Source organism: Salmo salar, chromosome 03, assembly GCF_965601325.2.
Source record: "Salmo salar chromosome 03, fSalSal1, whole genome shotgun sequence".
Lineage (NCBI taxonomy): Eukaryota > Metazoa > Chordata > Actinopteri > Salmoniformes > Salmonidae > Salmo > Salmo salar.
In genome coordinates this window covers 71,417,838-71,489,926 of record NC_138293.1, presented here as the reverse complement: position 1 = coordinate 71,489,926, position 72,089 = coordinate 71,417,838, and the positions used below count along the sequence as shown (strand labels likewise).

Genomic DNA, 72,089 nt, shown 5'->3' with positions numbered 1-72,089 from the left:
AGACGAGGGCGGACACCCTCTCCCTTCCCGAGAGAGCTGGGTGAACGGTGGGCAGGTATAGGTCCAGCTGTAATAGGAACCCCTGGCACCGTGCTGCCGTCCCATCATACTCCCTGGGAAGGGAGAGACGCATCCCACTGGGACTGGATCCAGGAGGGACGGGTAGAGGTAACCCCGGTTGTGCTGGTCGAGGCGCTGGAGAGACTTCCTGTCTCTCCCAGCGGTCCATGGTCTGGACAACACGATCCATCGTGGCACCGAGATGTTGCAGCATTGTCGCGTCTTCCCGGATGCGCTCCTCGATTCCTCTGCCTGGGGTACCTGCTCCTGCTGACTCCATAGGTTTGTGTGGAATTCTGTCACGGTGAGCGCTACTGGTGGAGAAGTCAGGTGCAGGAGAGCAGAGAGATTGTGAACAGGCGCACACTTTATTTGGGTAGAGGCAACAAAACAGACGGACGCCACTGCGTCAAAACCTCCAGCCAGGAAAAGTGCAAGGCACCAACAGTCACAAAAAATGAGCAAATGTTACAATAAACAACCTTCGTGAAAATGCCACGGAAATAATGGGAAAAACTCAGTGTTTTTAGGGAATGAAAACCAGGTGTGCAGGGAACAAGACAAAACAAATGGAACAATGGAAAAATGGAGCGGCGATGGCTAGAAAGCCGGTGACGTCGACTGCCGAATGCCACCCGAACAAGGAGAGGAGCCGACTTTGGCGGAAGTCGTGACAATGCTTAGATAACCTAAGCAGAAAAAGAAACATATTTTTTTTTACATAGAATTGGGCATAATGATTATGGTTCTAGATTACAGGAAAAAGCTGTTACAGTTGTTTGAAAAATGGATCAGCCCCCCTGCGGACCACCCCCATCCATCCACACAGACTTTGTGTCCCCTCTAAAATAATGGGTGCATGATGCCCCTTGTTGTGGCCATAGACATATAATCCATAGAAGGGTTTCGGAACCTCTAACCCTGGCAATTTGACTGTTAAACTCATAGGTTCACTAGCAATGGCTGCCAGTCCTGACTTGAATGGGAACTGAAATCTTTGGATTATGTTTCTTTGGTTGGTTATGGCTGTCAGTTTGCCTTTCGCAAATTTCTAAATACAATCGTGAGAAAAACATACCATTTGGAAAGCCTACTGCTGAAAAGAGAAGACTAATCTGTCTGAAGAAGCTAACAAATGTATGCCCTCCACCCCATTATATAAACATTCTCCCCTCTCTATGTCTCCAATGTCTTTAGCACATTCTTATCACTCAGAGCCAGTCGTGTCTTTCATTGTGAGATGGAGGGCATTGTGAATGGCTCCTCAGGAACCTGGCTAGGTGCCCAACAATAAACGGCAACGAAGACCTTATTTAAATGAGCAGACAAACATCATTAGATTCCAAATAACAGCATGTTGATGTACACAACACTAGGCTTTCCAGACTGTGGGCGTGAGGGTTTTGAAGGATAAGAGTCCTGCATGGTTATGTGCACAATGTAAGCTTCAAATCTAAGGGCAGAAGTTAATAAAGAGAAAATCTTGCCTAGAACACTTAGCTGCAGCTTAACATCTCACATCAGAGGGCGACATCCTCTAGCTGCAAAACAGCCCTCACAATGCATGAAAGACTGTATTGCTCACAACAGCAGCACTAAATCTACCATACGTTTTTTTGTGATAATCATCAATCTCTCTTAGCTGTGCCCTGGCTACATTATGCATCATGAATGAACAGCATCCATCTCCCCTGTATTAAGCTCTTGGTTGAAATGAGTTTCATTGCCTAAAAGCAGGTCTTAAATACATACACCACACAGTGGATACTGATCCTTGAGGATACTGGATGTCAAAGACAGGAACATAAGGTGACGAATAAGAGCATATACCTGTTAAAGGCCCTGATTAAGCAACACACGTGCATCCTTCTTTTCCATAACAGAGCTGAATATGTAGGTCAGAGGCCCTGACCTCTGTCAACATACTGATCATCACAAAGCCTCATAACCCACACAGGTCATACAGCTAGGTCTATATTGCAGAGAGCTAAGGTCAAACCATGTGCTTTGTTCCTCAGTGTTGAAAGTCTTAAACACGTCGGTAATCCATGAGCTTCTACATCTACAGGTTAAACCACTTCAGATTCATGGACATCCTCCGCCCTCTCAATCACACACAACACAATATGTCTGGCCAATGTGCTTGTGGTGGGAAGCTTTTATGAGCATGTTACAGTATTAATGACCACGTTGAAATGACACAACATCTAATTCCCCTTGTGTTATGATGGTTAAGTGACACACGTGATGCTCTCATGTCCAAATCCAGCTCCTCTGCCCTAATTGGTTTTTTTTCTGACAGCGCCTAGCTGAGCCATCTGGCTGAGTGGCTGTGAAGAGCACAGCTGGGCCGCTATCAAACGGATGCAGTAAAATTATTTATATACTTGAGCTGTATAAGTGGGGGCAAGAGACATGATAGACAGAGCATTACAACTAATATTATGCCATTTAGCAGATGCTTTTATCCAAAGCCACTTACAGTCATGTGTATACATTTTACGTACAGCATGGGTGGCCCGGAATCGAACCCACGACTTGGCGTTGCCAGCACCATGCTCTACCGACTGACTTCATTAAATGAAAGTGACTTTAGAAACGTATGACACCTGAGGGGATAATCCCTAAAACTCTTGATTGAGTCGACCAAGGTTCTTCACAAAAGGATGACATTCCTGCAGTATGGCAAAGAAATAAATCACATTTCTTGTTATTCAATCTAAATCTGTAAACCGCATTCAGAGGATAAGTTCAAGTAACTACAGTACCTTCTCCACATGGAGGAAAGTCTTTTTTTCAGTTATCTGTCCCTACTTTAGAACCATGCAGAAAAAGGCTACATGAGTGTACAACAATAAATCTATAATCTTTGTGGTCATAATGTCCCAACCAAGCCAACGGGCTACTGCTGATAACACAGTGTGTGGCAACAGCAACCCATTGACACATGCAAGTGGCTGACATCACGACAACATGGTTCATTATTTCGCCACATTAGACAGTCAAACAGTATCAGGTAATGTGCCTCAGAACCCAAACAAAGATCAGTTCATTATGTGTGGACAATGCACTGGAACCTTAATGCACTTCAGTGTATTAGCAATTTAGATCAGTGCTTCCAGTCCAGACCTCCACCAGATCATGCTGACCGTGTGTGTGTGTGTGTGTGTGTGTGTGTGTGTGTGTGTGTGTGCGCGCACAGTAGGCAGCAGGCAGGCAGTCACACAAGGGGCTGCAGGTGAAAGCTCATTAAGTAAGGCTGAACTCATTGACTGCTGAACAGAGTCAGACATGAATCATCACAGATTCCCTATCACATGACCAGGGTCAACAAACACTAAGTGGGTCACTCTTAGGCCATGCTGTGACCCAGTGGAGATTGTAGAGTGCTGGCAAAATCAGTACCCTACAGCTAAATGACAGATCCTGGTGTCGTTTTTACTCTAGCCTGTACATTGCATTGTTACACAACTAAACCCTCAAGTGATTATTTGTTAAGCTTATCATTTATATAGGCCTAGATCAAAGTCTTTAAAGTATGAATACAATAACTTGGAAACACTGCCCTCAAACCCAATGGCGCAACACCAGAGGGAAAGAAAGTGACAAGAGTAGAAAGTAGTAGGACAGAACTAACCCTAGATTACAAAACACAGTTGTCCCATGTTTACAATTGATATTTTGCAAGAGCAAACAAAGGCAAGGAAGGTGGCAAAGAAAACCTCTTTATGTAGGAAAAAACCTTGAGAGGAAGCAGCCATTTGCAGGGGAATCTCGTCCCTCCTCTTCTAGTTGACCAGATAGAGCTTTAATTAGAATGTGTTTTTACAGTGAAACTATATTCCCTGCCAATTATTACATTTTATACAAGGCATGATATAACTATGAATAAAGACATAAATATTACCCTTACTAACAGATACATGGCCATGAGTGCTCATGTAGAATATAAAATATGATAACCATGTTTGTGTACTCAAGCCTAGTCCATCGATCTTGGTAGCCTCTAAAGCAGGACTATACACTGAGTGTACAAAATATTAAGAAACTGTGAAAAACACAGCAACGTTGCAGTTCTTGACACAAACCATGCCTGGAACCTACTACCATACCCCGTTCAAAGGCACTTCAATCTTTTGTCTTTCCCATTCACCATCTGAATGGCACACATACACAATCCATGTCTCAACTGTCTCAAAGCTTAAAAGTCCTTCTTTAACCTGTCTCCTCCCCTTTATCTACACTGATTGAAGTGACTTTAATCAGGGATCATAGCTTTCACCTGGATTCACCTGGTCAGTCTATGTCATGGAAAGAGAAGATGTTCTTAATGTTTTGTACACATATGTATTATTTTGATTCTCTGATGGTACTTTTTGGACCTTACTCCCTAAAGTTGTTTGGGTCAAGCTAGCATGCTGCTAATGATCTGACCTCCAATGGCTCTCCACATTAAAGGTGCCATAGCAGTTTGGCATATGCCTTCATATATCCTGCCAAGCTCTTTCCTTGAGGTTATATCTAGTAGGGAAGGAACATGGAGTAAGTCCACCGTGAACTGGTAGAACCAGGTATTTCATAACAGAGCATCAAGGGATATAGTGAGTGGATGTTATGTAGAAACAGGTCATGAGGCCTGGAGGAGAAAAACACTCTAATGCCCAGCTTTGCCTGCCCTGCTGTGATTGTTGGTCCCTGCAATCAACATTGTCCAATGTTTTCTAGTGTGGTTACAAAACATGATGTAGACTGAGCCTCTTCAGGGCTCTGGGGTGGATCATTAGCCCCACTTCAAACTGAAAGCCAGACGTAGGTAGGTGTTGTTTACTGTATCCCAGGGTCATCTCCATGTTTATTTGTTTTTCCAAGAAATACAAATCTAGGCCTATAGGGAAGCATCCATCTAGGGCTAGTCAGAGGGCCGTGTTATCTTTGTAAATACATTTGATCATAAATGTGCTGTCTAGGGTCTCCATGGTGACCAACAGCAGTTGTGAGGTAACCATGCTGTTATGAAAGACCCGGGGCCTACTGTTGAGCCTCATTCAAAATCAGGCTTCACCCAATCAAATCTTGTTCAGTCTCTAAGCCTCAACATTCAATTCCACATACATTACATCACCTTATAAGGTCTTGCGCCACTCAAAGCTTGTCGAATGGAACAAATCTTCTAGATCAACGTGAGCATTAGCGGCTTTGAAACCTAGGTCATTGAAACTTGATGAGAGATAAAAGGACTGTCTATAATCTTGTAACAGAAGCTCTTTAAAATATTAAATACACTTTTGTATACTTTTTAGCTAGCAGCTCTGAAAGTAGCGCTCACAAGCCAAAAGTGGTCCCCGAAAATTGCATACTACCTCACATATGTGCACCACGTCATCGCTCTCTCTATCTCTTGCTCTCTCTGCTGTGTCCACTGAGCCATTGGGCCACCCTGCAACTTCATTGGATAATGCTGGGCAGGCCTCTTGCTAGCTGTCACTCAAATGGCAAAGGGCTGAACCTCATTGACTGGAACTCAAATTGCTAAAGGGCTGGCACACGTGGTCCAAGCTCGCAGTACTCTAAATGGCAGGCACAGCTTCCAGAAAACAGTCACCTTCAAACTAGGGATTTCGTGGCTTATTGAGGTAAGACATGAATTCTGCTCATAGAATATGCATGTACGAATGTATGAACTACACATTGACACATCTAGCCCAAAACAGGAGGTTTAAAAATTACTTACTTAGTCGCCAAAGTACCAGTGCCTGTCTTTAATTTAATTAAAACAGCATACAAGCTGAACTATGTATGATATGAGGAAGTAATCTGATGGGACACAGACAGTCTGGTGGTGAAGTATCCTCCTGACCTTGGTCAGAGAAGAAGAGGTAAAGTGAAAGGGATAACTGGGCCCAAAATCTGTCTTCTCAAGTAGGTGGCGTTTTGAGAGTATCAAATTTGGTTAACAAAAAATGTAATGGCTTATTTCCTACCTGTGGCTTATTTCATCGAATAGACATTTCATAATGCCTAGGTTGTTACGAGTGTACTGATATAAGTAGGACAACATTTAGTAAAACAAACTTTATATCGGAGTTGTACCTGTTGTTCACGTGTGTATCTTCCCTCTCATTGGCTAGAATAGTCCCACCTGATCTTTGCCTGCTCTCGAATGCCTTCAATTTTGTTAAGTCATTTATTTTCATTGTTAAAGTGGCCACTTGAGTATCTGGTAAATATAATAGATAATCTGTGCCTTGGTTGGCTCTAGTGTTGTGATGAAGCTCCTCATATGAGAACAGCCTCATCATACCCTTGTAGTCAGTGACGTCACGTCATACTTCAGATAGAACTGTACCCTGAGATGTGCTGCAGCAGCACGTCTGTCTGCTTTATAAAGTGGTAAACCTAGATCAGCAGATAAAATGCCCCCGTCATGCTATAGTGCCTATGCTAACAATAAAGCAAGGATGCAAGGTCATGTTGGTGTACCTTACAGACTAACCTTTTAACAGACAGAAAACATGGACCATGTTTTAAAGTACAAACCGAAGAAAAAAGAAAGCGTGACAGATCGATCGAAATGCCACCATGCAGATAGTGACATTCTGCTGAAGTGTGTCAACACACTGCCATTCAACCCACTGACCTTGAAAGGTGAACCTCACCACATTCCTTTAGTTAGTAATCATAGCAACGCCTGTTTACCCATCCATGCAGAGCCAACACAGTAATTCCTTTGGCTGATTTTTATTTCCCTAAAAAAGAACTGATCAAAGTCAGGTCCCGTCCACACGTCTACCTAAAACACATTCTGATCCACTATATCCCTAGTGCTGATGGTCAGTCCATGTCGTAAGACTCTAATAGAATAGGGGAGTGCTGAAAACATCTGTTTCTGATAAGCAGGGCAAAATGTAGTCCCAACACCAAATTCAATAAATCGCACTGGGCCTGCAGGAAAATGTATCTCCTACCTACAAGACTGCAGATTTGGCAGTTCCCACTCATGTTTGATTCATGACATGGACCGTTCTTGCATATCAAGCGCCTGCTGTGTGAGCTTTAGTCTGTTTACCTTTGACATGTAGACATATGCAGGCAGATTTAAACGTGAGGAGATATAAAACATTGATGAAAATCCCTCTGGTCTTTAAAAAGAATGTGGAAGTACTTCTGATCTTCACGGAGTAAGGTGGATAAGGGCAAACGTTTGATCAAACTTTCCTTTTGTCATCTGTTCTGAACTATAAATGTAGAGGTGACGCATCTGAAATCTGACAACTCAATACTTCACATTACCATACCTCAGGACATATAGCACCTGTATGTCACAATGTATACACACTTAGAAAAAAGGGTTCCAAAAGGGTTCTGTGGCTGTCCCCATAGGAGAACCCTTTTTGGTTCCACTTACAACTATTTTGGGTTCCGTGTATTACCTTCTGTGGAAAGGGTTCTATCTGGAACCAAAAGGGGTTCTTCAAAGGGTTCTCCTATGGATACAGCCAAATAACATTTTTTGGTTCTAGATAGCACCTTTTTCTTACCTGTCTGTTGTTCGTTCAAGACCCAAGAACCACGGTTACGGTGTGTCCATTCTGTTCAACTGCCTAGCCTGCTCTTCATACATTTCCTCTCCCTGTGTTTTCTAAGCAGAGCAGCTGTTGAAACTTAGAGCCTATAGGGAATCAGACAAGTGGTGCTGTTATTTCTTTCATCAGCATGCTGTCACCTCCCAGACATTGAAAAATATTTGGAGAAAAGCAAGACAGCTTTCTAACTTAATAGATATAGAGGCCTGCTGTCTGTGGGGGGTGAGGTACACCTACATTAAGTTGTCAGAGTAATCCCCCCTGGTCCCATTTGGTCTGCGCAGGCAATCATGGTTCTCATCGCTCAGTGGGACAGCCCATTACACAGGAAGCAGGGGATGCCATCACTCTTGGAGAGAGACCAGCTTTTCGAAACACACAAACTACACAGGTTTCATAGGATATTAGAGCATTGGATGTACATAATGTATCACAGTGATATGCCTAACCCTCCTCCCCTGTGCGGTGATCTATGGTCCAAGTCAAGGGTTAGCATTCATCAAAGAACATATTAGAGATAAGACTAGTATGTTTGTCAGCCTTTAATTGCCGAGCCTCTTCAAAAATATGTCAACTAATGAGTGTTTTGACGTGTTGGCAGTGAGGATTGAGTCGTCTGTGTTCTTATAAACTGGATAGAAGCGTAAAATGTTGCATGTTTATGATACATTCTTGGAAGAGGACGACCAAAACATAGGGACAGAATGTTAGCCCTTAAATAGCAAAGTTTCACCATCTTTGAAATGTTGATCTGCATTCTTTTATCAACAAGGAGAAACTTTCAGAGATACAGAAATGCATTGGGCAATATATTTTCTATGGCATTGTCAAAATCTTCACATCTATAGCAAGAAATTATAAAAGAAAATAAAGATGAAATGTTGATCCCTGTGGCAAACAGATAAACAGATGTTCAGATGCTGCTGCTGTTGTCCAGGTACCATGGCAACACAGTCCTCAGGATCTGGGCTTGACAATGAAATCACCCAGCAGGCACATCTCAGCACTTCTCTCTCACTCTCACACACACACACACACACACACACACACACACACACACACACACACACACACACACACACACACACACACACACACACACACACACACACACACACACACACACACACACACACACACCCACATGTGAGCCAGCATGGTGAGGGCCTGAGGTTCCACAGAGTGAGAGGGACAAAGGAAGGTCATTCATGTCTCAGAGCTCTGGTAGTGCCCTATCAGACACCCTCACGAGGAGTCAAATCAAAGAGGAGTCACTGTCAGCAAATCTCTAATCAAAAGGGGTTATATTCAGTACAGTACACCATCAACCCAAATTGACATAGTAACCTGGGGCCCATGGCATTTCCTACTGAGCTGGTGTGATGTATTTAACCCTCACTGGAATGTTAAAGGGCAATCTGCAGTTATTGCCTCCATTTTTGGACTAATAAATTAATAATATGTACCCATTGATTATTGAAGAATTAACTTGTGAATGCCTCATTCTCTTAGTTCAACTGTCGTACCTCATCAGAACCAAAAATATAAGTTTGTTTTACTCCAATGTTTGTAAACAAAGTAAATGCAAACAAACACTATAGCAGGGATCATCGACTAGTTTCAGCCGCGGGATGAATTTTTCTGGAGCGGAATGTCAAGGGGGCTCGAACTAGCACTGACTTTACTGATAGCTACTTTATTGAGGAAAAATATACTTAATATGACTGTGATATGTAGTTGTCCCACCTAGCCATCTTAAAATGAATGCACTAACTGTAAGTCACTCTGAATAATAGCGTCTGCTAAATGACTAAAATGTACATTTGTATACGATCACATACAGTATATATATATATATATATATATATATATATATATATATATATATATATATATATATAGCTCAAAAAAATAAAGGGAACACTTAAACAACACAATGTAACTCCAAGTCAATCACACTTCTGTGAAATCAAACTGCCCACTTAGGAAGCAACACTGATTGACAATACATTTCACATGCTGTTGTGCAAATGGAATAGACAACAAGTGGAAATTATAGGCAATAAGCAAGACACCCCCAATAAAGGAGTGGTTCTGCTGTTGGAGACCACAGACCACTTCTCAGTTCCTATGCTTCCTGGCTGATGTTTTGGTCACTTTTGAATGCTGGCGGTGCTTTCACTCTAGTGGTAGCATGAGACGGAGTCTACAACCCACACAAGTGGCTCAGGTAGTGCAGCTCATCCAGGATGGCACATCAATGTGAGCTGTGGCAAGAAGGTTTGCTGTGTCTGTCAGCGCAGTGTCCAGAGCATGGAGGCGCTACCAGGAGACAGGCCAATACATCAGGAGACGTGGAGGAGGCCGTAGGAGGGCAACAACCCAGCAGCAGGACCGCTACCTCTGCCTTTGTGCAAGGAGGAGCAGGAGGAGCACTGCCAGAGCCCTGCAAAATGACCTCCAGCAGGCCACAAATGTGCATGTGTCTGCTCAAACGGTCAGAAACAGACTCCATGAGGGTAGTATGAGGGCCCGACGTCCACAGGTGGGGGTTGTGCTTACAGCCCAACACCGTGCAGGACGTTTGGCATTTGCCAGAGAACACCAAGATTGGCAAACTCGCCACTGGCGCCCTGTGCTCTTCACAGATGAAAGCAGGTTCACACTGAGCACGTGACAGACGTGACAGAGTCTGGAGACGCCGTGGAGAACGTTCTGCTGCCTGCAACATCCTCCAGCATGACCAGTTTGGCGGTGGGTCAGTCATGGTGTGAGGTGGCATTTCTTTGGGGGGCCGCACAGCCCTCCATGTGCTCGCCAGAGGTAGCCTGACTGCCATTAGGTACCCAGATGAGATCCTCAGACCCCTTGTGAGACCATATGCTGGTGCGGTTGGCCCTGGGTTCCTCCTAATGCAAGACAATGCTAGACCTCATGTGGCTGGAGTGTGTCAGCAGTTCCTGCAAGAGGAAGGCATTGATGCTATGGACTGGCCCGCCCGTTCCCCAGACCTGAATCCAATTGAGCACATCTGGGACATCATGTCTCGCTCCATCCACCAACACCACGTTGCACCACAGACTGTCCAGGAGTTGGCGGATGTTTTAGTCCAGGTCTGGGAGGAGATCCCTCAGGAGACCATCTGCCACCACATCAGGAGCATGCCCAGGCGTTGTAGGGAGGTCATACAGGCACGTGGAGGCCACACACACTACTGAGCCTCATTTTGACTTGTTTTAAGGACATTACATCAAAGTTGGATCAGCCTGTAGTGTGGTTTTCCACCTTAATTTTGAGTGTGACTCCAAATCCAGACCTCCATGGGTTGATAAATTGGACTTCCATTGATTATTTCTGTGCGATTTTGTTGTCAGCACATTCAACTATGTAAAGAAAAAAGTATTTAATAAGATTATATCTTTCATTCAGATCTAGGATGTGTTGTTTAAGTGTTCCCTTTATTTTTTTGAGCAGTATATATATATATATATATATATATATATATATATATATATATATTATATATATATATATATATATATATATATAAAAATATAAAATGCGTGGGAATACTTTGGAACAGATTTCCAAAATTAAAATCACTTGTAGCTGATTTGCTGGTGTTTTCCATCTTTTATGTAAAAAAATGTTTTGGGGAAGTTTAATTTTGATATCATGGAAGGTCAGTCCTTGCATCCATAGCTATATCTATGAATTTGAATGTTTACATTTCTCCAGCCCCATCCCTCAGCTTTTTACCGAAACAGTGGCAGGAGAATGGTTTGTTATTGTTTCAACTGCTGATTGGCACTGTAAAGACCTGTATGTTGTCTGTGAGAACTGTCTCTGAGCTACTGTACTGTATAACCACTATCGTGATTGGGGAAGGTTTGTATGAGGACTAGGAGGGCAGAGGCAAATGGGTTTGGAAGTCCGCACACATACAGTTTTACCACTGTATGTATTTCTGTGGATTGAATAAATGTTTTGAAATGAACAATACAAAGTAATTCAAATGAAAATGGCGATGCTATGACAAACTGCTGGGCGCCATGGACACCACATCAGTTCAGATCATTATCTAAATGAAATTGAGAGAAGCAGCGGTCACAGGGAGCTTTATCTTACGATGTCGGATCATTTAATGGCTCCTAGTCAGAACAGGCTAATTTAACAGCACAGGGTGAGATCAGTCATAGACGGAGCACTGGATTGTCTCACATTCAGAGGAATAATATTATTCTAAACATTATAATGACCTAATTATACTGGCTCAGTGGCCACGGGGTCTTAAAGAGAACTAGGCTGCAAGACAACTTTTGATTAAGTGGTAGAGAGGTGACTGTGAATTTGTCCATCTTCCATTTAATCAGAAGTAATGTGCAGCTTTATTTTTATGTAATGATCCCAAAGTTTCGATAGATATTCATTCAAATGTTTGAGGGGGAAACTAAACATTTGTCTGGTGTGCTGGAATAACCCTTTTGTGGGAAAATCTCATTCTGATTGGCTGGGCCTGGCTCCCAAGTGGGTGGGCCTGTGCCCTCCCAGGCCCAGCCAATCAGAATGAGATTTTCCCACAAAAGGGCTTTATTACAGAGAGAAGTACTCCTCAGTTTCATCAGCTATCCAAGTGGCTGGTCTCAGATGATCCAACAGATGAAGAAGCTGGATGTGGAGGTCCTGGGCTGGCGTGGTTACACCTGGTCTGCGGTTGTGAGGTCGGTTGAACGTACTGCCAAATTCTCTAAAATGATGTTGGAGGCGGCTTATGGAAGAGAAATTAACATTACATTCTCTGGTAACAGCACTGGTGGACATTCCTGCAGTCAGCATGCCAATTGCATGCTCCCTCAAAACTTGAGACACCTGTGGTATTGTGTTGTGTGACAAAACTGCACATTTTCAAATCAAATCGTATTTGTCACATGCGCCAAATACAGCAGGTGTAGATCTTACAGTGAAATGCTTACTTACAAGCCCTTAACCAACAATGCAGTTAAGAAAATACCTAAAAAAAACTAAGAGACAAAAATAACAAATAATTAAAGAACAGCAGTAAAATAACAATAGCGGGGCTATATACAGGGGGTACCGGTACAGAGTCAATGTGCAGGGGCACCGGTGTCAAGGTTGTTGAGGTAATATGTACACGTAGGTAGAGTTATTAAAGTGACTATGCATAGATATTAACAGAGAGTAGCAGCAGCGTAGAAGGGGGGGGGGGGGGGGGGGGGGGCAATGCAAATAGTCTGGGTAGCCATTTGATTAGATGTTCAGGAGTCTTATGGCTTGGGGGTAGAAGCTGTTTAGAAGCCTCTTGGACCTAGAGTTGGCGCTCCGGTACCGCTTGCCATGCGGTAGCAGAGAGAACAGACTATGACTAGGGTGGCTGGGAACAGTTGAAGACTGTTCCCTATTGGTACTAATGATGCTTTGGACAAAGACCCTTAAAGGACATTAACCCTTAAAAGTCAATCCATACCCTACACATCTGAGTTTGGGCTGTCAGTCATACATGTCTATGTTTTCTTACCCATTAAATATTTAGAGCTTCAGGAACCAGCACTTCCTCTGACAGAATGAGTCATGTAGCTGTCCTGGTTTTTATTTATTTAACCTTTATTTAACCAGGAAAAGCCCATTGAGATCCAGAGTCTCTTTTTCAAGGGAAACCTGGCCAAGAAGGCAGCAACAATCAATACATTACATAATTAAAATATACAACAAAACATGATCCAGCCTAAAAAAAAACATTTACACTCCTCCGTAACAGAGTCTCCCATCAATATTTTAAATTCATTCAGTGGCACTAACATATCTAGATGAAGCATGGATTGTAGACTATTCCATGCCTCTTGTGCACAAGAAGAGAAGGCAGTCTTGCCTGATACTGTGAATGTCCTGGGGACTTTAAGTAGCAACCACCTGGCAGACCGGGTATGGTAACTGCTGGTGATGAAGGAGACCAGACTACAGAGGTAAAGAGGGAGTTTACCCAAAAGGACTTTGTAGATGAACACATACAAATGTATCTTTCTGCGCATATAAAGTGAGGTCCAACCTACCAATGGTGGGTGAGTGACTTGGCATTTGTAATAAAGTGCAAGGATGCATGATAAACAGAGTCCAGTCTCTGTAAGACGGAGGAGGCTGCATGATAAACAGAGTCCAGTCTCTGTAAGACAGAGGAGGATGCATGATAAACAGAGTCCAGTCTCTGTAAGACGGAGGAGGCTGCATGATAAACAGAGTCCACTCTCTGTAAGACGGAGGAGGCTGCATGATAAACAGAGTCCAGTCTCTGTAAGACAGAGGAGGATGCATGATAAACAGAGTCCAGTCTCTGTAAGACGGAGGAGGCTGCATGATAAACAGAGTCCAGTCTCTGTAAGACGGAGGAGGATGCATGATAAACAGAGTCCAGTCTCTGTAAGACAGAGGAGGCTGCATGATAAACAGAGTCCAGTCTCTGTAAGACAGAGGAGGCTGTATGATAAACAGAGTCCAGTCTCTGTAAGACGGAGGAGGTTGCATGATAAACAGAGTCCAGTCTCTGTAAGACGGAGGAGGCTGCATGATAAACAGAGTCCAGTCTCTGTAAGACAGAGGAGGATGCATGATAAACAGAGTCCAGTCTCTGTAAGACGGAGGAGGCTGCATGATAAACAGAGTCCAGTCTCTGTAAGACAGAGGAGGCTGTATGATAAACAGAGTCCAGTCTCTGTAAGACGGAGGAGGATGCATGATAAACAGAGTCCAGTCTCTGTAAGACGGAGGAGGCTGCATGATAAACAGAGTCCAGTCTCTGTAAGACGGAGGAGGATGCATGATAAACAGAGTCCAGTCTCTGTAAGACGGAGGAGGATGCATGATAAACAGAGTCCAGTCTCTGTAAGACGGAGGAGGCTGCATGATAAACAGAGTCCAGTCTCTGTAAGACAGAGGAGGCTGCATGATAAACAGAGTCCAGTCTCTGTAAGACGGAGGAGGCTGCATGATAAACAGAGTCCAGTCTCTGTAAGACAGAGGAGGCTGCATGATAAACAGAGTCCAGTCTCTGTAAGACAGAGGAGGCTGTATGATAAACAGAGTCCACTCTCTGTAAGACGGAGGAGGTTGCATGATAAACAGAGTCCAGTCTCTGTAAGACGGAGGAGGCTGCATGATAAACAGAGTCCAGTCTCTGTAAGACAGAGGAGGATGCATGATAAACAGAGTCCAGTCTCTGTAAGACGGAGGAGGCTGCATGATAAACAGAGTCCAGTCTCTGTAAGACAGAGGAGGCTGTATGATAAACAGAGTCCAGTCTCTGTAAGACGGAGGAGGATGCATGATAAACAGAGTCCAGTCTCTGTAAGACGGAGGAGGCTGCATGATAAACAGAGTCCAGTCTCTGTAAGACGGAGGAGGATGCATGATAAACAGAGTCCAGTCTCTGTAAGACGGAGGAGGATGCATGATAAACAGAGTCCAGTCTCTGTAAGACGGAGGAGGCTGCATGATAAACAGAGTCCAGTCTCTGTAAGACAGAGGAGGCTGCATGATAAACAGAGTCCAGTCTCTGTAAGACAGAGGAGGCTGTATGATAAACAGAGTCCAGTCTCTGTAAGACGGAGGAGGTTGCATGATAAACAGTGTCCAGTCTCTGTAAGACGGAGGAGGCTGCATGATAAACAGAGTCCAGTCTCTGTAAGACGGAGGAGGCTGCATGATAAACAGAGTCCAGTCTCTGTGAGACAGGAGGCTGCATGCTTATACAACAAGTCACCATAATCAATTGCAGAGAGAAAAGTGGCCTGAACAAGATTATTTCTAGCCATAAGAGGGAAGCAAGCCTTATTATGAAAATAAAAACTCAATTTCAATTTAAGCTTTGTCACAAGATTATCCACATGAACTTTAAAAGGACAACTTGTCATCCAACCAAATACCTAGGTATTTGTAGGATGACACTTTTTCAATGGATAAGCCACCAGATGTGACTATGCTAACCTTCTCTGGCAGAGTTCTAGCTCTGGTAAAGGTCATGAATTTAGTTTTTTGTACATTCAAGAGCAGTTTGAGACATTACATTTACATTTTAGTCATTTAGCAGACGCTCTTATCCAGAGCGACTTACAGTAGTGAATGCAGTCTGGAGGTAAAAATGTAAACACTTATGCAAAAATGGTCCTCTTTGACTGTGTTCAGCACTGAAAATAAAAGCCATACACAAACAAATATGAACATAAGTCAAGGGACCTGCAGTCATGCAGCAGAACACTGTATAAATCACACAGAAACGGGCTCACATATAGAAGACGCAGGGAGGAATGACTTAACATGTTTCCATTCACATATGATGTGTAATAGGCAAAAGCATCTTAAGGCTAAATTCACCATAGGACCATAGGATCCTATGGTTCTAACGAAGAACTTAGACTTAAATGCTTTTTGGAAGACCTCAGTCTAGCCCCCGGGTCATATTACACATCATATGTGAATGGAAACATTGACCGACTAGACTACTACTTTCAACACAACAATTAGGAATGGTCAATGTCATGTAGTGCTGAGCGGTTAACCACAATTTTGTTTTTTTTAACAACTAATTGACCTGACTGTTGGTTCAATTATTTTAATTCCATTTTGTTCGTTCTTTTGCTTCACTAGGTATCTCTATCTGAAAACACATGACCTAAGTGATTGATAGTTAGTATTCTGCAGTCATAAAAGTATGCCTTATTTACTTTGAAGGACTATTAAAATAGTGATTTTATCAGACAGCATAGGCAGCAGCTCTATAGAGATGGGATGACTTGGAATGAAATAATAAAGTTATCAAATGTAATATACACAACTGAAATATTTTATTAAAGTAATGTGAGTAAATGGTTAATAAGTGATAAGCAGTAATAGACACTCACTACCATCATGGGACTTTAGTTTTATTCTGTGTTGTTACAGCATTCAACCCACATAATGCATAGTGCATTTCATGTTTAAAAAAATAATTGAAACCAAAATCGAAAAATCAAGATTTTTTGTATAATCTAACCAAAACCGAACAGACCTCAAAAAGTACAAATCGCTCAGCACTAATGCAATGATATCCGAAGGGTCAAAGTATTTTAAATTCTGATAGGATTGTGTAACAAGCACACAGGATCTGAGTACTTTTGAGGACAATATGTCCTGAAAAATAAGAATGATGCCCTTTTTACAATGTGTGAATGTCCCATTTTGCCATGGGTGCTTTGGGTACAGACAGGTACAGCGCCAGTGGCTGTAAACATGACTCCCTGGCACATAGGCATCAGGGGATGGGCTACCTTCCTGTCACATCCACTCCAAGACCCAGGAACACAAAGAGGCTCTTTCTACCGCCCAGAGCAGGGTATTTCAGGTTTAATCTTTCAGATGTTCACAGTGCATGGAAGACAGGATAGAAAATATAATTACTTGTCTTGACAAAAAGCATACATTTTCCTTGATCTGGGTACTTAGACTAGGCTGCAGATATACCATACAAGCTTTCACAGACTCCAAAACAATCACTACACAATGTTCTCAGTTTAGAGAAGTCTGATGAAGACAATTTACAGTTGTGAATGCTTCACTATATTTGTGAAAATAGAGATTTAACTTGTATAAAAACATGCAATCTGGGTACTAGGCTGTAGATATATGCCTAAGTACTTACAGATCAACTTTGAAGATGTGAGGGGAAAACAGTTGGATATCAGAGACAAAATAAAGTTTAGATATCAATAATGGGAGAAGTAGTACTGAAATACAGGGAACTAATAATCTGAGTTGAAAAATGTACTAAATCAAAGTCTCAGCACTATGAGAACATCAATTATCACGGGCAGTAAAATGTTCTTTACACCTAAGCACTCAGTCATTCAGCTCAAAGGTCAGTTGTTTTTCCTCTTTCACCTGGTCTGTTAAGTCAGGCTGCATGGCATCAACATTCTAGCCTCAATACATATTGTACACTGGAAGCGCTTCAGAACTCGACCTACCTCCAACAGCAGGGAGGGAAATCCCCTTCTTTTGTAATGAAACCACCACTATCCCTCTCTCCTAGGACATTATGTGACACACTAAAGCAACAGCACTATGTCAACAGAGATGGAACCAAGAAGTGAACGTTTGTGCCTCCCCCATTCACAAAGACACTAGTCAGAAGGATGGGTGGATCAAAATAGGCAAAAGACAAACTAGCCCTATCATATATTGAGCTGTTGATGGTAATCAGTAGTGACCAATCCTTATGTCATTTTTACAGAGTTCATCTATGTAATTCTAATGATTTCAGATATTCAGGCAAATTCAATTCTCTGCTTTTCAACCTACTAACCTTTAGCTTTTTAAGTTCAGCATAACAATATACACTGAGTGTACAAAACATTTTAAAAAATGCTCTTTCCATGACAGACTGATCAGGTGAATCCAGGTGAAAGCAATGATCCCTTATTGATGTCAACTGTTAAATCCATTTCAATCAATGTAGATGAAAAGGAAGAGTCAGGGCAAGACAAAATATTTAAGTGCCTTTGAACGGGGTATGGTAGGGCAAAAGGCTGTTCTGAGGGTAAAATGTTTGATATACTCCGTGTAGATTAATTATCACAGACTCAAGGTAGAAAATAGACTACTGTCATGACGTTGGCCTGTGGGTAGGTTTATGACCTCCCATAAATACCTTTCTCCCTTTCCTCTCTGACTCTACCGAAGGACTCTTGAAAAGCCTTTGTTAAACATAGAGAGTCTGGGAACATCAAAAGGTGGGGGGAAAGGAACCATATTTCAGTAATCCAACCAGTTGAAAACATGCATTGGTACTTAATGAATATATGCCAGATCAGTTGGTGTCTGAGACATTATGACTGATGACAGGACGACATAAACTGTATCTTGGAAAGTCTACACATTATAGTTATTAGATTCACATGGAATTGTTCTGCAATTTAAATGTTTAAATATGAAACTACTTGTGAAAAGATTAAATGTAATTTTAGCTTCCAAATGAGAGAATTGGGTTTTCATAAGGTTAAAGCTCTGCTCACTCATTGGCCCGCCCATGTGAAGAGACATTGGTTATAAACTATGAAACACGTCCTTCTCTCCCCTCCTATATAAAGCCCTTGACGAAAATTGACCTTTCTGTTCCGATGACATTAGGGCGACAGTCCTATGTTGAAAGTGTTCAGATAATAAGCTGTTCCAGGTACATTAGGGCGAGAGCCCTATGTTAGAAGGACAAAGACCACCTACAGAGCTAAGCCAACCTCAGCAAGAACCTAAAGAAATTAGCATCGAAGTTCAATGTGAAGGTGACGACCTCCATGCCAGAAGGATGAATTTCGACTATACCAGCCAGAATATACCTCCTAGCCGTTGAGTTAGCAGCGGCCATTGTAAACGTGGGCTAGGAAAGGACGGACGACGGATCAAGTCTACCACACAACGACGACACTACAATGTATCCAGTTTACCACCAGAGACATTCTTCCGAGGACAGGAATATCTCTGTTGGGCAACACGGCCTTCCATCTACGACCAACCTATTGAAGCGCAGCTCAGAGTAAATATTCCTTGCATTTTCCTTTTCCAAATGGGCGGTTATGTAGAATGCATAGGATTCTGTATTTACGATAGCATGGCTCACGAGGTCCCATTGAGACCCAAAACCCTTTGTTCCTAGTTGTCCCTCGCTTTCATTCAAACCCAACCCCTCTCTTTGTGTAACCAGCCGTCATATCGTTTCCGTCCACCAGGGACGTTTTTCATGTATGACATAATTAGTAATCAATGTACGATCCATTCTGTGTTTATGTAATTCTGTGTGATTATTTAGGTATTTAGTAAATAAATAATTAAACCAAATTTTGTATTGCTGATTTAACTTGTTAGCCAGGGTTCGTGAAGATAACCAAGAATTTGACGATGTTCAGATGAGACTGAATAAGGTGACGATTGATGATTGACTGCTACTGATGTAAGAGATTACTAGGTCTTTAAGAGTTTATTCGGACGTGTCATAGTCGTGTTTGTAGGTGGCAGGGAAGTCAGGTGCAGGAGAAACCAACTTGGTTAAACTGGAGTATTTTAATTAACAAAAAACAAACTCCAAAACCAAAGTACACAAATAAAATGGTTAAAAATAACCCGTAGCGCACCGATACAAAATACACGCGTACATAACTCACAAACAATCACCAACAAGGACATGAGGGAAAACAGAGGGTTAAATACACAACATGTAATGAATGGGATTGGAACCAGGTGTGTAGGAAGACAAGACAAAAGCAATGGAAAATGAAAAACTGATCAATGATGGCTAGAAGACCGGTGACGCCGACCGCCGAGCACCACCCGAGCAAGGAGGGGCATCGACTTCGGCAGAAGTCGTGACAGGAAGATAACAGCTCTATAAACATTCTTTCGTGGTGCCCCGACTTTCTAGTTAATTACATTTACATGATTAGTTTAATCAGGTAATATTAATTGCAGAAAAATGATTTTATAGAATAGCATGTCATATCACTTAATCCAGCATAGCCAAAGACACGACACTACATTATCAGATATTTTGCAGTTGAGAATTTATATTACATATAACATTATTCTTAAAGAAACTAACCATGAACTCAACACTGAGAACTTCTTCCTTTTGAAAACGTTCTCCTTGCATTTCTCATATGTATTAACAGAAAATAGTTTCACATTTCAAGCCAAGAAAACTCAGAAAACTCAACTCCTATGAGTCAGAAAACAATATTCATGCGATAGGTAAGATATAAAAATATTGCAGAGAGCATATCCAGCTGACAATCTCTTAGAACAAAATATAAACTATTGGAATAAAGACTTGAAAATAACTGATATTGGCACATGATAGTTGTTTGAACACAACTAATGAAATTACAGTTTACGAAAATGTACGCTTAATCCAGTATAAACTAATGTATAGAATTTATTACACAAGAGACCAAATTCTACAGCACAACGGTAGAGTTATTTTTTAAGTGTACAACTAATAATGACTCAATAATCCATGCCTTCTGGGAATGCTCAAATCCAACAGATTTAGAAAGTTGGCTGTCAGAAGTATTACAATGTAAATGTACTTTTAATCCATCTATTTGCATATTTAAAGACATGGCGTATGAGGGTGCAGTGAGATACCCGATGACTTGGATGATACTTTTTCGTCAATCATCTTGAAAAAACGTATACTTAAAAAAATGGAAATCAACCAATCCTCCATCATTAACACAATGGAAAGGTCAAATGCTTTATTATCTAAATGTTGAAAGTGTGTGGGCAATAGAGAGAAGGAACCCAAATGGTGCAGTTTGAGGCCATCCGGCAGAGAGGGATGCGGGTGCTGGAGAAGGGAGTGTGAGCAGGTGGGTCTAGGCAGGGGTGATGTTGTGGATGTGTGTCTTTATGTTGTCGTTTGTATGTGTATGTTTTGTATCGTAAAAATAAAACTCTTCTTGACACTCAGTAACTTATCTATTTACCAGACTGCCTTTCAAGTCCTTCTAATAACGCCGCTGTCGTGCTATCAGGACTCCAGACTGCAACACTTATATCATACAAATCCAATTAAAGCTAGAAGTCTTCATAGGATCCCAAAGTGGGTCAGTCTTAAAGAGAGGCGCGGCTTCACGTGATGGTTCTGACGTTACATTCTGGATGATTCATACTGGGTCAATTCCCTGCCAGCGGAATAGAGAAGATTCCAGAGTGTGCTTTATATCATCCCTTGCACCAAAAAGGAGATAACTACTCAGAATCATGGAGCTTCTCAAGTCTGTGAATAATGATGAATGACCTCATTATTGTACATATTCTACAGCAGGCTCTCGCGCTCTCCTCATCTCGGAGTCCTGCGTGTGACCTACAGATGTCGGATGTTAATTTGACCCCTTTAATCACAGGAGGAGAATAATCCCTCAGCAGGAAGATTTGAATATCTGGAAAAATATTTGGAAATCCTCACCAGGGGGCAGCTGGAAGTAGTGTTTGTATACAATGCAGTACCATACCTCCATTGTACCTTCTGTAGGCTAGGTGCAGGCTACAGCGCATCACTTGTGAAATCTTATGTGGATTACAATAAATTAACATATTTGTTGGAGGTAGATGTATATTTTGTTAAGGAAAATAGTTTTTTTTAGATTAATTGTTTCATTATATGTTGAAGGCAAGCAATAAGCGGGAAAAAAATTATTGGTTTCCTCAGTGCCTGTGGGTCCAGTGGTTACAGCAACTGACCCCGGCACACACAGGTCCAAGTCGGCATGGGCTTGAATCTGGCTCACTTCCCTTTGACTTATGTATGAACGTATATTTCTGACACATTAATTCCATGTGGTTACAGGGTTAAAACAGAAACAACTCAAAAGGTTAACAGTTTAGGCATTAATTCTGAGTGGTTAAGGTTAGGGCTATGGTCTGGGGAAGGCTTAAAACAAAATAATGAAAAACGCATGCCTATGTTTCATCAGTATTCATTAACTCAGTAAAAAAAGAAACGTCCTCTCACTGTCAACTGCGTTTATTTTCAGCAAACTTAACATGTGTACCATAATTTCCGGACTATTAAGCACACCTGAATATAAGCCGCACCCACTGAATTAAAAAATATATATTATTTTGAACATAAATAATCCGCACATGTCTATAAGCCGCAGGTGCCTACCAGTGCATTGAAACAAATTAACTTTACTCAAGCTTTAACGAAACACGGCTTGTAACAAAAATAAATAGGCTTTAACGAAACACGGCTTGTAACAAAAATAAATAGGCTTTAACGAAACACGGCTTGTAACAAAAAAACTAAAATTTGCAGTAAACAGTAGCCTACCAAGAAAGTCATTGGTCACCATCTTCCTTCTGTGCACTGAAACCACTGAAGTCCTCTCCTTCGGTGTCGGAGTTGAATAGCCTCAGAATTGCTTCATCCGATATTGGATGGTTTTCATTGTCGCTCTCGTCACTTTCATCCGGAGGCAAATCCCCCGCTGAGCCCTCTTCAACATGCAGCAGTCCAGCCTTTCGAAACCCGTTGATGATAGTGGATTTTTTGACAATGCTCCACGCTGTCAGGACCCACTGGCAGACTTGACCATAAGTTGCTCTTCGCATGCGGCCCGTTTTAGTGAAGGATTTCTCCCCACTTGTCATCCAAGCCTCCCGCTGAACACTGAGCGCCACCTTAAATGCACGATTTACACTGATGTCGAGTGGCTGCAAATACTTTGTTGTACCCCCAGGAATCAGGGTGACAAAATGACTACCGAAATCAGAATGATGGGAAGTTTGAGAGCGCTCGATTTAATCTAAACAGTAAACAAAAAAGATGTTTGACCTTAACCCGTTCGGCAATTTCATTGGTCTAATGAAAGCTTCATGCCAGGAAAAAACTGAGCACGTCACAGAATGTGTTTTTTTTTAGAAAAAAATTGAAAGCGGGAAAAATCCATATATTGTTTAAGCCGTGATGTTCAAAGCGTGGGAAAAAAGTTGCGGCTTATAGTGCGGAAATTACGGTAAATATTTGTATGAACATAACAAGATTCAACAACTGAGACATAAACTGAACAAGTTCCACAGACATGTGACTAACATAAATTGAATAATGTGTCCCTGAACAAAGTGGGGGACAAAATTAAAAGTAACAGTCAGTATCTGGTGTGGCCACCAGCTGCATTAATTACTGCAGTGCATCTCCTCCTCATGGACTGCACCAGATTTGCCAGTGCTTGCTGTGAGATGTTACCCCACTCTTCCACCAAGGCACCTGCAAGTTCTCGGACATTTCTGGTGGGAATGGCCCTCACCCTCACCCTCCGATCCAACAGGTCCCAGACGTGCTCAATGGGATTGAGATCCGGGCTCTTCGCTGGCCATGGCAGAACACTGACATTCCTGTCTTGTAGGAAATCACGCACAGGACGAGCAGTATGGCTGGTGGCATTGTCATGCTGGAGGGTCATGTCAGGATGAGCCTGCAGGAAGGGTACCACATGAGGGAGGAGGATGTCTTCCCTGTAACGCACAGCATTGAGATTGCCTGCAATGACAACAAGCTCAGTCCGATGATGCTGTGACACACCGCCCCAGACCATGACGGACCCTCCACCTCCAAATCGATCCCGCTCCAGAGTACAGGCCTCGATGTAACGCTCATTCCTTCGACGATAAATGCGAATCCGACCATCACTCCTGGTGAGACAAAACTGCGACTCGTCAGTGAATAGCACTTTTTTCCAGTCCTGTCTGGTCCAGTGACGGTGGGTTTGTGCCCATAGGCGGCGTTGTTGCCGGTGATGTCTGGTGAGGACCTGCCTTACAACAGGCCTACAAGCCCTCAGTCGAGCCTCTCTCAGCCTATTACAGACAGTCTGAGCACTGATGGAGGGATTGTGCGTTCCTGGTGTAACTCGGGCAGTTGTTGTTGCCATCCTGTACCTGTCCCGCAGGTGTGATGTTCGGATGTACCGATCCTGTGCAGGTGTTGTTACACGTGGTCTGCCACTGCGAGTACGATCAGCTGTCTGTAATGTCTCCCTGTAGTGCTGTCTTAGGCGTCTCACAGTACGGCAATTTATTGCCCTGGCCACATCTACAGTCCTCATACCTCCTTGCAGTATGCCTAAGAAACGTTCACGCAGATGAGCGGGGACCCTGAGCATCTTTCTTTCTGTGTTTTTCAGAGTCAGTAGAAAGGCCTCTTTAGTGTTCTAAGTTTTCATAACTGTGACCTTAATTGCCTACCGTCTGTAAGCTGATAGTGTCTTAACGACCGTTTCACAGGTGCATGTTCATTAATTGTTTATGGTTCATTGAACAAGCATGGGAAACAGTGTTTAAACCCTTTACAATGAAGATCTGTGAAGTTATTTGGATTTTTACGAATTATCTTTGGAAGACAGGGTCCTGAAAAAGGACGTTTCTTTTTTTGCTGAGCTAGGTATTCTTAGTGCTTGCTAGAGCATTGTAGCGCAGCGCGCTCCAGCTCCGAGCCTCATGAGTTTGCGCCCAGTGCTGGGCGACATAGGCTATGTTTACACAGGCAGCACAATTCTATTATGGGTTTTCACAGCTTTCATTATGTGACAATGGATAGGCTAACGGGTAGCCTACAGAATGTAGCCTGTTGGCATATAATCAAATAACAAGGGGCCTATTGCAATCATCGATGGCACTAAATTATCATCAGCTGATGTCTCGTTATACCATCAATACCATTATTGGTCACCTCATTACCGCTCGTTAAAAGATGATGTCGGTGTTACCCTTAGTCCTGCTTGCAACCAAATTCTTAAGATATGTTTGCCCTTTGGTTGGTATTGTAATCGGAACTTAGTCCTTTTTGAACAGTCTAAGAGTGATTTATCTATTTGACAAGCATTTTGTACAACAGAGCTAACGTATTTAATTGTTTACCACGGCAAATCAAAATGTTATTAAATTATTATAAAACAACAGTTGTTGATGTGTATGGCTGCATTTCATTTTTGTACATTTCAATGTTGCGGTAATAGGACCTAGGCCTAGCGTTTGAGCGAGCGAGAGAGAAAATTATTTGGATAGCAAGAGAACTGCTCTTTTTCAGGCACTCACGGGGCTCATTTGAATTTCCTGATTCACCAAGTTAAGATCCGACATATGTAAGTGATCGTCCCAATTTCTTTAAATGGTCTATTCCAATAAACACAAAAAATCTGAGAAACATTGTTAGTTTGTCCCTAAAACAATATGTCTCATTCCACTCTTTTCTGAGTGTTCCCCCTGGAAAAGAGGGGTGGAGGTGTCTGAGTAGCAACCTGCATTGCTACTCAGATTAGTTCTGAGTGCACGATATCTAAGATAGTCTCTAGGTTTTGATTGCCTGAGGTAGAGTATCTCATGATAAGCTGCAAACCACACTATCTACCGAGAGTTTGAATCTGTATTTTTTGTAGCTGTCTACATACCACCACAGACCGATGCTGGCACTAAGACCGCACTCAATGAGCTGTGTTCCGCCATAAGCAAACAGGAAAATGCTCATCCAGAGGCGGCGCTCCTAGTGGCCGAGGACTTTAATGCAGGGAAACTTAAAACTGTTTTACCAAATTTCTATCAGCATGCTAAATGTGCAACCAGATGGAAAAAACTCTAGACCACCTTTACTCCACACACAGAGATACGTACAAACCTCTCCCTCACCCTCCATTTGACAAATCTGAACATAATTCTATCCTCCTGACTCCTGCTTACAAAAAAAATTAAAGCAGGAAGCACCAGTGACTCGGTCAATAAAAAAGTGGTCAGATGAAGCAGATGCTAAGCTACAGGAATGTTTTGCAAGCACAGACTGGAATATGTTCCGGGATTCTTCTGATGGCATTGAGGAGTACGCTACATCAGTCACTGGCTTCATCAATAAGTGCGTTGATGACGTCGTACAACACTCTGACTATACGTACATACCCCAACCAGAAGCCATGGATTACAGGTAACATCCGCACTGAGCTAAAGGGTAGAGCTGCCGCTTTCAAGGAGCGGGACTCTAACCCGGAATCTTATAAGAAATCCCGCTATGCCCCCCGACGAACCATCAAACAGGCAAAACGTCAATACAGGACTAACATCGAATCGTACTACACCGGCTCCGGCGCTCTTCGGATGTGGCAGGGCTTGCAAACCATTACAGACAACAAAGGGAAGCACAGCCGAGAGCTGCCCAGTGACACAAGCCTCCCAGACGAGCTATGCACGCTTCGAGGCAAATAACGCTGAAACATGCATGAGAGCACCAGCTGCTCCGGACGCCTGTGATCCCGCTCTCCACAGCCGATGTGAGTAAGACCTTTAAACAGGTCAACATTCATAAGGCCGCAGGGCCAGATGGAATACCAGGACGTGTACAATGAGCATGCGCTGACCAACTGGCAAGTGTCTTCACTGACATTTTCAACCTCTCCCTGTCCGAGTCTCTAATACCAACATGTTACAAGCAGACCACCATAGTCCCTGTGCCCAAAAACACTAAGGTAACCTGCCTAAATGACGTCTGTAGCCATGAAGTGCTTCGAAAGGCTGGTCATGGCTCACATCAACACCATTATCCCAGAAACCCTAGACCCACTCCAATTTGCAAACCACCCCTAACAGATCCACAGATGATGCAATCTCTATTGCACTCCACACTGCCCTTTCCCACCTGGACAAAAGGAACACCTATGTGAGAATGCTATTCATTGATTACAGCTCAGCGTTCAACACCCTAGTGCCCTCAAAGCTCATCACTAAGCTAAGGACCCTGGGACTAAACATCTCCCTCTGCAACTGGATCCTGGACTTCCTGACGGGTCGCCCCCAGGTGGTAAGGGTAGGTAACAACACATCCGCCACGCTGATCCTCAACACAGGGGCACCTCATGGGTGCGTGCTCAGTCCCATCCTGTACTCCCTGTTCACTCATGATTGCAGGGCCAGGCACGACTCCAACACCATCATTAAGTTTGCCATTGACACAACAGCGGTAGGCCTGATCACCAACAATGACGAGACAGCCTATAGGGAGGAGGTCAGAGACCTGGCCATGTGGTGACAGGACAACAACCTCTCCCTCAATGTGATCAAGACAAAGGAGATGATTGTGGACTGCAGGAAAAGGAGGACTGAGCACACCCCCATTCTCATCGACGGGGCTGTAGTGGAGCAGGTTGAGAGCTTCAAGTTCCTTGGTTTCCACATCACCAACAAACTAACATGGTCCAAGCACACCAAGACAGTCGTGAAGAGGGCACAACAAAACCTTTTCCCCCTCAGGAGACTGAAAAGATTTGGCATGGGTCCTCAGAACCTCTAAAGGTTTAACAGCTGCACCATCGAGAGCATCCTGACTGGTTGCATCACTGCCTGCTCGGTCTCCGACCGCAAGGCACTACAGAGGGTCGTGCGTACAGCCCAGCACATCACTGGGGCCAAGCTTCCTGCCATCCAGGACCAGGTGTCACGAATACCACCGAAGGTGGCTCCCCTGCCTGCTCGGGCGGCGCTTGTCGTCACCGGCCTACTAGCCGCCGCTGATCCCTTTTTCCTTTTCGTTTGGTATGTCTTATTGTTTGCACCTGTTCCTCATTTGGGTCTTTTGATTTTGGTTATTTAAGCCTGGTTAGCCCGCCCAGGTTTGTGCGGGATTATTTAGCGTCAGGTTGTGTTTTGTATTTGGATGTGCTGGCGATCTACTATTGTTATATTTTACGCATGCTGTGCACCTGTTCTGGGCACTTTGCATTTTTCCACGCCGGTTGTGTTGGCGTCGATCGTGTTGTGTTTTATTTAATAAACACACAGTTCCTTACCTCTGCTCTCTGCGCCTGACTCCTACCACCACTCCTAGCAACTACTGACACCAGGACCTCTATACCAGGCGCTGTCAGAGGAAGGCCCTAGTCATAGACTCCTGAACATCTAATCAAATGGCTACCTAGACTATTGCATTGCAAACCCCCTCTTTTACGCCGCTGCTACTCTCTGTTATTATCTATGCATAGTAACTTCAATAACTCTACCTACATGTACATATTACCTCGACTAACCGGTGCCCCTGCACATTGACTCTCTACCTTTACCACCTGTATATAGTCTCGCTTTTGTTATTTTACTGCTGCCCTTTAATTACTTGTTCCTTTTATTTCTTATTCTTATTCATATTTTTTAAACTGCATTGTTGGTTAGGGGCTTGTAAGTAAGCATTTCACTTGAAGGCTGTTGTATTCGGCACATGTGAGGCGGCAGGTATCCTAGTGGTTAGAGCGTTGGACTAGTAACCGAAAGGTTGCAAGATCGAATCCCTGAGCTGACAAGGTCTGTCGTTCTGCCCCTGAACAAGGCAGCTAACCCACTGTTCCTAGGCTGTCATCGAAAATAAGAATTTGTTCTTAACTGACTTACCTAGTTAACCTGTTGGGGGTAGGGGGCAGTATTGACACGGCCGGATAAAAAACGTACCCGATTTAATCTGGTTACTACTCCTGCCCAGTAACTAGAATATGCATATAATTATTGGCTTTGGATAGAAAACACCCTAAAGTTTCTAAAACTGTTTGAATGGTGTCTGTGAGTATAACAGAACTCATATGGCAGGCAAAAACCTGAGAAGATTCCTTACAGGAAGTGCCCTCTCTGACAAGATCTTGTTCTTCTTGTCTCTGTTTATTGAAGACTGAGGATCTTTGCTGTAACGTGACACTTCCTACAGCTCCCATAGGCTCTCAGAGCCCGGGAAAAAGCTGAATGATATCGAGGCAGCCCCAGGCTTAAACACATTATCGCTTTTGGCAAGTGGCCGATCAGAGGACAATGGGCTTAGGCGCGTGCACGAGTCGACCCCGTGCTTTATTTTCTTTTGTCTTTTTACCTAAACGCAGATTCCTGGTCGGAATATTATCGCTTTTTTACGAGAAAAATGGCATAAAAATTGATTTTAAACAGCGGTTGACATGCTTCGAAGTACAGTAATGGAATATTTAGAATTTTTTTGTCACGAAATGCGCCGTGCTCGTCACCCTTCTTTACCCTTTCGGGTAATGTCTTGAACGCACGAACAAAACGCCGCTGTTTGGATATAACTATGGATTATTTGGGACCAAACCAACATTTGTTATTGAAGTAGAAGTCCTGGGAGTGCATTCTGACGAAGAACACCAAAGGTAATCAAACTTTTCTAATAGTAAATCGGAGTTTGGTGAAGGCTAAACTTGCTGGGTGTCTAAATAGCTAGCCCTGTGATGCCTGGGCTATCTACTTAGAATATTGCAAAATGTGCTTTCACCAAAAAGCTATTTTAAAATCGGACATATCGAGTGCATAGAGGAGTTCTGTATCTATAATTCTTAAAATAATTGTTATGCTTTTTGTGAACGTTTATCGTGAGTAATTTAGTAAATTTTTAGTAAATTCACCGGAAGTTTGCGGGTTCTGAACATCACATGCTAATGTAAAAAGCTGGTTTTTGATATAAATATGAACTTGATTGAACAAAACATGCATGTATTGTATAACATAATGTCCTAGGGTTGTCATCTGATGAAGATCATCAAAGGTTAGTGCTGCATTTAGCTGTCTTCTGGGTTTTTGTGACATTATATGCTTGCTTGAAAAATGGGTGTCTGATTATTTCTGTCTGGGTACTCTCCTGACATAATCTAATGTTTTGCTTTCGTTGTAAAGCCTTTTTGAAATCGGACAGTGTGGTTAGATTAACGAGAGTCTTGTCTTTAAAATGGTGTAAAATAGTCATATGTTTGAGAAATTGAAGTAATAGCATTTCTAAGGTATTTGAATAACGCGCCACGGGATTTCACTGGCTGTTACGTAGGTGGGACGAAATCGTCCCACTGGCCCTAGAGAAGTTAAATAAAGGTTAAATAAATGTAAAAAAATTGGACTAATAAAATGTGATTTGGTAGAGTGGCCAGACAGAGGTCACTCCTCAGTAAAACGCACATGACAGCCCGCTTGGAGTTTGCCAGAAGGCACCTAAAGACTCTCAGACCATGAGAAACAAGATTCTCTAGTCTGATGAAACCAAGATTGAACTCTTTGGCCTGAATGCCAAGCATCACATCTGGAGAAAACCTGGCACCATCCCTACAGTGAAGCATGGTGGTGACAGCATCATGCTGTGGGGATGTTTTTCAGCAGCAGGGACTGGGAGACTAGTCAGGATCGAGGGAAAGATGAATGGAGCAAAGTACAGAGAGATCCTTGATGAAAACCTGCTCCAGAGCACTCAGGACTTCAGACTGGGGTGAAGTTTCACCTTCCAACAGGACAACGACCCTAAGCACACAGACAAGACAATGCAGGAGTAGCTTCGGGACAAGGTTCTGAATGTCCTTGAGTGGCCCAGCCAGAGCCCGGACTTGAACCTGATCGAACATCTCTGGAGAGACTTTAAAATAGCTGTGCAGCAATGCTACCCATCCAACCTGACAGAGCTTGAGAGGATCTGCAAAGAAGAACGGGAGAAACTCTTCAAATACAGGTGTGCCAAATTTGTAGCGCCATACCCAAAAAGACTCGAGGCTGTAATCGCTGCCAAAGGTGCTTTAACAAAGTACTCTGTAAATACTTATGTAAATGTAATATTTAAGTTTTTTATTCTTAATAGATTTGGAACAATTTATAAAAACCTGTTTTTGCTTTGTCATTATGGCGTATTGTGTGTAGATTGATGAGGGGAAAAACCTATTTAATCCATTTTAGAATAATGCTGTAACGTAACAAAATGTGGAAAAGGTGAAGGTGTGAATACTTTCTGAATGCACAGTTTAGTGTACGTCTGCTGCAGCGGAAGAAGAGAGAGCCTTAGAAGTGCTCAAAAGATGTTGGCACACCATTTAAAAAGAAGATGGAGAACAAGCTATAGGATGAGAAATACCAGAGTTTTGTCGCAGATAGAGCTGATTATTTTATTTATTTTTTACCAATTGATACTTGAAGTCACAGGATCGATATTAAATCGGCAAAATTAATATTGGTATACTTTTTCCCATCCCTACTTTAAAGCCTGGTCACCTCTGCCAACACAAGTGACAGAGGACCAAGTACCCAAACACAATGGAACAATAAGAGCCGACAGAGTGACTGATGGGGTGTATTCACATCAACATACACACATCCTGTTGGCACTCAAAATAACATCCTATAACAAAGGCCTATAATCCTACGAGCTAAACATTACTTCACCACCTGTGTATATTGGTATTTTGGCTTACTAGATCAGGCATAGCCTACCTAACATAAGAAACAACCTAATTAAAATCATTTTGCACTATTGCACTCCATCTTCAGCAAAGGGACAGCTGCTTGCTACTGACAACTGATCCTCTAGCCTACATCATTCATTCCATTTCCCTGCCATACATGTGCACTCCCTGTTTTTCAATGCCAATGCTCTGCATATGCGAGCATCGTGAGCTACACACACACACACAGGTAGGCTAGTGGTTAGAGCGTTGGGCCAGTAACTGAAAGGTTGCTAGAGCTGACAAGGTACAAATCTGTCATTCTGCCCCTGAACAAGGCAGTTAACCCACTGTTCCTAGGCCGTTATTGTAAATAAGAATTTGTTCTTAACTGACTTGCCTAGTTAAATAAAGGTTAAATAAATAAATACAAATAAAATAAATTAATTAAAATGATTGCTTGCTGAATGCTTTGAGAGCCCATCCCCCTTCAACAGTGTGTTCTTCGAACAGCCTGTTCCTAACATCACCCATTCACACCCACGCATCATCACTTACACCTCTGGGGCCGTGAGAGCAACACACCAGCTCAATATCACAGCAGCTGGGGGACTATATATTCTCTTTTGCTGTCGTTCTCCTAGTAGTGTTAGACATACAGGGGAATTTAGGGGGAAATTCTAAGTAAACACATACAGTGACAGGACTCTAATATTACTTTCTGGACTCTTTAATAACTGACAGAGTTGAGAGGGAGCTGAATTGCTGGGGGACACTGAGCCATCAGTAAACACAAGTTTCGGCCTGGAAAGGACAGGACTTTTGAAAGGGTCAAAAGTAATAGAAATGGGGCCAGACTAAGCAAGGAAACGTAGAACATTCAACTAAACAGGAGATTAATTCAACTAGATTTGACCTTCAGGATGAATGTCTGGAGCCCAGGGAGGACTTATTTTATTTGACAACTTCCTGTATGTGACAACTCTGCATCAGAAAATATATAAAAACATGCCTTTGGATGACAGAGAAGATGACTTGAGACAACAGTACAAAGCAAGGCTGCTAGATTAAGCTAAAGGCATACACTTTCTACCCAACTCCACTCACCATTAGCAATAGGCATCACATCTGCCTTGAGAACCAGCCTGGATGTTTTGTCTAGCTACCAGTTCCTCAACTTCTTCATAAGATCTTCAAAAAGGGAAGGTTTTCACCTAGTAAGTAGCCTGAGGGTTGAACTCTACCTTAGTCATGAAACTTGAGAAACTGTGATAAGACTACTACAGACAGTCTCAATCCCATTTAGCACAATAGTACTCAAATGAGATGGCAATCACTCCAATAACCCCCTCATATCACAATGCTACCATAATGCTACTGAAAATTACAATAATTCAGAGAACAGCATATCAGTAATCAACGCTGTGAATAATGATGAGTTTGATAAGGCACAAATCCCTGCTCATTAAATAATTGTAGATGTTGTATCATAGCAACATGTTATAATCACAGCACAGTGAGTGAGTGAGCGAGCGAAGCCAGCTAAAGTAGATGGGCAATTCCATGGTAACAGAGATTTTTCACTTTCAAATGTATGCCAAACCAAAACCAATGACTGCAACGTTTAAAATAAATAAATAAAACATTGTAATGAGGCTTTTTCAAGTGAATAATTGAGTATGACAGCTGAGTGCAAATCAAATCAAATGTTTTGTCACATACACGTGTTTAGAAGATGTTATTGCGGGTGTAGCGAAATGCTTGTTTCTCTAGCGCCAACAGTGCAGTAATATCTAACAATTTCACAACAATGCACACAATACACACAAATCTAAAGTAAAGTAATGGAATTAAGAATAAATAAATATTTCGACGGGCAATGTCAGAGCGGCATAGACTAAGATACAGTAGAATAGTATAGAATACAGTATATACATGAGTAATGAGATGAGTAATGCAAAATATGTAAACATTATTAAAGTGACTAGTGTTCCATTGCATGTAATATAGCAGGAGGATCCACCCATGAAGACACATAGACAGACCCCTTAGCTGAGCTTTGAAGACAGAAGTCCTCCAGAAAGAGAACTTTAGTGGAGAGGAAAGAGACTACAAAGCCAGCCGGTGAAGGAGGGAGGGAAATGGGAGAATAAAGCCCTCTCTGCACAACACACTCATTGTCATTCCATGCAAATTCTCACTCCGTGTCCATGTGGCTTAACGAGAGCCTAAGTGGCCATGAGGGTGATTTGAGAGAAAGCCTCCTACGCCACGGCCAGTCGAGGGCGTAAGTAGTGGGGCTCCCAGGTCCAGGCCGCCTCACACAGGATCAAAGGCAGAGATGAAAGAGCCACTCGACTTGGTCCTCAGTGCCAGACATGTGAGCTGGACACTGGGATACACCAATCCATGGAATGCCCCCTATGATGAGCAATCCCACTGAGTGATGCAATACCCTCTCAATGTAAGGGGAACTCCCACTGTGACTCTGGCTTAACTGGGACACAGCAGGATGACGGAGACATGGAGATAAATTGCATGCAAGACGAATTGCATAAAAATGCATTAGGATTTGACTAAGTCAAATTCTGGATCCTTCAACAAATTCCTATAAACAGTAATAGCGATTAACACAGATGTTTCCAGGACAGAATCCCTTTTACAGCGCTGTTATAACAACCTCCACTTCACCTGTTCAATCAACTGTTCATTTGGATTGGCTATTAGAAATACAGATGCATTGACAATTCTCTAATGGGGAGGAATTCATGCATATTTAACACCATTTCTTTCACAGATCTCTATGCCATTTTCTCTGAGACAGTGACACAGTACCGGCATTTCCTCGAGTGGTGTGGTTCATTTGAGACCACAGCCTTTCGAAACGTGCTGACCGTTTGGGTCTGGCAGGTCACAGAATGATGAGCCTCAAATAACTAACCGGGATCCTGTGGGAGGTGGAGGGCTGAGCTGGACTGACCACACAAACTGCTGGAGAGGTTTATAGGAAAAGCTAGGGTCTTACTAGAGAATGAGTAGAGCTGCTTTATTTAAAAAAAACTGAGCTCCTGAAGGCTCTCACACTGAGCTGAGGAATGGAGAGCAAAAGAACACAGAAGCCTGATAACCACTTGATAACCAGGCTGTGGTAAAGAAGTAGCAGTATCCATAGATACACATATGTACTCTTTAGTACAGTATCTATGTCGATCAATAGCTCAAAGCACAGTATGTACTAAGGCAGAAGCCATCCTCACAAAGATATTGGAATGTATCACACAATGCATCAAACATGCAAGCTCCCTTTTGTAGGCATAAAAGCAAGTGAGCTTTTCATAAATTCATTCTGCCGTGCTCTCTTAAGGTCCCAAGTGTTGTAAAAGATGAGTGGTTAGTTGCTGGTCCATTATGATCAGCATGGCATACCAATGATGTCATATAAGAAATGAACATGAAACTTGTGCTATCTTAATTTGATCTCTTGTTGCAGAGAATGTGGAATGCAAACTTGCACTGTTTGAGGTTTAAAAAGGCTTACAAAAGTTTCTAATTTCCACTTAACAATTTCAAACTTGATTTGCCGTAACAAAAAAATGTTCAACCCCTACAAAAATGCCCATTAATTATAATCATTCACATTTCCTGTTGCTGCAGGATTCATTTTCCTACTGTGAGAAACAGGTCAAATTAAGATAATACATCTGTACATACATATTGCATAAAAGAACAGTCAACATACATTCTATAGTACACAAACACATAGGCTGATTTAACAATCCCATACACAGAGCAGACAATTAATTTTTTGTGTGCAAAAGGTCTTATGAAAGTATACAATCATGAGTATACAAAAATCATCTCACTGCAAACAATGCATCCTACATACACCCGCTGGTTTGGGCTCACTCCTATCATCACCTCCCTCCTTCGCAATCTGATTGTGTCATTTGCATGAGTCTTTCTGATTGGCTGCTTTGAATTCACTCAAAGAGACACTCCACTCTCCTGATTGGATGAGAGCAGGAGGGGGCATGGAATCTCTGATTGAGAAAAAACATAAATAGCGTGCACAGGCAACCAGACATACACAGATGCAACTGCCAGCTACTCTCAGTGATTTACTACTACAACCTACCACACTGTCCCTGTTCACTGAATAACTCCAGCAGCTTCTGCAGCAGAGTCCAACTTCTCCATAAACTCTAAAGGTTCAAGGGGAGTTATTTTGTAACAATAGCAGAATTGGAAGAGAGAGAGCCAGTGTTAGAGGAAGTGTGTCAGAGGAAGTCATCATGTCTCTAGAAGTGAAGGAGAAGACTGAGGTGCGTCTGGTGTTCCTGGGGGCGGCCGGCGTGGGGAAGACGGCCCTGATCAGCCGCTTCCTCCAGGACACATTCGAACCCAAGCACCGTCGCACCGTGGAGGAACTGCACAGCAAGGAGTTCGACATCGGAGGGGCCAAGGTCACCATCCACATCATGGACACCAGCGGCAGCTACTCCTTCCCGGCCATGAGGAAGCTCTGCATTCAGAACAGCGACGCGTTCGCCCTTGTGTACGCCATCAATGACCCTGAGTCCCTGGAGGCTGTCAAGAGCCTGCGAGACGAGATCCTGGCGGTCAAAGAAGACAAGTTCACACCCATCGTGGTGGTCGGCAACAAGACGGACCGGCATGGCGAGCGGACGGTGTCCAGCGAAGACGTGCTGTCCACTATGGAGCTGGACTGGAACAACAGCTTCTTGGAGACGTCTGCCAAGGAGAACAACAACGTGCTGGAGGTGTTCAGGGAGCTGCTGCAACAAGCTAACCTGCCCAGCCGGCTGAGCCCCGCACTGAGACGACGCAGGGAGACCTTCCCCAAAGATGGCAACAAACGGCCCCCCATGAACAAGACCAACAGCTGCCTCATTTCCTAAGGCAGAGGGGCTGGAGAGGTCTGACAGATAGACAAGACAGACAGGGGCCAGAGAGGCTGAGGATGGGGACCCGAAGCTGGGTCAGTGTTACAGACAAACACAGTGGTGTTGAATGTGCTACTACTGCTGCTGCTATAGACCGTGCTGCTGAGTTGGAGTCTGACGGCTTCAATTCCCTGTAAGCCTCCTCATCTAACCATCCTAAGTATCTCCACCACAGCATTTCCCCTGAAGTAGAGGAAAGGAACACTGACTGCAAAAGGGGAACCAGAACTAATGACATCACACAGGTGCGGGACATTGATAAAGCTGAAACTAAATGAAAGAAGTGCAAGAACCCTGAATGTCCTGAATGTGGTGGTGTCATTGTTAAAAATATACTGTGACAGTGCAAAAGTGTCAATGAGCTTACTTTGTCAAGTTTTCAATCTATGTCCTACTATGTTACTGTTGTGTTTGCCTTTTGTAAGTGTCGACGGTGTTCACTTGCAATAACTGTGAAGATAGACAGTTGTGGCTAATTGGGCAAAAGCTGAATTTGGACAATGTGTCATGAGAGCTTTTTTACTCATCAAGTGAAGTTTCTTTGTGACAAATCTTTATTTTGCAACAAAGCATAGTATGTTCTGAATCAACTCTGGTTGCGTTCCTCATTCTATAATACCAATTTGTTGTTTGGCAATATTCATATGCACTTGGAGTTATTTTGCACAGATATCATTTATTAAAAAACATACAAAATGTGTTCAAATATAAATTATTTAGAGTGTATTGTTTTTCTATGAAAAGTTGAAGTACATGTTGATGATTAAATCATGTTTATTCACCAAAACAGTATAACAAATACGTTATGGTTTTATTACTTGTTGTATATATATTGTCTATTCATGATAAATAAAATATTATTATATATCAAAGTATTAGTCATGGTCATTTTCGGTGGACTCATTTCGACAGGTGCTTATTGGAAAAGAAAGTGCAATAAACTAATGGCCTAATGTGTGACATGGTATGATGTGTGACAAGGACTCATTTATCATGCAAACATCAAATCTCTTACTCAAGTCAAAACTCAACAAGCCAGAGACTGTATAACAGACTAGCCAGAGATGATATTTAGAACAACTTACAAAGCAATACCCCCCAAAAATCTGTCCATTTCCAGTATGATTGCAGCAGAGACCTGGCCAAGCTCTGGAATAAATAAAAAGAACACAAACAAGCATACAATCAACAAGACACAAATGTGGTTATGCTGATAATAAAATCAGCTTCATTACCATGGATGTAGAATCATCCCAAAACATCATACCAGTATCACAAATCCACTTCCTCAAAAATCACTTCCTCCCAAAACCTTCAACAAGTATCCTACCTCTTCAAGCATCTTCACCATCCTACCCATGCTAGATTACGGAGACGTAATTTGTAGATCGGCAGGTAAGGGTGAAATCGAGCGGCTAGATGTTCTTTACCATTCGGCCATCAGATTTGCCATTAATGCTCCTTAAAGGACACATCACCACACTCTATACTCCTCTGTAAACTGGTCATCTCTGTATACCTGTTGCAAGACCCACTGGTTGAAGCTTATTTATAAAACCCTCTTAAACCTCCTTCCCCCCTATCTGAGATACGTACTGCAACTCTCATCCTCCACATTCAACACCCGTTCTGCCGGTCACATTTTGTTAAAGGTCCCCAAAGCACACTCATCCCTGGGTCACTCCTCTTTTCAGGTCGCTGCAGCTAGCGACTGGAACGAGCTGCAAAAAACACTCAAACTGGACAGTTTTATCTCAATCTCTACATTCAAAACCTCAATCATGGACACTCTTACTGACAGTTGTGGCTGCTTTGCGTGATGTATTGTTGTCTCTACCTTCTTGCCCTTTGTGCTGTTGTCTGTGCCCAATAATGTTTGTACCATGTTTTGTGCTGCTGCCATGTTGTGTTGCTACCATGTTGTTGTTGTCATGTTGTGTTGCTACCATGCTGTGTTGTCATGTGTCGCTGCTTTGCTATGTTGTCTTAGGTCTCTCTTTATGTAGTGTTGTGGTGTCTCTTGTCGTGATGTGTGTTTGATCCTATATTATATGTTTTATCCCAGCCCCTGTCCCCACAGGAGTCCTTTTGCCTTTTGGTAGGCCATCATTGTAAATAAGAATGTGTCCTTAACTGACCTGCCTAGCTAAATAAAATGTTAAACTGTCACCAGTTACAGTAAGTTGTCTCACATTACCCTCTAGTGGGAGGCCTATCTTTTTTTGACATTGCTTGTCTGTCACACAACGCACCTTGAAATCTATGGGGAAACCTGTTAGTAAATACTAAACCTGGCCAGAGCAGAAATAAAATACTAGGGAACCTTTCACTGTGCCAGACAAAAGACCATAGTGTTGCTCGGCAGGATGTCAACTTGTTCCTCCAATGCCCAGATCATTGACATAGCTAGTAATAGAAAACATTCTGCAGGGAATCATGTCTAGGTTCCATATGAAAAGAGTGTGAAATTCTCACATAAGTATCTACTTTCCTGATCAATGCATCATTAACCTGACACTGCCACAAATAATTTCAGTTATATAATATGGTTGCATGGACATTTCAGATTTAGCATATGACTTCCTGTAGCTATCTATATCAACAATTACCTGCAGATAATGTTTCCATAGTAACAATCAGAATCCAGTATAAGTGTACTTAATGAAAGTTAAGACTGTAACATCTGTGCTCTAGTGATAATTCTAATATATAGTACTGTGCACACACATGCACACAGAAATATGTTTCCCCTTTCCAGCCACACACAGAGACATGGTGCATTGTTTCCCTCTGCCCAGACGAGGAAGTGACCTATGATCTGTGACACTCTAGTTCCTCTTTGAGTCCTGTTTAAACACGCAAGCTGTCAATGCACCAGCTGGTTCACACTCATCACCGCGCACCGACAGAGACCCACACTCAGGTGCGTATCACTCTCTCCGGGGTTGGAAGGGCTTCCGTTTACCATCTATCAAAACTTAAAGAAGAATGTACAATTTATGTTATAGGCGATGGGCTAACTTGGAGCTCCTAAATTTTATGCATGCAACTTATTTTCTGTGATCCAAGACTTCATAGGGCCAACATCAGAAGTCAGCACTTCTAGTTAAAAGAGATTCTATTACTAGTCTATAATGTCTTTATCATACCTTTTTACAGTTCTTAGGAGTGGTGGTGTAGTATTTTAGCATGTGCATCCTTACCAATGCCTCCACTGCATGGGATAAGAGTTTTCTAGTCCGTCTCTGCCCCTTGACTTGGTCAAAGCTCCTCAGTGATGAGTAGAAACCTGAGAAGTTTGGAACAAGTAAAGGGTCCCTGACTTCATCTGAAGAAGTTGTCTCACTATACTGTACACTCACTGCATTAGGTAGCTATACTACAACAACACAAACCAGAAGTAATGTTCTCTGATCAAAGCGTAGATAAAACTCAATGGTATTTTCCCCTGATCAAGTATAACAACTGACAATATTGGGATTGTACGATGGTCAAATAATTGTGTAACTACAAATCAATAGTTCTGGGATCTGATGAAGGTTGACCTGAATAATGTGAAGGGTTCATTTTAACAGAAGAGTAAATTGATTGTTAATTAAGACTAGATATACTAGAATTCTCCAGAATAAAATGTAACATTATTAAACACATAACAATTTTGTTCACCAATAAAAAGTCTGGCAAAAACAAAATGAAGCCAAAGGTTTATTTTAACTTACAAAAAATTGGATGCAGACACTAATTATTCAATTAAATCATAAACTCACAAATAGGCTACATCAAGATCAGACAACGAGGGTGAAGTAACAAATCACTGTGCTATCGGAAGACATGGATATGAGTTGGCATAGCAACAGCTATTTCTCTCCAAGGACCTTTCCTCATGTATATACCACACATGGGTATAGTTAGCGGTTTACAATTAGCACATCCTACAGGACAATAAAGGAACGAATGTCAACAACAAAAGTAACAAAGACTGGTAAAGAGAAAGTTCTGCCGAACGGAATGCAACACATTTACATTTGCAGACTTTGCTGTACCAGAGACATAGGCACAAGCATTAAGAGCGGTTTTTCTTCACATACATTATGCATTTGCCTTATAAGCATATCTCCCTGAGCTTCAAGCTCCAACAGTGTTCAGACACGACTTCCCTTGAACATCAGTTTGACTATTAGTCCACATCTTTTCATCACGACAGATCTCAGTCCTCCTGATCAGTAAGTTGACACCACAATTCCATACATCATACGGTAAAGTGTCACGATTACAATTTCTATATTCAAAACCATGACCTCAGCATGGACACATAATGCATATATTGTCAGTCTTTCTGAATGCCAATGAGAAGTAACAAGACTATATAGGAAAGTCTACTTCAGAGTCAGGATGTCATATCCCCCTTTAATATAAAAGGTTATATCCATTCAGATATCCAGCTGATGTTATACAGTTTGCCCAACCTATGGAAATCATGACATTTGTTGCAGTTACACAGAGAATAGTTGACTGACTGGACCAATACAGTAACAATGACTAGGACAGTGTTTGGGATTCAAACATGGTGGGTCAAAAGTTCCTAATCTGTGGCCTAATGTGTGGTGGTAGACAATACATGTGGTCTTACTAGATGTATTTGGTGAGTCAGCCTGAATTCACAAGGCTTAGGTGTCACACAGAACACAGAACTGGTGGGGAGCTGCTGTACTAGGGTTCCTTTAGCTTTGTTCTCAGTAGGTTTTGCATTAACACGCCTGCATCCAAATGCGAAGCAGTCACAGTGCTCGGTAGGCCTGGAGGGCCAGGGGTGTGGGGGGAAATAATTCAAGCAATAAGTGATGTTATTGGGAAGATACTTAAACAGAGTGAAATACGGTCACCCTCCTTCATAACGGAGAACTGAAGAAAAAGACATCATTAGATATGTTGACAGTGGCTAGACCAGGGGTGAGCAATCATTTTGGCTCGAGGGCCACATTGGGATTTCAACATTTATCAGAAGGCGGCACAGATTTTTTTCAAAAGCAATTTGTGAGCCAGAAAAAGGGCAGTAGTTTGAAAAAAATATCAGTCCATTATAATATCTACATACTTTCTATCTAGCTTCAGACGTTCAAGAGTGGCCTGGAGTTTTTTGACCCAAAATAATTTCCGCCCCCCAAAAAAAGACATATCTATTTTTCCCACCCCTGGGCTAGACAAGGAAAGCTAGTTTTCATCGTAACACTCACCCTACACCTTTAATTCAGGTGGGCAAAACAGTGAACCAACAAAATAACAAATCCCTTCATATCTTGAAGCATGGAGGAATTAAAAAAGACATCAAAACTACCATGGAGGTGAGGTACAGTAATTCATACATTGCTGGTTTGGCAGACCTTAGCATAGTAAGGCAAAAAAAACACATGACCTGACAACAAATATGCACGTTAAATCAACCTTTTAGTATTGCTTAACTTTTTGTTTCTTTTATCACTTTTATTGAGCAACTCCATGTTATGTTTCGGGCATAAAAGCTGATGAAAATGCATTTTATTTGTTTGTAAGAGGGGATATGATGACGGTACTCCCCCTCGTCCTAGTCTTCTGAACTAGGCTGTGTGTGAAGGTGCAGACTACAGGGACAGTATGCACTTCTAGCACTGTGGAGAGACCACAGGGACCATAGAGTGTATACCACCAGCCTTTCTCCGAGCACCTCACCTCCAGCACAGACTCAATTCTATGTCTCTGGCCTAGTCGTCCACTGTGATGTTGCGGAACAGGTAGGCCATGGACTCCCCATTGTGGATGCGTCGGATGGCCTCGGCCAGGATCATACTGACGTCCACTGTCTTGATCTTTGGACACTGGAGCTTCTGTACCTCGTGAGGGACGGTGTTAGTCACCACCACCTGGGGGGCAGACAGACAGGGATCAGAGGAGGAAACACCATAATGAAGGTCGGCCATGTGCAGTAGATCACCTGCTGGGTGTCCACGAACAGTGTTGATATTACATGTAGAATCGCTTGGAAATAAATGGAAAATGATGGACAATGTACTGTGGTCAAAGGCGATAGGACAGCCGGGCCACCCGCTGGTTTCAACCGTTCGTCGGCGTGGTCTATTTTGTCTCATTCCCAGACTGAACTGTGCCTGACTACCGTATCTTATAACAGCCTTTATACAGGCGACGAAACATCCTACGAATCAAGTTGCAATACCTTGCACACAGGTGGTACATAGAAAGTGTTGCCACTGCCTTTCCGTTGTAAAGTGATAAAAAAGCTTTTACGATGAGGAACTGAGCACTTCCCCAATCAAGATGTAGTGATAAATTCAGAACACAGGGCTGCTGTTACAGATGTAGGATCTTAATTTGATCGCCCTGTTGCAGGAAATGTAATGCAGGAAATCTAAAACTTGTAGTGTATTTGAAGTTTAAAAAGGCTTCTGAAGTTTTTCATTTCCACTTGATTTTCCCTCATGAAAAATGTATCAACCCCTACAAAACATCTATTAATTATAATCCACATAATAATTAGCATTTCCTGTTGCTGCAGGATTATTTTCCTGCTGTAGCAGACTGTCTGAAATGAAGATCCTACATCTGTATCTCACCTCGTCGATGGTGGACTCCTCAATAAGACGGGGGGCATCGGCAGACAGCAGCCCATGTGTAGCCATGATGTAGATCTTATAAGCTCCTCTCTCCTTCAGAATCTCAGCTGCCGCCACAAAGTCCTCCACGTCGTCTATGATGTCATCCTGGGAAAGAACGGCAACCACGGGATTGGTAATGATGTACGCCTGTAGTTCCTTCATCCATAATCTAAGGCTGTCATATTCTGTTATTAAATACAATGTGGCAAAATGTTGCAAATTCATTTCAAGTGGCTCATTTTAGCACAGGCCTTCCAAGACAAAACCGCAAATGGCCCAAACAAAGGGGCACATTTCTTACAACAATGATTGCGATTCTTCCTCCCACATCTCCTACAACAGTGATCGGGGGCTTCTCCTTGGCCATCATTACTGAAAAGGAAGAACGAACTGGTCACTGCTAGTCATCACATACAGTATCCATTGGCATAAACAGGAAAACTAACGAGGATACATCTCAGAGTAGATTGGGTAAAATGGGTTAAAAAGTATGAGCTTTCCACAATTACAAAGTCCAATTTCAATCACTGTTATGATGATGTATTCTGCAATTAATAGTTGATGTTCCATGCAATTCCCCCCTTCTGGGTAACTGATTAACATTCTCTTTTCAAAATGAGATGTAACTGGGAAATTAGATAAATTATGTCAATTGTCCCAATTATACCCTTATAGATTTAAATGGAATGCCAAACTCATACCAGCACAAGGATAATCAAAATGACAGGCTTTTTGCCCAGTATACCCAATCAGACGCTGATATTAAATTGCCTCCACAACACACTGTCTGCTCAGAGCTCAGTGCAGACATTTGGCAACAGTTTACATGTAGCAATATGCACAACCTAATCTTGTCATTAATCCATCAAAAACGATAGAGGCAGACAAGCACTGATGAGGTAATCACACGCTTACTAATGTTCCAGGTTTGTCTTATTGAACACCACTGTTGTCAGTCAATGGGGGAAGCGCACAATCAGCGGATGGACAATCAGCCAGCCAGAGTGGGGAAGCTGATTGTGGGAGTGGAAGCTAGAGATGAGCAGGGAACACAGGTTCATGCCAGGAACACATTCCTTCCTGGAACACATGCCTTCCTTACAGGGGACCACACACAAGCAATAATAAGCACTGGAACATTTCAGCTTTTCAAAATGCATCAACATCACCACTAGGTCTTAAAACCTTCTGTAGTCTTAAAGAGGTACTACCTAGAATGTTTCCAGGTAGAATATAGAAATTAATCAAAATGATCTAGTAAAAACTATAGTTAGGCCTACACATATTTTAGAGATAAACTTGTCTTGGATATATGTGAGGCAAGAGTTGAAAAGCCTGAAGATCTCAGCAATCCTCTCAATGATGCTAGAAGCCAGCATTGCTGAGCTAAGGAATACATATGCTATAATACAACTAATATGTGATAGTCATGGTTTGACGTTATAATCAGATTTGCATATTCACACCCAAACCAGTAGATGTGTTGTTATTGACATGTAGGGTCCACGTTTAGGATTTATAGATCCAAACACCCTCTGATTGGTGTTTCTCGGTACAACTCCGGTTATTTAAACGTGGGAAGGCCCAAGATGTGACACAGCAGCCCACTGGTTTGTATGGGCAGCAGGGAAGAGGGTGAACACAACATAACCCTGACCTGACCTACTGTGGTATACTGTACTGTGTGTTCAGCAGCCCACTGGTTTGTATGGGCAGCAGGGAAGAGGGTGAACACAACATAACCCTGACCTGACCTACTGTGGTGTTCTGTACTGTGTGTTCAGCAGCACACACAAGAACAACATGTTGCCACCCACCCAAAAATCTGGATCTTTGCTTTAGATTCTGAAAAAAAGGATTATCCTGTTTCCTCTTCCTATCATGATGTATTAGGCCTACATATAAAAGGCATGCTTAATTAGTATTCAAAACATGCATTTCTGAAGGCCAGGTGTTAATCAGACTCCTTCGGGCGAGGCTTCAATAGGGAAGCATGATGTGTTGATTGGCAAGATGAGTCCGGATGAAAATAAAAACATGTATCTGGGAGAAATGGTTCCATTTGTCAGATGATTGAATAGAGTCTCACAAAGCAACTAACGGAGGGCTTTCAGGCCATCTTGCAGAACAGTCTGAAGTCTCTGCCTCTGACACACACTGCTGGAGTCTCTGCCTCCAGCACACTGCTGGAGACCTGACTGGGGATCAAGGAAGACATTGATCCATTCCTGATGAGGATCTCATCTACAGTTTGCAGTGGGGTACATAGGCGTCAGTACATCCACTATGGATCTGTAGAGCTAGACCACATCAACTAACTGATCCATATCATTTGTAATTGGTCCATTGATTGTCTTTGTTATGCTTTCCTCAATCACAACTGAGGACCATGCACTTAAGACTGTTTGTTGGCAAGATGATTCGAAAACCCTTGATCACTACATGCACGCATTTAGGAACCATTTGGAGAGGAACCATTTGGTGGTCAAAATGGAATTAAGTTTACGGTCGTACTTGGGAGCTCTATGCCTGGGAACGGAGCTTGTTGTTTGCTGCCAGCTATTATCAACAAATAAACACCACGTTAACACACATCCACAGAGACTCGACATAACAGACTACGAAGACATGAAGCCAGGACTGGGAAAATCCTCTTACAGGAAGCACAATCTTTAAAGCTAACCCGTGAAGAATCTAAAACCATTCCTCTAGGACTTGAAGCTTATTCATTCAAGAAATGTGTAGGACAGTTTGCAACTGACCCAGGCTTACAATAAGAGGATTTTTTAAGTCAAGGATAATAAATTAAGTAAATAATACAAATATTATTACAAACACTAAAGCTGAAGGGGGGATACAGCCAGTTGAGCATAATACTGGCTGGAGTCATTTGCCAATGACACAAAGCCCAGACAGAAAGTCTGACCCTGTTTTGTCAGACCCAACTGTTTTAACAGCCTTACCACGAATGTACTGAGAAAATGAGACATACCCAATATCAAGTTAGTGTCATTCTCTCAAAATGAAAAACAAAATGGTTGTTCTCTTATTCAAAATGTCATTTTTAAACATGCAAACCATTCTAAAACGATTTGGTATGAATGCCTTTACATTTTAGGGAGGCTAAGGTCGCAACATTAGTAGAGGCAGTGTATCTGTGGAATTAGAACGTGCAGTAAATAGGCTACACAATCCAAGATCCTTTAAAAATAATGTCAGGTGTTAAAATGGTTATAGCAGAATCATCACTTATGAAGCTGTGGGTGCGGACATTAAATCCATATGATGAGGATTTTGCCATGGATATTTTGGGGGGTTGAAATAATGATTCAAATAATTCAGAAACTTTAACATTTCACACTACACTTAACATACTTTTGGATGCAACCATTGACGAGTACAGGCATCTATGCATCCCTCTATATATTACAGACACAGCCTGACCAACACTAAAGAATTAGGGAAGCTACAGACAAAGATACAGTTTCAATTTCATCTGATGGCAGACTGACTACAACTACACCTGGCTGGTTACCAAGCTATAAGCTATATAGGGCTTCTAGAGAGGTCTTACAAGGCAGCTCCAGCCCAGGGTGTCCTGAGGTGTTACGGACACAGGGGGGAGAGTGTCGTCCGTCCGCCATGTCAGACTCTGAACACTGAGCCTCGCCATGCATCACTGCCAGGCCCAAACGCAGTCGCTCTGCATAGGACTGAGCTCTGAAAGACAACAGCAAGAAAACACTGGAGAAATGCAGACATTTACATTTACATCATTTAGCAGACGCTCTTATCCAGAGCGACTTACAAATTGACACCCTTTTACATTATTTACATAAGATGATCACACTCCAGGCCTCTGTAACTAAATAGTATGTTACCTCTTAGCAGCAGACGGTGACTTTGCAACAATAATGGCATTTCTGTAATCTGGGACCTGAAGGGAAGTGAGAGGAGCCCACATTTTACATTGAATAGGCCGCTGTGTGTAGTTCACTATCTTACAACTTTACTACCAAGCATGGCACATGAGCTACAGTGAGATGGTTACCTCCTCCTGGATGTACTGAAGCAGAAAGGGGGAGGCACGCAGGTTGTCCACTGGAAAACTGAAGAAGCCCTGGATCTCCTTCTGATGTAAGTCCATGGTGATGATGTGAGTTAAACCTGGAAGGAGAAAGAGAGAGGATGAGAAAAGAGACTGAAGAAACAGCAGACTGCTTTTAAGAGAGGGTAAAGAATGAGAAATCAGCCACAGTGGCAAGTTTAAAGGGAAATGTAAAACATTTTCCACTTCAAATTCTTCTCCAGCACAATCCCAACATCAACACATGTGAAAATGGAACGTTTCTGTTTTGTAATTAAAAAAAATTGGTGGATAAGTGCTTCCAATGTCATCATCAACCAATTAGTAGACAATTAGAAGTCAATGCCTACTCATTATTGGTTAAAATCACATGATGCACACCGCTGGCGTCATTGGAAACACTTATCTTCCTCTATATTTTTTCCACAAAACAAAAAAAAGTTCAATTTTCACATATGTTAATGTTGGGGTGGGGCTGAAGATTACAAATATGAAGTAAAAAAATGTAGACATTTTCCTTTAACACAGATGATCAAGGGCAATGTAAACAATAAACTGTTAATACTTGCATACAGGCTGTAATTACCTGCTTTGGCTAGCATGGAAGCCAGCAGCTTGCACACTATGGAACCCCTTTTTCTCATCTTGCACTGCTTGCTGTAGGGGAAATAGGGAATGACCCCAATTATGTTCTTTGCACAGGAGGTCTTAAGGGCGTAGGCCATGACCAGCAGCTCCATAATGGCCGTGTTGACATCTCTGGTTAAAACAAGGGAAAAGTGTAAATAACAAATAATGGTCACATTTATGGTGCGGTCAGTGCAAACTCATGCTGAGCAACTCTCCAGCAGAGGGCAACAACATATGCTCAGTACAGCTTGTGCACGCCAAGTCAGATGACAGATAAGAGGATGGCTATTAATAACACTGGTAGCTATTCATATTATGGTAGATGAGCTTGTGCCTGATTTATAGTGTGTGAATCAAACAGGTTTGAATATGGGTAATGCAACCTAACACGTGATATGACTGTGTGAATACCCCTCCTACAACATAGATTGATATGCATAGTCCTAAAGGCTGCACCACATTACACACACAGTATAGGTGTGTGTGTCCTAGACACAGAAGTATGGAGGAGATGACATATTTCAGTCTACTCACCTGGGTATGGTCTGGATGATGAAGATAGTTTGGCCGCGAACAGATTCCTTCACATCTACTCTGGTCTCTATCAAGGGTCACATAAAGTTGAATCAACAGCAAGTGTGGGTAAAATGCTAACTTTACACTTACAGCTCCCCAAATGTGCCTAGACTTGTTTATGTCAACTAGGGCATAACACTCAGTTCAAGCATAATTATCAAGCCATTGTAAACACTTATCTGTAACATGTCATGTTTTCCAAAACAGAAAAATGATTTGTATCAGGCCAAACAAATACGTTGTTCTTTGTATTAGCAGAGTAGGCAGAGTGACTGGGTTTCAACTAGGAGTTGGAACTGGTTCAGGGAACAGAACAAATGTTTGTTTTTTTGAGGAACAGAATCGGGAACGAACGTGATCTATACTGTTCTGGAACAGAACAGTTATTTTAAAAGTATGGAAACCGGTTAATAACATTATTTTATGTTCCAGGCATTTTTTTCCAGTCCCGCAAAAAATGCAACAAAGTGCCTATGCAAAGCCCTCACTCTGTCGCTCAGACTACAAAAAGGTAAGACTTGTTTTTATTTGAATTCTGATGCCTCTCTGCACACACAAGCTTGTTAGCTAGCTCTGGTCCAACAGTCAACTCTCTGTAGGTCAGACATTCAAAGTTAATTCACGGAAGCCGCTCCTCCGTAAGTATAATTCTGTGGGCCTAATTCAGACAAAACATGTCAAAACAACAAGATGCCCAGCGCGTCAAGCCAAGCCTCCTCTTCTCTCTCTCGCTCTCAATTTCAGTCCCATCTCACACCCTACACTTGTCTGTCCAATCCATGTAAATAGCTTGCCCGCTCCATAGCAAGCTATTCTATCCGCACTAATTGGTGGTAATTTAATGTCGAACTAAATGTTTTAAAAAATCTATCAATTTCAGAGGTTTAAAAAGGAACAGAAAGGAATGATGTAAACCGTTTTTTGGGGTTAGAAACGGTTCACAAATTAATTTTGCTGTAGGAACTGTGCAACAGAACGAAAAATAAAAATGATGGTTCTGTTCAGAACGAAACGATTGGAAAATAATTTTGGTTCCAACCCTTGGTTTCAACCAATGATTTATACAGTGCATTCGGAAAGTATTCAGACCCCTTCACTTTTTCCACATTTGTTACGTTACAACCTTCATCTAAAATGTATTTAAACAATTTTTTTCCATCTACACACAATACCCCGTAATGACAAAGCAAAAAAAAGTTTGCAAATTTATTACAAATAAAAAACTGAAATATGACATTTACATAAGTATTCAGACCCTTTACTCAGTAATTTATTTACATAAGTATTCAGACCCTTTACTCAGTAATTTATTGAAGCACCTTTGGCAGCAATTACAGCCCTGAGTCTTCTTGGGTATGACGCTACAAGCTTGGCACACCTGTATTTGGGCAGTTTCTCCCATTCTTCTCTGCAGATCCTCTCAAGCTCTGTCAGGTTGGATGGGGAACGTTGCTGCACAGCTACTTTCAGGTCTCTCCAGAGATGTTCGATCGGCTTCAAGTCCAGGCTCTGGCTGGGCCACTCAAGGACACTTGTCCCGAAGCCACTCCTGTGTTGTATTGGCTTTGTGCTATGGGTCGTTGTCCTGTTGGAAGGTGAACCTTCGCCCCTGTGGTTCCAGGTTTCCTCCAGACGTGACGCTTGGCATTCAGGCCAAAGCGTTCAATCTTGGTTTCATCAGACCAGAAAATCTTGTTTCTCATGGTCTGAGTGTCTTTAGCTTTTGGCAAACTCCAAGCGGGCTGTCATGTGCCTTTTACTGAGGAGTGGCTTCCGTCTGGCCACTCTACCACAAAGGCCTGATTGGTGGAGTACTGCAGAGATGGTTGTCGTTCTGGAAGGTTCTCCCATCTCCACAGAGGAACTCTGGAGTTCTGTCAGAGTGACCATCGGGTTCTTGGTCACCTCCCTGACCAAGGCCCTTCAACCCGATTGCTCAGTTTGGCTTGGTGGCCAGCTCTATGTAAAGTCTTGGCGGTTCCAAACTTCTTCCATTTAAGAATGATAGAGGCCACTGTGTTCTTGGGGACCTTCAATGCTGCAGAAATGTTTTGGTACCCTTCCCCAGATCTGTACCTCGACACAATCCTGTCTCGGAGCTCTACGGACAATTCCTTCGACCTCACGGCTTGGTTTTTGCTCTGACATGCACTGTCAACTGTGGGACCTTATATCGACAGGTGTGTGCCATTCCATGTCTAATCAACTGAATTTACCAAAGGTGGACTCCAATCAAGTTTTAGAAACATTTGAGTCTCATAGCAAAGGGTCTGAATACTTATGTAAATAAGTTATTTCAGTTTCAAAATTGTAATAAAGTTTAAAAAAATTCTAAAAACCTGTTTTCGCTTTGTCATTATGGGGTATTATGTGTAGATTGATTAGGATTATTTTTTTTGTATCAATTTTAAAATATTGGCTGTAACGTAACAAAGTGAAGGGGTATGAATACTTTCCGAATGCACTGTATACCAATGGAGGCTGCTGAGAGGAGGATGGCTCATAATAAAGTCTGGAATTGAGTCAATGGAAAGGTATCAAACACCTGGTTCCCATGTTATTATTCCAATTATTATGAGCTGTCCTCCCCTCAGCAGCCTCCCGTTATATACATAATTAGTTTCAACTCACCTCTATTGGACTCTTGATAGACCACCGACTTGCCCAATTCAACTCCTAGTCGTCTGTGAAAAAACACACCAGACAAATCAGTACAAGAGGTATGACACTGTGATGTGTCTTATTCAGACAGGACAGAGGCCCTGCATGGAAACTGATCCCACTCTGACTAAGCCTGCTGTACCTCTACTATTTGATACCCAAGCAAACAAGCAACATGTTGTAATGTGTCACATTTTAATTCAGAGACAGTTGGCCTTGCATATCTAGACATGGGAAGAGTTCAGCTAGATCACTGGCACTCGCTCCCTGTTTCAGTGTCACTAACGTTAATAACAGATAGGTCCCAGTTTCACACAGCCGAGACACCCAACACTGTCTCACATTAAATCAATTCCCTTTAGCCTCTGAATGTCATTGTCAACATCTAGCAAATGACCAACTCATAAACCCAATAGATTAATGACAGTAAGCAAGACCCCTGGCTACATTCAAATGACTTCATCTGTGGCCATGCACCTGCAAACACCAGCATACACATTTTAGCGAGCTAGCTAGCAACATTATCTGGTTAGCTATCTATCATAACACGTACATTTAGTTAGAACAATAAAATATACATACTCAGTAATCTTCTTGGCTAGTTCTGTACATGCTGCAGTAGAATTGGCAGAGAAGACCCGATAACCACTTTTTGCGACATTCATTCTGGCAGCTGGTTAGCTAGCACCTGTGTATACCGCTAGCTAGCTTCTTCTCAAACTAACGTTACCACACTTGCAGCTTGCTAGCAAGCTAAGCTAACTGTTAGGTAGTCATACGAAAAAAGATACAAAAACGTGCGACGTTGATGTTAAAATGCACTTTGTTATTATTAGACCTTATTATATCCAGTATAAATATAATCTCCCAAGATAGCTATGCTAGTTGAGTGAAATAAATTGCTTGCGGCTAGCTCTTTAGCTTTGCTGTCTGTCTGACTGTGTGTGGTTGGCTGGCTGTGCAAGAGATGAACGACAACAACAACAACAACAATCCTGAACCGAATCAGGGGAAAGTATTTTTTAACAGACCTGCCGACTATTATTAGTTGAGTTAGCAATGTATGTATTTTTTGTTGGAAACGGGAGTGTTTTTGAATCAATTGGTTACATAGATTCCTGCACTGGGGGTCAAGTAGCCCAAAGGCCGGCAGACAGCGATATTGAGTCGTTTCATTTCACCGTCCATCTTATTCTGTCGTATTTTATTTAACCAGGCAAGTCAGTTAATAAGAACAAATTCTTATTTCGAATGATGGCCCACCCCAGCCAAACCCAGACAACACTGGGCCAATTGTGCACCGACATATGGGACATATGTGATACAGCCTGGATTTGAACCAGGGAATGTAGTGACACCTCTTGCATTGAGATGCAGCACCTTAGACAGCTGCGCCACTGGGCTGGATTTGTGAGATGTGAATGAGAGGCTTGTAAGAATCATGACTTTGGAGTTTTTAGTTCATCATTTGCTGGTAGGTGGTCCTGCGTGCTCTGGGCATTACTTATTCAAATGAACGAAATTAGTCAAAAGATTTGTTATTTTGACTTAATGAGTCGAAAAGATCAGTCAGGAGCATGCAGGGATTTGTAGTCTTGCATGATGTCTACTTTGATGCTAATTAGCATTTTCGATTATATGAGAATAGATAGAGCCGAATATTTTGATAAAACTCAGAGAGATTTACATGGTTATCAAAACACCATGCCAATGTAAGCCTACACGAAACACAGCCCTTATTTTAAGTGTTTCTAAAATCCCCTATGGGAAAAACAAATTGTGTAAAAATGATTGGAATCATTTCCCTGTTTGACCACTAGGTTTTATTTGTATTATGACGACTCCACTGTGGGGCTCTATTAGGTTAAGGGTGAAAAAACAGACTGCTGCAACCTGATTGGCTGAACGCGATACACAACATCCTGGATTAACATTTAGCCACTCTAGCAGGGCAGTGGAAAATGTTTTTTCATAAGGAACGTATGCATATTTTCCCCATTTTTTCCACCTTATCTCCATTAAATAAAGCTAATGAGGAAGGTGAAGCCTATGCAGCCTGAATGGAGAAAGTTTCAGGTACAAAAAGGTCCACTAGGGATACGAATGTATTGCCGGCTGCATACAATGCGTTTGGACGGTAAGATGAAATGATTCAATATCGCCATCTGCCGAACTTTGGGCTTGAAGTCAAGAGTTTAGTTGAACATCTGATTTTCTTCTTGCAGCAATCATCATGCGGATAGTGCTGATGTGATGTACTACTGCTGTGTTGACAGGACATCTTTGATCTATCTATCCTACAAAGGATACCCAAAAACAATACATTCATGTTTTCCTTTAGGCTATGTATGAAATAAGCATGGAAACATTTTAGCACCTGTGATGTTTGTGTGTGTGTATGGGTGGGTGGTTCCTGTTCATTTGGTTTCTTCTTGCAATTGCCAAAATTACCTCAAGAGGTAAACAACTGTCAAGTTTTAATCAGACCCGTGTGTCAATCTAAGTAACGTAATAAAAAAATGGCCATCAAAATCCGTCACCCCTAAGGTTGATGTCAGCGCCCCTGTGGAAATCTAATTAGCATAATAAAAAATAAATAAACATCAAAAGCTGTCAGTTTAAGCTAGAGATCTGTTTATTTATTTTTTCATTGGATGTGTCTCAATCCACTGCATTTGCCTATGTCGCTCTTCCGCATCTGCGGTGAAAGGTGACCAAGCTAGAGCGGTGTTTGTCCAACCATGATTTATCCCGAAAATCTGTCTTCTCACGAAATCGTCTGTAGCGTCCAAACGGTTTGGCCTAGAAAACTATTAGGACCCCTCTATGGAAGATGAGACTCTCATGAACACAGGGGCGAAAATCTGATATCAACTTTGGAGGGGACAATTACATGACATTTTCTCAAGAGCAATTCCTGAGGGGGACACCAAAAGTAGTGCTGTAACACATAGCCTACATTGTAATATGGTAAATGTATATTGAGGAACCAAAGAAATAAGGTGTTTGCCGTACTCCTAACTACCGGTACCCAAAACTACACAACTAATCACAACAGCAATACCATTGCCTTTAACAAATCTTAGTTCAGTCACCAGTTTAAGTTGAGAGTGGGGGTATCCATTTTCTAATTATGTTCCTATTTTACAAGTTAAAAAAATTGAGAAGCTTTCATAATATTGCCAAATAAAGACTCAACAAACTTACCTGAGACTCCCTGTCTCTGCCAGTCTGTCCCTGCATATCTGTCCCCAACTCTGCTGTCTGTGTGCCATCTGTTGCCTGCTCTGCCTAATGACATCATTGTGAAACATTTCCATTAGAATTTCATTTCTTTCTTATGAACATTTTATCAACTAGTCTTTGAGATATTAGGCTACTAGGGTTCTTACTTTGCGTTTTCGTGTACTGAAAAATACTCTGATGTCCGCCATTTTTCTACCTGGCTGGCTGGCTACACACACACAGTGTGTAGGTTATTTACAGTAGGAGATGGGCTTCTATCATCTTATCTTTTATCATTCTATTTGGGCTTCGATCTAAAAGGTAGCTAGCAAATGTGAAACGGATTAAAATGACAAGAGTTGACAGCTGTATGAGTTCACCATTTACACAACATATGCTGCAACCTTTTGTAATTTTAATAGTTTGTTTGATATTGGCTGGCTTCCAACAATAGCTGAATTTGCAAAGCTAGCGAGCACCAATTCCGTTTCAGTGGTGTTTGCTATAATCTTTGCTACCCGGGTTAAATAAAGGTGAAATAAAATAAATAAATAAAAGTTCCCTTGCGACAATTTAGCTTTTGTAACGAGAACATTAAATATATTTATAGACAATGGAAGAAGAGAGTGTAGTTCTGTTCAGTTTGGACTTCAGTTTATCGCTAACCTTATCACAGGAACTTTGAAGCACTAATTTACATCATCTGCATGCTGATCTTGGAATAAATTGACGATAGCAAAGATTCCATCTTTGACGAGGCCACATAAATGGAATAGGTACTAGCTAGCTTAGTAGTTAATATTTGCGCGCTAGCTCTGCATATTCAGCTAGTGTGTGTGCGCGATTGACTGGATTAACCTCACGTCAGTTACGTTCATTGAGTGCCTTTCAGACAGTAGATACGACCCCTCTGTTACCTTGCCAACTAAGGAACTGGCAGTGGATCAAACCATTGTGAGGCAAAGGGTGGGGGGGTCACAATCTTTTGAAACTTAAAAACGCGCTATTAAGTGTCTATAATCAGCACAATTGCTTTCATTGCGTATTATTAATATTATTTAAATTACATAGTTATGTTTCAGTGATATATTGGGGGGGACAAATCATATTTCTCCCAGGATGGGGGGGTCGTGTTCCCCCCGTCCCCCCACCCCGGGATTTCTGCCCCTGCATGAACACAATGGTGTTCTCAAGCATTTTGGGCGATCTGCCAACTTCTGTCTGTAGCGTCCAAACAGTTTGGGCTACACACTAATATGCCAGGACATAAAGAGAAAGATCAGTGCTGTAACAAAGATATTTTTTATGTGAAACACTTTGCAAGCCGTGTCTTGTGAGTGTAAGCTAAAGCCTACTGAAGACCCTGGAAGATCATTAGCATCATGTGGAAAGCAGTCCAGTGTTTCAAATTCACAATATCAATTACAGTCACAGTGGCACATGCTCCAGCTTGCACTGCTCACCGCTTGACTAACCTATTCCCCATATATTTTTCATTGACAAGACAACGTCCACACCCAGCAAACCTGTCCTTAATCCTTGGGTATGTGTTCAAGTTCACACTACTTTATTGAGATGCCAAATTCCTTCAAGTTTATATCTTGCAAAACATCGATCCCTCTCATGAAAAAGTACAAGTGAAAAACTGTGCTCTCTATGGACATCTTTCATGTTTTCCATAGATTTCCTTGATGGAGAAGTTTAGAAGAACTCTTACAGGAATTTGACCTCACAAAGCAAGGTGTTGAACATGTATCAGCTCAAGCTTGTAACCCTTATATGATAGTGATTTTTTGACTCCCATGTAACCTACTTTCTGCTTACACATCCAATCCACAAGTCTCTTGTTGATTAGGTCCCCAACCCCTTCTGTTGTTATTGTATCTATTATTACCAAACCACAAGGACGGAAAGAAGGAGATTGTGAGATAATAAGGTAACTTCTACACCAATGTCAAAGCAAAATCTCAAAAGAAAAAGGAGTATCAAACTTAATTCATAACAAGACATGTCTGGAGATAACACTGCCAACAGTAAACAAGCCATGAAATGTCGAGGTTTGTAAATTTGCATCTTGATACTTCAGGGAGTGTACCTGTGGACAACAGAAATAAAATTCTAGTTACTGATATGATCTTTCCTTTTTCATGGAGGAAAACTAAACCAACAAAAGACTGCTCCATTTCTAGCATACCTTAATCTTTTGAGCAATGCCCTTTATCTGTGTTCATATGAGAGCAAACATAACATTTTGTCTAATGCAGATAATTTTCACAATGCCCTATAGCTGTTAATTGTTTTTCACATATTACTCTTGAAAAATCTGAATGCTTTTCCTCTCAATATCCCCTCCCATACACACACACACACACACACTCACACACAAACATGAAGCATTTCGCTACACCCACAATAACATCCGCTGAACATGTGTATGTGACCAATAAAATTTGATTTGATGAATACACAAAAACAGAAAATAGGCAAGTACCAAATTGGGTGGGGAGAGAAAGAGAGGGGGGGAGAGAGAGGTGTGTGGCTCCTCCTCACTCTGTGTGCGCTCTCTTCCTCTCGCTTTTTAGTGTGTTCCTCATTCACTCACTCAGAAAAGGTTGAGAGGGGACAGAGGGTCTCTCAGCAAGAGAAGGGTAATAAAGAGGGGATTGTTTGAACGAGAGAGACTGTGTAAACAAAGGGAACTGGGTGGGGGTTGTGTTCTTGGGGACTCTTATCACCTGTCTTCAACACACCGCTCCTGCAGCACTATAGGACTCCTGGATGGAGAGGCAGCAGGGAGAGGTAAAGGCAGATCGCCTGGAGCGTCTAGACCCACTCTGTGACTCAGAGAGAGAGATGATCAAGGACACCTGGGCCAAAGTCTACCAGAACTGTGATGATGTCGGGGTGGCCATTCTCATCAGGTAAACTTTACCTATACTCTCTTTCCCTTGTTTTTTGCCTATAACATCTTGAAATTGTCAGTCTAAAGACACTGAAAAACCTGCCTAGGTGCACCCATTTCCATTTGTGGAGTTGTGGAGGGCTGATGACAGAAGAGCTGTAACTTACTGAATGCTAACTGTTTCAACACAGCACACACATTGTTCTTGCTGAACAATATGTGTGCACACACACAAACAAACACACACACACACAAACAGAGCTGGTGATTGCAGTCCCCTGACCAGTGGCAACAGCTTCTGCCGCCACAGGGAGCAAAACTCTCAGCAGCATCTTGTTATCATAGGGATGTTCAGAGCCTCAACCAAGGCTGATTTTAGAACCAGGCTAAAGTTTGCTTCTCCTTAATTATTACATTGCCAACATGGCAATTGCACATGGCTCCTTATCTTGCTCAATTTTACCAAATCGTGTTGCAATAGTTGAGTATAATAAATAACAATGTTCTTGCAACCTAGATTACAATCTCTCCATGACCCTTGCATGATCCCCACTATAAGTGAAGGGAACTGAAAGTTATTTTAACAATGTGTGACGATTGTAACATGACGATTGACTTGACTTGCATGCTCTCAGTCTGTTAGAGAGAGCGCCATCACTCACATCTGAGCTATTGCATCTGAAATTGGCTCCCTTCCTATCAGTTGGCAGAATCAGAGGGGAAAGCGTGCAGCTCAATCCATCTTGCTGCTTATTCCAATCTGACATATTTGGCTCTGCAGGTGCTCCCTCTCTGAGGGCAGATCACATTTCACATATCTGCAGACCAGGGATTTCTGACATGACTCACTGAACCCTCACAGGGATGTCTCTGTCTAATCCCTCATTGAGCCCCGTGAAGATCGGTGATCAGGGACACTCCCTCCATTCATCATTACATAGTGGACAGGAGGTCATTATACTGTATCAAACCATTAAAAGGCAGATAGCTTTGGGTATACTACCGTCCATGACTTACTGTATATATATTACAGCAGACAAGCAGTAGCTAACCTCTGTGACCATTTGTGATGAGCAAGGCCTTTGTAGTGGTGATGTTTGCACCATGAGACAGCATTGCCCCTCACGAGTCAATAACTACGTACCAAGAGAGTTTTCGTTTATATTTTTCGTAGACTTCTATTTACCACTACAAACCGATGCTGGTGCTAAGACCGCACTCAATGAGCTGTATAGGGCCATAAGCAAACTAGAAAATGCACATCCTAGTGGCTGGTTATTTTGATGCAGGAAACCTGAAATCCGTCTTACCTCATTTCTACCAGCAGATCTTTCTTATAATTTTTTTTAAATTCAAAGCTACAGAACTGTTTCACTAGCACAGACTGGAATATGTTCCAGGACTCATCCGATGACATTGAGGAGTTTACCACATCAGTCTCTGGATTACAGGAAATAGCCGCACTGAGCTAAAGGCTACAGCTGCCGCTTACAGGACTAAGAATCCTACTACATCGGCTCTGTTGCTCGTCGGAGGTGGCAGGGTTTGCAAACTATCATGGATTACAAAGGGAAACCCAGCCACGAGCTGTGCAGTGACGCAAGCCCACCAGACAAGCTAAATCCCATCGATGCTCGCTTCAAGGCAAGCAACACTGAACCATGCCTGAGAGCACCAGCTGTTCCAGATGACTGTGCGATCACTCTCTCCCTAGCCGATGTGAGTAAAAACTTTAAACAGGTTAACATTCACAAGGGCACAAGATGGATTACCAGGACGTGTACTCAGCGTAAGCGCTGACCAGCTGGCAAGTGTCTTCACTGACATTTTGAACCTCTCCCTGAAACAGTCTGTAATACCTACATGTTTCAAGTAGACCACCATAGTCCCTGTGCACAAGAATGCCAAGGTAACATGTGTAAATGACTAGCACTCACATCTGTAGCCATGAAATGCATTGAAAGGCTGGTCATGGCTCACATCCACACCATCATCCCAGACACCCTGGACCGACTCAAATTTGCTAACCTCCCCAACAGATCCACAGATGACGCAACCTCTATTGCCCTTTCCCACTTGGACAAAAGGAACACTTACGTTAGAATGCTGTTCATTGACTATAGTTTAGCGTTCAATACCATAGTGCCCTCCAAGCTCATCAGTAAGCTAAGGACCCTGGGACTGAACACCTACCTCTGCAACTGGATCCTTAACTTCCTGCCGGGACATCCCCAGGTGGTGAGGACTCTCAACACAGGGACCCTCAGGGTTGCGTGCTTAGTCCCCTCCTGTACTCCCTGTTCACCCATGACTGTGTGGCCGTGCACGACTACAACACCATCATTAAGTTTGCCGACGTCACACCATTGAGAACATCTTGACTACATCACTGGTGCCGAGCTCCCTGCCATCCAGTACCTCTATACTAGGCTGTGTCAAAGGCAGGCCATAAAAATTGTCTAAGACTCCAGCCACCGAAGTCATAGACTGTTCTCTCTGCTACCGCACGACAAGCGGTACCAATGCACCAATTCTGGAACCAGCAGGACCCTGAACAGCTTCCATCCCAAGCCATAAAACTGCTAAATAGTTAGTTAAATAGTTAAAAGGACATAATCTTGGTCATGAATTGCAATGCTTTCATTTGATGCAATACTTGAATACTGGTACTTAAAACCTCTTACATCTAGATGTTCCGCTAGCGGAACGCCTCGCCAATATCCAATGGTAGAGCGTGGCGCGAATTACAAACTCCTCAAAAATCCCAAAACTTCAATTTTTCAAACATATGACTATTTTACACCATTTTAAAGACAAGACTCTCCTTTATCTAACCACATTGTCCGATTTCAAAAAGGCTTTACAACGAAAGCAAAACATTAGATTATGTCAGGAGAGTACCCAGCCAGAAATAATCACACACCCATTTTTCAAGCTAGCATATAATGTCACAAAAACCAAAACCACAGCTAAATGCAGCACTAACCTTTGATAATCTTCATCAGATGACACTCCTAGGACATTATGTTATACAATACATGCATGTTTTGTTCAATCAAGTTCATATTTATATCAAAAACCAGCTTTTTACAATAGCATGTGATGTTCAGAACTAGCATACCCACCGAAAACTTCCGGTGAATTTACTAAATTACTCACGATAAACATTCACAAAAAACATAACAATTATTTTAAAAATTATAGATACAGAACTCCTTTATGCATGTCCGATTTGAAAATAGCTTTTCGGTGAAAGCACATTTTGCAATATTCTGAGTAGATAGCCCGGCCATCATGGCTAGCTATTTTGACACCCACCAAGTTTGGCACTCACCAAACTCAGATTTACTATAAGAAAAATTGGATTACCTTTGCTGTTCTTCGTCAGAATGCACTCCCAGGACTTCTACTTCAACACCCAATGTTGTTTTGGTTCCAAATAATCCATAGTTATATCCAAATAGCTGTGTTTGTTTTTGCGTTCAAGACACTATCCGAAGGGTGACGCGCCGGCGCGTATCGTGACAAAAAAATTGTAAATATTCCATTACCGTACTTCGAAGCATGTCAAACGCTGTTTAAAATACATTTTTATGCGATTTTTCTCGTAAAATAGCGATAATATTCCGACCGGTTCAAACACTGAAAATAGAAAATGGTGTCTTCACATGCACGCGCGCACCCGTGTCATTGTTCTCAGAGCGACCACTTTCCAAAACCCCTACTGTTTTTCGCCCAGGGACTGCAGAGTCATCATTCCCCGTTCTGGTGCCTTCTGAGAGCCTATGGGAGCCTTAGAAAATGTCACGTTACAGCAGAGATCCTCTATTTTCCATAAAGAGGCTATAGAAGGACAAGAAATGGTCAGAGAGGGCACTTCCTGTATGGAATCTTCTCAGGTTTTGGCCTGCCATATGAGTTCTGTTATACTCACAGACACCATTCAAACAGTTTTAGAAACTTTAGGGTGTTTTCTATCCACATCTACTAATTATATGCATATTCTAGTTTCTGGGCAGGAGTAATAACCAGATTAAATCGGGTACGTTTTTTATCCGGCCGTGAAAATACTGCCCCCTATCCTAAACAGGTTAAAACATCTTAAGCCTCAAATTGCTCTGAGGCATTCCAAATGCCTGTAGTATTATATGGTGACATGGATCACTTACAAGGAGTGAACTTTAGCTGTCAAGGGGTCTTTGAATCTTTGGCATCTTTGGAGATTTGAAGGCATGTTCAAGTATAATGTCAAACCTCAAACCTCAACTGCTCTCTCTCTCTGTCAGTTTAATACTAAAAGCGATGCTTGGTTAATTTAGCTCTCTAAATAACTAAAATATCCAATGCAAAATACCCATAGCTCTCTGAAAGTGTTGCATCAGCACATCTTATTGTAACACAATCCAGGGTATCCATATGTAGTTCTATTTGCATTTATCAAATACCTATACAATTTCCACTCAGGGCAAGTATGTCACTTTTAGAACAGCCATGCAACTATCTCAGAAATGAGCCCTATCCCAGAGTAGGATTAACAGGCTGATGATTATAAAACACTAATGAGGCTATTTATATGCAGCCACCATAGGTCAAGGGAGAGATTAAACACCACTGTCTTCGCTACTTATGAGTGAAACAGAGGATATGGCTTTACAATTGAATGTCATTGCATAGACCCTCCATTTTAAGCAGAAGAAAATGAGACACCCCCTCCTCTGTCTTCCTTGTCTGCTTCCTCCCAACACTTGATTTCACAGGTGAAGGTAGTGGAAGCCATGTGCTTTCATCGAAACACAATGGCTTCCCCATAAAGCTTCCATTTTTTGTTATGGGTTTTAAAAGGATAGAGGTAGGGGACATCTGGAACAGATACACACAGACAGCTGTATTGTATCTGTCCTGGTCACTGTAGGCTGTAGTTTATTACTCAATACTATTCTCTTTCACAATGTGGTCTCCAGTGTTCAAACCAGTTTATTCCACAAAGAAAACCTATATCATTGTTGGAGTTATTCTGTTTTTATATGGTAGAGAATTAGATGTGTGGTACATAAGGTATATGTCTTATCCTAATAATTGTTTAGGTGTTTACAAGAGCTGACAGAAATACACAAATACTGTAGCACAACAATGTTGAACATGAGTGTGGGTGTAGGTGCATCCGTCCAAAACAACCATATGGTATATCCCTATGATGTAGAGCTAATTGTCTCCAACCCCGACAGTAACACAGTGAGAGGGAAGCAGCAGATGAAGTCACTGCTGCCTGAGTACACACAGCCATTCTGACCGTTTATTTCAGTGTGTAATTACACAAGCAACCAACTAACCATCTCAATTTCATTAGCGCACTTCACTGTTGGTCTGCTAATCCTATGGCCAGACATGGAGATGATGAAACACCAGCTTTGTGAGTTGTAGGGGAGAGCTGTGCAGTTTGTATACAGTCACTGTCAGCCACTGAGACCAGACATCAGGGACCACATTGGAAACAAGTGGAATCGTTATACCGTGTTATCGCCTGGGTTGTACCCAGTGCATCTTTTTCCAAATAAAACAATCACCTGGACCAACAGGACTCCTAGACTCAGGAGAACATAGCAGTAGCCACCGAAATGCCAGGATGTACAAAATCCACAACTCTATCCTCCTGATTCCTGCTTACAACCAAAAATTAAAGCAGGAAGCACCAGTGACTCGGTCAATAAAAAAGTGGTCAGGTGAAGCAGATGCTAAACTACAGGACTGTTTTGCTATCACAGACTGGAACATATTCCGGGATTCTTCCGATGGCATTGAGGAGTACACCACATCAGTCACTGGCTTTATCAATAAGTGCATCGAGGATGTCGTCCCCACAGTGACTGTACGTACATACCCCAACCAGAAGCCATGGATTACAGGCAACATTCGCACTGAGCTAAAGGGTAGAGCTGTCGCTTTCAAGGTGCGGGACTCTAAACCCGGAAGCTTACAAGAAATCTTGCTATGCCCTGCGACGAACCATCAAACAGACAAAGCGTCAATACAGGGCTAAGATTGAATCATACTACACCGGCTCTGACGCTTGTCTTATGTGGCAGGGCTTGCAAACCATTACAGACTACAAAGGGAAGCACAGCCGCGAGCTGCCCAGTGACACGAGCCTACCAGACGAGCTAAATCACTTCTATGCTCGCTTCGAGGCAAGCAACACTGAGGCATGCATGAGAGCATCAGCTGTTCCGGACGACTGTGTGATCACACTCTCCGTAGCCGATGTGAGTAAGACCTTTAAACAGGTCAACATACACAAGGCTGCGGGGCCAGACGGATTACCAGGACGTGTGCTCCGGGCATGTGCTGACCAACTGGCAGGTGTCTTCACTGACAAGTACTTTGAAAGGTTGGTAATGGCTCACATCAACACCATTATTCCAGAAACCCTAGACCCACTCCAATTTGCATACCGCCCAAACAGATCCACAGATGATGCAATCTCTATTGCACTCCACACTGCCCTTTCCCGCCTGGACAAAATAAACACTTATGTGAGAATGCTATTCATTGACTACAGCTCAGCATTCAACACCATAGTACCCTCAAAGCTCATCACTAAGCTAAGGATCCTGAGACTAAACACCTCCCTCTGCAACTGGATTCTGGACTTCCTGACGGGTTGCCCCCAGGTGGTGAGGGTAGGTAGCAACACATCAGCCACGCTGATCCTCAACACTGGAGCTCCACAGGGGTGCGTGCTCAGTCCCCTCCTGTACTCCCTGTTCACCCACGACTGCATGGCCAGGCACGACTCCAACACCATCATTAAGTTTGCAGACGACACAATAGTGGTAGGCCTGATCACCGACAACGACGAGACAGCCTATAGGGAGGAGGTCAGAGACCTGGCCGGGTGGTGCCAGAATAGCAACCTATCCCTCAACGTAACTAAGACTAAGGAGATGACTGTGGACTACAGGAAAAGGAGGACCGAGCACGCCTCCATTCTCATCGACGGGGCTGTAGTGGAGCAGGTTGACAGCTTTGAATTCCTTGGTGTCCACATCAACAACAAACTAGAATGGTCCAAACACACCAAGACAGTCGTGAAGAGGGCACGACAAAGCCTATTCCCCCTCAGGAAACTAAAAAGATTTGGCATGGGTCCTGAGATCCTCAAAAGGTTCTACAGCTGCAACATCGAGAGCATCCTGACTGGTTGCATCACTACCTTGTACAGCAATTGCTCGGCCTCTGACCGCAAGGCACTACAGAGGGTAGTGCGTACGGTCCAGTACATCACTGGGGCTAAGCTGCCGCCATCCAGGACCTCTACACCAGGCGGTGTCAGAGGAAGGCCCTAAAAATTGTCAACGACCCCAGCCACCCCAGTCATAGACTGTTCTCTCTACTACCGCATGGCAAGCGGTACCGGAGTGCCAAGTCTAGGACAAAAAGGCTTCTCAACAGTTTTTACCCCCAAGCCATAAGACTCCTCAACAGGTAATCAAATGGGTATTTGCATTGTGTGCACCCCTCTTTTTATGCTGCTACTACTCTCTGTTTATCATATACGCATAGTGACTTTAACTATACATTCATGTACATACTACTTCAATTGGGCCGACCAACCAGTGCTCCCGCACATTGGCTAACCGGGCTATCTGCATTGTGTCCCGCCACCCGCCAACCCCTCTTTTACGCTACTGCTACTCTCTGTTCATCATGTATGCATAGTCACTTTAACCATATCTACATGTATATACTACCTCAATCAGCCTGACTAACCAGTGTCTGTATATAGCCTCGCTACTTTTATAGCCTCGCTACTGTATATAGCCTCTTTTTACTGTTGTTTTATTTCTTTACTTAACTATTGTTCACCTAACACCTTTTTTGCATGATTGGTCAGAGCCTGTAAATAAGCATTTCACTGTAAGGTCTACACCTGTTGTATTCGGCGCATGTGACAAATAAACTTTGATTTTATTTTATTTGACCTGTAGCCTGATGACAGGCTGGGTGTGATACTGTATAGATTCTTACCAATGCCGGGATGTACACAGACCTGTAGCATGATGACAGGCTGGGTGTGATACTGTATAGATTCTTACCAATGCCGGGATGTACACAGACCTGTAGCATGATGACAGGCTGGGTGTGATACTGTATAGATTCTTACCAATGCCGGGATGTACACAGACCTGTAGCATGATGATAGGCTGGGTGTGATACTGTATAGATTCTTACCAATGCCGGGATGTACACAGACCTGTAGCATGATGATAGGCTGGGTGTGATACTGTATAGATTCTTACCAATGCCGGGATGTACACAGACCTGTAGCATGATGATAGGCTGGGTGTGATACTGTATAGATTCTTACCAATGCCTTGCTCTACATGATATAATTGTGCTTGTTTTTTTTTCTTCACTCAGTTTTTTTGTTAACTGACAAACATTTCTTCTGCCTTATCAGCTAGAAGAAATGTATGTTTTTACAAACACAGTTATCTTGTATTTGTATAGCACATGCTTGTGCTCAGGCCATGGTTGAGTAAATAAAGCATAACCTGTACAGAACCTGGAAAGTGGTTAAACATTAAAAGGGAAACCTGCTCTGCAGCTGTGTCAACACGCTTCAACTATGTTTACTTATAATATCTCACTGGGCCAAGTAATGCACCTCCTTTCTTCTACAGGCTCTTTGTGAACTGCCCCTCCTCCAAGCAGTACTTTAGCCAGTTCCAACAGGTGGAGGACCCTGAGGAGCTGGAGAGGAGTGCCCAGCTCAGGAAGCACTCACGCAGGGTGATGAACGCCATCAACACCCTGGTGGAGAACCTCCATGACGGGGACAAGATGGTGTCTGTTCTGAAGCTGCTGGGCAAGGCCCATGCACTCAGACACAAGGTGGAGCCTGTCTACTTCAAGGTGAGGAAGCACCAGGCAACATGTTTTCACATAACCATTATCCACAGGCACACCAAAGCAAATGTATCACTCATTCCATTTCCCTCTCTCTCTTTCTCAGATCCTGTGTGGGGTGATTCTGGAGGTGCTGGTTGAAGACTTTCCTGATTGCATCACTCCAGAGGTGGCAGGGGCGTGGACCAAACTGCTGGATGCCGTTTACTGGCACGTGAAAGGCGTGTATGAGGAGGTGGGCTGGGCCTCCAGCTCTGCTGTGTGAACCATCTGTCTGTCTGGGTCTACCGTCAGTGACTGCTGTGGACTCCCGGAGACTGACTGCTACTGGGCCTTGGCTTAGGAGGACGACGATCTACGTCTGACCATTCAAGGGAAGAAATGTATCTTTCCAGAGCTCATAGAATCTTCCTATGTATTATCATGGCTCCCTCCATGTATCTTTCCCATGCCCCACTGTGGGGTGTGTTCTTCTGATGGACTCTCTTATGAAGGATGGGGTAGTGGTTTGTGCTGACTTTGGTTGGAATGTATGTGAATGGCCATATGTGTGTATGCATTAATGTTTGAGATAGAGCATAAGCCCTACACAGACTCATAGAATCTTGGATGTCTCTTCAGTTACATTGCCATGAGATTATGTTGAAGATTGAGGATTGGCAGACATAAGAACTGTATTATGTCATAGAGACAGTCTAAACGTACACTCATACACATGTTTTTATCTTTACACCAAAAACAGATATACAGGGGAGAGTAGGTCTTCTGCTAATCCCTCAGTTGTTAACCTGGGTTGTGCCTTTCTTTATTCCTGACACTGACATCAAGATCTTTGTTCATTTCATGTGATGCTTTGCTGGTGTTTCCTGTGCAGTATATTGTATTTCAGAATCAGTCACCCTTCAGAATCAGATCCACTTCACTGTCTCACAAAATTAGAAATAACTTGTGAGGTGTGGTGTCCACATTTAAGCAATGTAAATGTTTTTTATCAATCCCTGTATCTGCATAATAACATAATAAACCAAAACAATTATGATATCTATAATGGAAATCATGACATGCATATTATTCTTAATCCCTTGTTTTTCACTGTGAGGTATTAGCACTCTCTTTCCTCCTGCTGTGGCCTACTGCCTGTGAGTCAGCAGTCCTAACGATAGGTGGATTAGCAGGAGGCCTAAAGGTATTTATACCTCCCATGTCACGAGACACTCAGAGAGAGTGTTGCTCAGTTCTGAATCCAGCCACCTCTCCCTGCACATTATTGATTGTTGTGGGAACACAAGTGCACATGTGGCCTTTCACACCAGCATCAATAAAGACTTGTGTACCGTATGTGCTCCCCCATACCAACCTACTGTATATAGATATCATTACACAATAGAAGGTGCAGTAACAATACATTAGTATAATGAGTCTGGATTACTTAATAACTTCTATGAAGGTGCAATAGAACTACTAGTGATATGTTATTTACATATATGCCGAATCTGATACTGAAAACAATGACATGAACAAGAACACACACAAACATTGAGACAGCTATGCTTTGTCCCCAAAATGAAGGCTTAATCAAGGTTTTCAGTACATAAATGATTTTACACAAGTAAACTCAAGAATTCTAGTAGCCTACAAGTGCATGCATTCTTTGTTTAATATAGGCTACTCTATCAAAGCCCTGAGACATTACACAATAAAGACAAAACACTCATTATGACTTTAAGCATAAGAGTATGCTACTACAGCAAAATCAGGGTCCATGACAGCCCTGCAGCGCTAGTTCAGCCCACACCACATGAATGGCCACAGCACATAGTGCCCCTGTAAAGCTACACTAGTGGCGATGGAGGATTAAAAGGTTGAGCTCAAACCATAAACACTACATTCTGTTTACCTCCTGCCCCTGCAACAGGGCTTTCCCCTGATCTGAGCTAATCCAACAGGCTAATCTTGCCACTAGCTTGAGAGCCACAGGAATCATTCTACTCTCCCTCAATGGGAGGAATAGTCCGTGTTCTAACCCAGCTGCAGTCCCAAAATGGGATACATGTGATAGGACCATGTGCACAACTACGATGGTCCTCACCACTATTGCTGTCATCCTATACAGAAAGTTCTCAATCCAATTCGAACTGTAAGTACTCTTGTTTTTACTCTCTCATCCTCTGCCTCTTGCTCTGGTCACGTTCACTTCTTGAGGGAAAACCTAGTCGATAATACACAGAGCCACATGAATCTGGTCACATGTACAGGTAAGGTTGACAGATTTTGTGAAATGTATGTTGGTTGGTTCGATATTATTATTTTTCTAATCGTTTTTGGTTGCTTTGTACTTACCTCTTACATCACGGTGTTATGTCACACAGTGCATCAGAACTGTTAACGGTAGTGTATTTTGATACTGCCATGGAATTCTCTCATGGGATTTGTGTACTGTTTGTAAGTGTTCTCATGCCCTTCATAGAAAATTGCAGCAAATGTCTCAATAGCAGTGAATGTTAATTATTTGAACAGATATCTAATTACCAATCAAACATGAAATCAAACATTGATCAAAATGTGATTACTCTAAGGGGCAATCATCTAAATGCTAGATAAATTATGCTATATCACTGAAACTATCCTGAAAGTCATGGCTTGTCTTCCTCAAATAATACACAATCTTGATCTAACATCAAGTGGAAAGTTTCCAGGTTAGCGCTGCAGCTGCAACCTGGACTCAGGGGTAGACGTAACATAGTAAACAAAAATCTTTGACACTCACATTAGTATGATATGCATGTTTGGTATGGTATGTATTAATTTGTGGTGCTAAGTAGTTGCAAAGTTGTTAATTACCTAAAATGCTAAAGTTGTCCATGATGAAAATCGAACACGCAACCTTTGGGTTGGTAGACGTTCATGTTATACCTCCCTCCTTAAATAACCTTCTGTCTTATGTAACCACACAAAACGCAACATATCATACTCATTTCAGTGTCCCGGACAGAGTGACTATACATTAACAAAATTGCATTTAATGTAGGGATGAATAAAGAAAAATGCATCTGAGCTCTTGAGCAGAGGGCTGCTAATTGACTCTAAGTGCAATCCTCTCAGCCCCCCTGGCCCTGCATGACCACTCACACGGCAACAGCACATAATGTCATATGGCTGCAGCAACATACCAAGCTCAAAAGCATGGACACATATTCATTATCTGATTATATCAAATTAGGATTCATAGTTTTATCAGTCTTACTGACAAGTCAAGGATTGTAATGAAGCTGCAATATATGCTAACAACAACACTGGATTTGTTACGAATTCATAATTTGTTGTGGCTAATGTTAGCTAGGTGGCTAACCTAATGTTAGCTAAGTGGCTGACGTTAGCTAGGCTAGGGGTTAAGGTTAGGGGTTAAGGTTAGGGATAAGGTTATGGTTACTGTTAGGGTTAGGGTTAAGGTTAGGGTTAATCTTAGGGTTAGGAGTTGGGTTAAAGGATTATGGTTGAGGTTAGCTAATATGCTAAGTAGTTGCAAAGTACCTAAAAAGGAGTAAGTAGTTGCAAATTAGCTAAAATGCTAAAGTTGTCCATGATGAGATTCAAACACGCAACCTTTGGGTTGTGTAACGCCCTGGCCATAGAGAGGGGTTTTTTGTTCTTTATTTTGGTTAGGCCAGGGTGTTACATTGGGTGGGCGTTCTATGTTCCTTTTTCTATGTTTTGGTATTTCTTTGTTTTGGGCCATGTGTGTGGCTCCCAATCAGGCACAGCTGAAGCTCGTTGCTGCTGATTGGGAGTCACACATAAGGAGCATGTTTTTCCTTTGGGTTTTGTGGGTAATTGTTTCTGTTTTTGAGTATTCTCCTAACAGGACTGTTTGCTGTCGTTTTTGTTCATTTTGTAGTGTTCTCTTGTTTTTTGAATTAAAATTCTAATGATGAACACATCCTCTGCTGCACCTTGGTTCCCTCTTTCAGACAGCCGTTACAGAATTACCCACCAACAACGGACCAAGCAGCAGAGGAAGGAGCAGCACAAGGAGAGGCACCAGGAGAAAGGCTATCTGGAGTCATGGACTTGGGAGGAAATCCTGGACGGGAAAGGACCATGGACTCAAGCTGGGGATTATCGCCGCCCACAGTGGGAGATCGAGGCGGCAAGAGCTGAGAGGCGCTGGTATGAGGAGAGGGAGCGCAACGGACACGGGAGGCAGCCCCACCATTTTTTTGGGGGGGGGCACACGGGGAGATTGGCGGAGTCAGGTGGTAGACCTAAGCCAACTCCCCGTGCTTACCGGAAGCAGCGTGGTACTGGTAAGACACCGTGTTATGCTATGGAGCGCACGGTGTCCCCAGTGCGCGTTCAAAGCCCGGTGCGCTACATACCAGCCCCCCGCAAGTGCCATGCGAGTGCAGGCATCGAGCCAGGGCGGATGGTGCCAGCTCAGCGCGTCTGGTCTCCAGTGCGCCTCCTCGGTCCAGGTTATCCTGCGCCGGCGTTGCGCACTGTGTCTCCAGAGCGCTGGGAGGGTCCAGTTCGCCCAATGCCTGCTCTCCGCCCGTGCCGGGCCAAAGTGGGCATTCAGCCTGGAGTGTGGGTAAAGAGTGTCCGTACCAGAACTCCAGTGCTCCCCCACAGCCCGGTTTATCCTGTGCCTCCTCCTCGGACCAGGCCTCCAGTGGGTCTCCCCATCCTGGTCCGTCCTGTGCCATCTCCTAGGACTAGGCCTCCAGTGGGTCTCCTCATCCTGGTCCGTCCTGTGCCACCTCCCAGGACTAGGCCTCCAGTGGGTCTCACCTGTCCAGAGCAGTCAGAGCTGCCCGCCAGTCAACAGTCGTCAGAGCTGCCCGCCAGTCAACAGTCGTCAGAGCTGCCCGCCAGTCAACAGTCGTCAGAGCTGCCCGCCAGTCAACAGTCGCCAGAGAGGCCAGACTGCGCTGAACTGCCGGAGTGGCCAGACTGCCCTGAATTGCCAGAGTGGCCAGGGACGCCCGCCAGCCCGGTGAGTCCTGTGCCTACGCCTAGGGCCAGGCCTCTGTCATGTCTCCCCAGCCTGGTGAGTCCTGTGCCTGTGCCCAGGGCCAGGCATCCATCATGTCTCCCCAGCCTGGTGAATCCTGGGTCAGTGCCGTCGGAGCCGCCAGGGACGCCCGCCAGCCGGGCGCAGTCAGCGTCGCCCACCAGACCTTCGGCGCGGCCAGGTGCGCCACCTAAGAGGGCGACGCCAAGGGTGGAGCAGAGGCCACGTCCCGCACCTGAGCCGCCGCCGTAAGAAGGCCCACCCGGACCCTCCCCTTCAGAGTCAGGTTTTGCGGCCGGAGTCCGCACCTTTGGGGGGGGGGTACTGTAACGCCCTGGCCATAGAGAGGGGTTTTTTGTTCTTTATTTTGGTTAGGCCAGGGTGTTACATTGGGTGGGCGTTCTATGTTCCTTTTTCTATGTTTTGGTATTTCTTTGTTTTGGGCCATGTGTGTGGCTCCCAATCAGGCACAGCTGAAGCTCGTTGCTGCTGATTGGGAGTCACACATAAGGAGCATGTTTTTCCTTTGGGTTTTGTGGGTAATTGTTTCTGTTTTTGAGTATTCTCCTAACAGGACTGTTTGCTGTCGTTTTTGTTCATTTTGTAGTGTTCTCTTGTTTTTTTAATTAAAATTCTAATGATGAACACATCCTCTGCTGCACCTTGGTTCCCTCTTTCAGACAGCCGTTACAGGTTGCTAGACGTTCGCATTATACAGCCCTCCTTTCATTTTTTTTTGCCTTCAGTAACCTGTTGTATTATGTAACCATACCAAACATAACATACAGTATTATACTAATTTGAATGTCTCGGACAGAGTGACTATATAATAAGAAATTGTATCAGTCTTACTGGCAAGTCAAGAATTGTAATGAAGCTTCAATATGTGCTAACACCAACAACACTGGATCGATGAATGTCCCTCATCTCCCATTTCAGGCACAATGTTGATGAAGCCAATGAGGTGCCCTACATGAAGAGCAATGGAGTGGGCCCTAAGAAATAACAACCCTCACAGCAGATGTAGCTCTAGTCTACAGTCTACATGGTACATAAAAGTAAAATAACAAGTAGCCTATAGAA

At 42.8% G+C, this 72,089-nt stretch overlaps 4 protein-coding genes across 6 annotated transcripts; 3 read left to right on the top strand and 1 right to left on the bottom strand.

The window, feature by feature from the left end:
* The first annotated feature begins 35,491 nt into the window (after positions 1-35,491).
* Positions 35,492-37,235, top strand: LOC106601411 (ras-related protein Rap-2a). The gene has a single exon (XM_014193610.2). The coding sequence runs from the start codon at positions 35,689-35,691 to the stop codon at positions 36,313-36,315; it is 627 nt and encodes a 208-aa protein (XP_014049085.1). The 5' UTR covers positions 35,492-35,688; the 3' UTR covers positions 36,316-37,235.
* Positions 37,236-40,052: 2,817 nt separating this feature from the next.
* LOC106601403 (phosphoribosyl pyrophosphate synthase-associated protein 1) lies at positions 40,053-51,939 on the bottom strand. Of its 2 annotated transcripts, XM_045715205.2 has the most exons (11): positions 51,544-51,939; positions 50,932-50,984; positions 48,259-48,325; positions 47,681-47,853; positions 47,059-47,174; positions 46,889-46,944; positions 46,582-46,727; positions 45,522-45,566; positions 43,309-43,379; positions 42,966-43,112; positions 40,053-42,257 (listed from the first exon to the last, which is right to left on the bottom strand). In XM_045715205.2, exons 1-11 carry the CDS (start codon positions 51,624-51,626, stop codon positions 42,099-42,101), a joined length of 1,116 nt encoding a protein of 371 aa, XP_045571161.1. In that variant the 5' UTR covers positions 51,627-51,939; the 3' UTR covers positions 40,053-42,098. The 2 variants fall into 2 exon arrangements, with proteins under 2 accessions (XP_045571161.1, XP_045571162.1); XM_045715206.1 differs by lacking the exon at positions 45,522-45,566 and having other exon boundaries at positions 51,544-51,938.
* A 4,822-nt stretch (positions 51,940-56,761) lies between these two features.
* LOC106601402 (cytoglobin-2) lies at positions 56,762-67,043 on the top strand. Its single transcript, XM_014193593.3, has 3 exons — positions 56,762-57,107; positions 65,770-66,001; positions 66,102-67,043. Exons 1-3 carry the CDS (start codon positions 56,965-56,967, stop codon positions 66,258-66,260), a joined length of 534 nt encoding a protein of 177 aa, XP_014049068.1. The 5' UTR covers positions 56,762-56,964; the 3' UTR covers positions 66,261-67,043.
* A 140-nt stretch (positions 67,044-67,183) lies between these two features.
* Positions 67,184-71,655, top strand: LOC145874170 (uncharacterized). Of its 2 annotated transcripts, none has more exons than XM_082971462.1 (2): positions 67,184-68,132; positions 69,964-71,655. In XM_082971462.1, exons 1-2 carry the CDS (start codon positions 67,994-67,996, stop codon positions 71,256-71,258), a joined length of 1,434 nt encoding a protein of 477 aa, XP_082827588.1. In that variant the 5' UTR covers positions 67,184-67,993; the 3' UTR covers positions 71,259-71,655. The 2 variants fall into 2 exon arrangements, with proteins under 2 accessions (XP_082827588.1, XP_082827589.1); XM_082971463.1 differs by lacking the exon at positions 67,184-68,132 and adding an exon at positions 68,139-68,250.
* Positions 71,656-72,089: the final 434 nt, after the last annotated feature.

Coding starts and splice junctions, on each gene's coding strand:
- LOC106601411 (XM_014193610.2), top strand. CDS start 35,689: ATGTCTCTAGAAGTGAAGGAGAAGACTGAGGTGCGTCTGGTGTTCCTG.
- LOC106601402 (XM_014193593.3), top strand. CDS start 56,965: ATGGAGAGGCAGCAGGGAGAGGTAAAGGCAGATCGCCTGGAGCGTCTA. Junction 57,108..65,769: donor GGGGTGGCCATTCTCATCAG/GTAAACTTTACC, acceptor TTTCTTCTACAG/GCTCTTTGTGAACTGCCCCT. Junction 66,002..66,101: donor TGGAGCCTGTCTACTTCAAG/GTGAGGAAGCAC, acceptor TCTCTTTCTCAG/ATCCTGTGTGGGGTGATTCT.
- LOC106601403 (XM_045715205.2), bottom strand. CDS start 51,626: ATGAATGTCGCAAAAAGTGGTTATCGGGTCTTCTCTGCCAATTCTACT. Junction 43,380..45,521: donor CCCAGGCATAGAGCTCCCAA/GTACGACCGTAA, acceptor CTTCCTTTTCAG/TAATGATGGCCAAGGAGAAG. Junction 43,113..43,308: donor GAAGAATCGCAATCATTGTT/GTAAGAAATGTG, acceptor GTTCTTTCCCAG/GATGACATCATAGACGACGT.
- LOC145874170 (XM_082971462.1), top strand. CDS start 67,994: ATGGGAGGAATAGTCCGTGTTCTAACCCAGCTGCAGTCCCAAAATGGG. Junction 68,133..69,963: donor TTCTCAATCCAATTCGAACT/GTAAGTACTCTT, acceptor TCCCTCTTTCAG/ACAGCCGTTACAGAATTACC.